Source organism: Nelumbo lutea, chromosome 2 (genome assembly GCF_056320005.1).
Source record: "Nelumbo lutea isolate HS-2025 chromosome 2, American lotus-T2T, whole genome shotgun sequence".
NCBI classification, from domain to species: Eukaryota; Viridiplantae; Streptophyta; class Magnoliopsida; order Proteales; family Nelumbonaceae; genus Nelumbo; species Nelumbo lutea.
The window spans coordinates 91,028,298-91,100,386 of record NC_142685.1 but is presented as its reverse complement, the minus strand read 5'-3'; the positions used below and the strand labels follow the sequence as shown (position 1 = coordinate 91,100,386).

Sequence of the window (72,089 nt, the reverse complement as noted above, 5' to 3'; positions counted from 1 at the left end):
CAATGAAAAATTAGGGCTGACATTCAGCCTTGATCGAACCCTAGATTCGGTTCAACCAGTTTGGACCAATCTACTTCAAATGGGTATAGGGTTTGATCTTTAATTAAAGATTTAATCCAAGAAAATGATTTGAAATTAAATATTGATCAAACAAAAGCAAGAATCAGTCAAAGAGAGTTGTTCGCACATCACATCCTGCAAAACAGAGGTTAGATCACAGTAGGCAGTTTCATAAACTGCAAATTGTGGATAGCGATATCCCCATCTGCAAAATCTCCTTCTTGCGCCGCCAATTTCGATAAAAAAAATAATAAAATAGAAACCCAAAAAAATTCTATTAATATTACATCAGATCGAATCCTATACATTTAGTCTAAAAAATAATAATTATTTTACAGACCAAAATAAATAGGAACTGCAAAATTGCAGTTTTCTGCGCCAATCAAGATTTCAATCTTCAGTTGTACGAGCAGCCCATAAATCAAGAAAATTATAAAGAAAAATTCTAAATAAAATTCAGATTTATAAAATTTAATTTCAGATCATTCACCCTTTATCTGGGAAACAATTTTCCAGAAAAACCCTAACCTGTGCAAATCAGGTAGAATGCCATCTGCCCATTTGCATAGGGTCGGATCTGGTTTAATTTGGTTCAAGACTTGAACCATGGCTTTGATACCACTGAAGGGATGAGAGATCCATTACATGGATGGCCGAACCCTGCAGGTAGGTTGGGCGAAATTTCAAAAATTTCCTCTCCCCTCATCTGGGAATCACATTCCCTGTTTTAGAAAATTTGCATTTCCAATGATCAATCTTGAACCATAAACCAAACTAGATCTGAAACCAAAAGCAAGAGAGGGATATATCTGATACAAAAAAATAATATCTCCCAACGAAAGTGTTCACGCCTAAGGAAGGATCCAAAAATTGCTCCACTGAAGATGGTGTAGTGTAGGATAGAGTAGAGTCAGCAATGTTCTTCCCAAAAACCGAATCCTTCACAAGAATTCGAGGGAGGCAGTGAGCACAACTTCAAATCAGACTTCTTCCAAAGGCTGATATCAAGACACCTCTTGATCGCACCTATAAGGAGATAGAACTGGCAGTATGGCAGTGGCAGGAGGAGAACACAGAGAGAAGGCGTAGTCACACTATATTCGACTTCTCTCTGTACTCTGAGATCTTGTATCTCTGAGATTTCTGGGATTGGCTGAAAGGTTCACCCCCTCCTCCTTGTATAAGCTTAAAGAGAGCTCCTAATCTCATTAGGAGTTTCCTAATCCAAATCTGTATTTGGATTAGGAGTTCTCTTTAAGAGATAAGGATAAGTCCTTATCTTATCTACAGATTAGATCAGCCCTCTCCTAATCTTATTAGAAGGTTTCCATATCTAAATCTGTATTTAGATCTTGGACTCTCTGAGTGGATAGGGTAGGACCCTATCCTATCTACTGATTTAATCCCAGATCCACCCCTAATTAACTGATCATATCACCCAGTTCGAAATGGGCTTTAGGCCCAATAAGTATAAGTGCTCGTTTAGCCTTCCAAATTGCTACCCAGTTGGGATTCCTTGCATGGCATGGGACCCAAGCATTGATCTACACATCAGCCACAAGGGTTCGGCCCAGCCTTTGTTACAAGACCTAGCCGAATCCACTAGAAAGCTTAGTGAACCCCCTGAGCCTATCACATGGACTCTATGGGCCCAATACTTACATTAAGTGGTCCCTAGGCCAAGCCACCTTGTAACACCAAGGGACTGTGAGCAGATGCAAGATTAGCCCATCAGGTATTACCCTTAATGGTCTTACACTTAACTTCTCAGCCCATAATGATCAAACATTGCCCGACAAGAGAGGACCTCTCCCTCGACAGCAAAGGATAGTGTTGCACTCTACTCATATGGATCCCAGGAATTAAAACATTTTTGCAAACATTTAGAAACCGTATATATATATATATATATATATATATATATATATAATATTTTGCAAAACAAATCTCAACGATTGAAATCGGCTGCCGGCAGTCTTGGTTTCCATCTGAGAGAGTGCATCAACGATCATTACCTTTGTCCGACAAAAGAATTGATCCTATCACTATGATCATCCACTCAGATGAATTCTCAGACTATCCCAACTTACCCAGGTTTTGACCCCCTCTAAGGATCTCACTAATTGGCATATCAAAGACAGCCCAATCTGACACCCAATGTAGTATCATAATCGAGTCTAGGGGTCAAGTATAACTTTCCAATTTTGTCCATCAATCTCCAAGGTCCAGGGCAATACTAGAAATCTAGTCCGGTTTAGGGTTTCAAGTAAACCTACACTGCATGTGCCTTGGGTCTCACCTTGGTAGCTGAGATAGGCCACCCCAACATTTGGCAGCACACCAGTGTCAGCATTGGCAGGATAAATCTCTCTAGACTAATCCAACAACTATGAATATTCTAAACTAACATGAGTCTCATAAGTGTCCAGTTTAAGGATATTACGCAGAAACACACTACAAGAACATGAATCAAATATGTACTTTATTCATTTACGATAAATGTCATAATGTACATCAATCTGATTGGAGCTAAGGGCATACAACTGTCTAACACGTTTCCCACAAACAACACCAATCTAATGTTGATCGATCCTCTGTAGCGCAAGAACCGAGGTCACAGTCAAATGATCCTTGCCAATTGGGCGAAGCCGAGGTGGAAGGCTGAAGTAGTGCAATGAGATCTACGAACAAGAAACAAGTCAGAGGCTTGAGGAGTTATCCCCGGGTAGGTACTCCGATGCATAAGTCAGTAGATGGCAGTGGGAAGTTGGGCCGAGCAGTTAGAGAACAGTGTAGGTTCGAGTAGAGTAACAGTATGAGAGTTAGAAGTTGGATCCCTTACCTTGAGTGGGAGGTACCTTTTTATAGCTGAAGATTCGTGTCTAAATCAAATTAGGCTTCCGGGGTTGTCGGGATGAGGTTAACCGTCGAGGTATTCAGGACAAGACCTAATCCCAAATGGAGTTGTCCCCATCTACTCTCCTGTCTTGGTCGTGGCCGAGGAGACAAGGTAGGCCGCAGATGTGGGTGGTGTTGACGTGACCAAGGAGATGGGACGGCCTCAACCATGACCCAAACACATTTGAATGGTTCACCTTTTTAACCATCCACGTCATCAGGTTTTGACCAAAACTGATGTGCCGGTTTCTACCTATTTTCAGTTGGGGATAAAGAGTTCAAATCAGCTTCCCACAAGATTGCCCCCACAACGTTCCACAGCACATCCCCGTCGTGTATTGGGAACATCTCCCAATGATGACACCATCATTTTTGGTATTATCATCGGGAGATGTTTTCAATACACAACGGGGATATGCTGTGGGACATTGTGGGGGGCAATCTTGTGGGGAGCTGATTTGTCGTCGGGATAAAATAGACGTGGAATCCTGATTGGGTGACAAGTTGAAGAGGCTGCCACCATGGAACTGGGCTATGGGGCCTTGGGTGCATTACCATGCAACCACGATCCGCATTGCAAAGAATAGAACATGGAGAATGCCAACCCATATCAGAGAAGAAATGAAAAATCAACAGAGTGTCGGGGTACGGGTTCTGGTGAGGAAGGTCCACGTGCACTAATTAAGGGGGTGCCAATTCATTAATTAATAAGAAGAGGAATTTGGGCAACAGAAGTAGAAGCGGGAGGGAGATGATATTGCAGTGTCTGACCTCTCAAATTCAAACTGAATAACAATAGCGCCAGGATTTGTTCTCTGGTTCCTTTATTTTCCGTCTTGTTTTATTATCTCACAACTCCTTGCTTTCTTCTTCTCCCTCCATGGTGAGAAATGATTTTATATCTGTTCTCTCTATAAAACCAGGAATCAACTTATACCCCTATCTAAAATTGCATGTATAAAGATGTCAATACATACTACGTGGACAATTTTTACTGTGCCAAAAAGGTATGGTACCTACAAAACTTTAACCAATCACAAACCTGACATGAATTTTGATGAATAGCTCATTTGATTGTCTAATGGATGAATGATGATTATGAATTGATTGAAATTTGTTTTTTTTTTTCGCAGGTACCGTACTTTTCGGTACCGTAGTGAAACACAATACACATATGTACTGTAATTAATTTGAAGGTGAATCTAGGATGCGGGAAATGAATGATATCCCACATATTACTTTTATATACTGGTTGAATGGGTTAATGGTTATAAGCTTTTTCCGATATTTGTGTTTGACCCTTATTTTAGGCACTTCTTATAATTTCACGTATTCATTAAAACCTAACCCTAGTTTGGTTATAAGGCTCAATTTGTTTCTTAAAAAAAAAAAAAAAAAAACAATTTGGAAGGGGTGAAAATACAAATGTGTAGTGTAAAACCTTAACTTTGTGAATGATCATGTAAGATGTAATCTTTTAAAATTAAGTCAAATATGTCAAAATGCATTGATGGTTATACAATTAAAGCCCTAGCTAGACCACAAACTTGCTAAACCACAGACTTGCATGATGGTTATACAATTAAAGCGCTAGCTAGACCACAGACTTGCAGTAAGTCCTAGGGGTATGCCCTCGTAAAGTGTTGATCTATTAATCATGGACCTACATGCAAAAGCATCAAACCTCTATCGAAAGCACCTTCAACAACCTAAGCTGGTGTAGTCACAAGTCCGAACCTATCAAGAGAAAACCTGTTCCAAGTTAGCATAGAATGAGACATTATTAAATCTTGGTACCCTACTAATTAATTAATCAAAAGAAAGGATTGGAAGCCATATTCATCTGTTCAATTTCTCACTTGACCTCATCATCTCTCTTATCGTTAGTCAGCCCATTGGTCCAATCAATTAAACCTTTTCTTTGATAAAATGACCTGATTTCTGCAAGATGAACTTTTCAATGCCTAAGAAAATAATTAAAAAATGAGAGTGAGAGAGAGAGAGAGAAATAGTATCTCCTAAAGCCAATCTATCATCAAGCAAACATGTATATAGCTCAACATGTATTCCCTTTACGTGTTATTTGATCAGTAATGAAATGAAAGGAAGTCACTATTGGCTATTTTCCTTGTTTAATACCTTTAACCACATAATGTTGCAAAGTATTTCCGTTGGTTCCCTTTTTTGAGCCTTCCACATCAACTTTTGCTCAACAAAACATCTTCGAGTGGGTGAATGTCAAATGTTGGGGTATCCATACAGTTGAAAGGATTAGGAAACCTAAACGTGGCTCATAGAAATTGAGATAGGATGAAAAGATTAGGAGGAATTAAAAGAAGAATTTGTTGGAAAATTTTGGATTATACTTGATGGTCTCACCATCCCTCATCAATGGCATTCGCTCATCAGTTCCAACTTCCTGGCCCCCATATACATTTTGTCATAACTGAAAGTCCTCCTCAATCAGTAAAAGAGCATGACAAATATTGATGGAAGATGTGGATAGTACGTTCCATCACTATGCTTGCAAAAGGAGATAAAACAAGAAATAAAAAAAAAATGAGGAAAAGAGGAGAAAAAAGAAGGAAATGAGAGTGCACCTTCCTATAAAGTTCTAATTAGCAATTCAGTCAGTCAAGTTAAGAAGCTTTTGGGCTTATTTACCCTTCATTTCTGAGTCTTGTCCCAAACCATGCTTCCTCCCAAATGAATAAGTCCTCAATCTTTGAGAAATCAATATTCGGTACCAAACAAACCTTTATTTTTTTAGCAACGAGCGAACTCAATTAAAAAAGAGTATTAAAAACTTTGATTCCCTTAGATCAATCCATGACCGTCTCCATTAGCAATGCCAATTCACCAACCCAAACTGGGATAACCCTCCATCAAAGTATCACTTCCTCCAACCACATCCACTTACCATTTCAAACTGGGGTAGACCCCTTTACTAAAACAGTGCTCCTATCAATCTCATCTGCTTCCTAACCCAAATTGGGGTAGGCCCTCTATTACCACAGCAATGATTCCATCGACCTTAATCATTCTGCCTATCAGAACCAAGGTAACCCCTTTTACTTGAATGATCTCTAGCTTAATGAACAAACATTTCAAAAGCCTACATTTGATGCTCTCAAAGCATTGATTGTCACCTACCGAAAGGATTTAGTCACTCTTATTACATCTAGGTTCAGTGTAATGTCTATAGACTTATTTGCTCCATCTTGAGTTAGAATTTGTGGCATCTTAACCACTTCTTCTCCCATCCATTACCCCTTGCCTGTTGCTTCTTTGTTCAACCATGAGATTAAGAAAAGCAAAAAATAATAAAATAATAAAGCAAAGAGAATAAAATCCAAAAAAAAGAAAATGAAGAAATAAAAAATCCTTTGTGACATGCATTGCATAATTCTCAAGCACAAAAGGGAAAGGGAAATTTTCAATCATTCATCACTATTACAAAAAAGAGGTTTTTGATCACCCAAGTTTTAGGCGTCAATCACAAAAGGACAAGTTTTCCAAAGTCCCCCTGGGGCACTCGGCCATGATGAAAAAAAAATTCAATCAAGCACATTATCGATCATTTTCTTAAGTCCCCCAGGGCAGTTAGCCACGTAGAGAAAATCTCATTTGGCATAGATTTTTCATTCACTTAGAAAAGTTCTCCTCAGGTAACACAAATTTGAATTCAGCATAATTGATCAATTTCCAAAGTCCCCCAAGGCACTCAGCCACACTGAGAAATTTTTATTAGTATATATTCCAAAGTCCCCCTGGCTACTCAACCATGTTAAGAAAAGTTTTATCTGACTCAGATTTCACTCATACAGTTTTTACTCAAATAGAACAAATTTAATTTCAGCACAATCGATCATTTTCCAAATTTCCCTGGGCACTTGGCCATGCTGAGAAAGTTTTATTCAAGCATAAATTCTAATGTCCCCGTAGGCACTCAACCATGCTGAGAAAAATTTTATTTGACTTAGATTTCACTCGTACAAATTTACTCAAATTGCACAAAATTTTCATTTAGTATGGATTTTACTCATGCACCTTTACTCAGAAGGCATAGATCTTTACTCAAACAGCCTTATTGGATTCATTAAGACAACACAAATTTTTACTTAAATAGTCATACTCAGATTTACTCAGACATCACAAATTTTTATTTACAAATTTTACTCAAGCACCTCTACTCAGAAGGCATAGATTTTTACTGAGACAATCATACTTAGATTTACTCAAACAACAAAGATTTTTATTCAACACAGTCTCCCACAGATAGATTTACTTAGATAGCACAAAATTTTCATCTAGCATAGATTTTACTCAAACACCTTTACTCATAAGGCACATATTTTTACTCAAACACCATAGATTTTACTTAGGTAGCACAACGTTTCATCTAGCACAAATTTTTACTTTGGCACTTTTTGCTCAAAAAGCACATATTATTTAGCACAGTCTTGATTAGATTTACTCAAATAACATAGAATTTCCATTCAACACAGATTTTACCTAGGTAGTTTCACTTAGATAGCACCGATTTTACCCAATTTTACTTAGATAGCATAAGTTTAACTTGAGCAAATCAATCATTTTATATTCATCAAACAAGTTAATTTGACGTTGTCAAACACTACATTCATTGAATAGAGTGACTCGACCATATCAATCTCTTCATTCATCAAACAAAGTGGCTCAACCATGTCGGGCTCTTCATTAATCAAACAAAGTGACTCGACATTGTCAAGCTCTTCATTCAACAAACAAAGTGAGTCAACCTTGTCGAGTTCTACATTCAACAAACAAAGTGACTCGACCATCTGAAGGAAGTAGTTAGGATCCATCATATGGATGGCCGAACCATGCTAAATGGCTAGGCAATTTTTCAAAAATTTTCTAATCCTTCTGGGAATCAAATTCCCTATGTCTTGAAAAATTGCATTTTTCAATATTAGTCTTGCACTGAACAAAACCAGATTTGAAACCAAACAAAGAGGGAGATGTATACCTGATACAGATACCACAAATTCAGATCCCAAGGTGGAAGTTCATGCCTAAATCAGTCCTAAAACCAGCCTCCACTGAAGATGGCACAATGTATTCCTAAAGCCAGTTCAGCAACACAATTTTCAGCAAAATTGTAATAATCCAACTGCTTGAATCGAACTGGGGAGGTGAACATGAAATTCCTCTAGATTTTTCTTGCAAAAATCAATAGAAAACTGATCTCTATTAGTCCCAAAATAGTTGTGGTCAAACTAGGGTTTCTTGGGAGACAAAAACAAGAAGAGAGCAATTATGTTCTAGTTCACCCTTTTCTTTTTTTATCTCTTTATAGAGCACTTCTCCTAATCAAATTAGGAGATTATCCACATATAATTTAGATTTGTAATCTATCAAGAGATAAGCCTTATCCTCTTATGATGATGGGTGCTCCATACCCATTTCTAAACCCAGATTTGCTCCATGTCATATGACAACTTAAGTTTTCATTTGATAGCTTAATTAATCATATTAATTATGGGCCTTAGGCCCATCAGCTATAAGCTCACGACCCAAGGCTAATGCATGGCCAACTTAGGCCTGATTTATATGGTGTGGGACCCCACAATGACCTCACATAAGTCCACATAGGTTCGGCTCAGCCTCTGTGAAAAGGCCCTGCCGAATTCACTACTAAATGCAGTCAACCCTTGAGTACATCGCTATGGGCTCAAAACGGGCCCAACATTTATACTTAAATGATCATTGAATTCAGTCATCCTATGAAGACTCAAGGATAATAGACTTAAGCAAGATAAAGTCCATCAGGTAATCAGCCCTATAATGGTCTCTTTTACTTAACCACTCGGCCCATAATGATCGAACACTATCCGACAAGGAAGGACCTCTCCCCTGGCTGCAAGGTGCAGTGTAACACTCTCTGCTCGAATGGATTTTGGGAACTAAAACCTTTTACAAACATTTTTCATAAAACATAATTTATATCATATAAATGTATTTTGCAAAACCAAATCTCAAACACAATTGAAATCAACTACCGGCAATTTAGGTTTCCATCAAAGAGAGTGTAAGTCCTATCATTCACTTTATCCGACAAAGGGGTCGGTCCTATCACTATGATCACCCACTCAGATGAATTCTCAAACTGCACCAGCATACCTAAGTTTTGACCCTCAATGGATCTCACTGATTGTCATATCAAAGACAGCCTAATCTGACAACTAGTGCAGTACCATAATCAAGTCTAGGGGTTATGTGTAACTTTCCAGTTTTGCCCATCAATCTGCAAGGTCCAGGGCATAATTGGAAAATAGTCTGAGTTCAATATTTCAACCAAACACACACTACATGTGCTTTGAGTCTAACCCTAGTAGCTGAGACAAGATACCACAACTTCTTTTGCAGCACATCAATGTCAACCTTGGCAGGTGGCGTGCTGTCGTAGGCTCCTAAAAATAAAACCTATACTCCTAAAACCACACGTAGTAGTGCAAGTAAGGATCATTCCCACAGAGAGTACCTAGCCTAATTTTTGTGTTGCGTGAACAAAGATTGAGGGGGGGGTTGAGTATAACGAAAAAAAATTTAAAAAAAGAAAGAAAATCAAATGAGGAGCAATGCAAATCAAAATACCAAAATTAATCAAAAGAACAAATCTTGGTCTAAGTCAACATCCACCATTAGAATTTCACTACAAATCATCGATGCAAAAATATATCAATTCACACTTTGAATATTCACCGTAGGAATTATTTTCCAATCTCTCCTTAATTGTAGTTAATTTGAAAACAAGCGATCTATTTAACCCTTACTACTAAATAACCCAAAACAAGCGTTCAAGATTTAATCCAGTAGCAGCCTTAAGAATTGGAGATCAATGAAGCTAAACAACACAAGCACAAGCAGTTGCATTCAATTTAGTTAAGTGTTCTTCCTAAGATCTAACAATTTCTGACGTAGCAAATCATTAAATACTAGTTGCTTCTCAGATTTATTGGGATCAAACAATTACGGATCTGATATCTAACCCAGTAGTAGATTGCAACGAATAATAAACTAGTAGGCCTCCTAGTTAGACCTATTCATGGGCCGGGTAGCCCGATGGCTCGGCCCGACCCAACCTGCACCCCAATCGGGCTTGATCATATAATTAGGCCCACGGACCTGACCTCGAGCTTAACATAGTAAGGCCGACTGTGTTTCGGGCCGGGCTCAGGATTTGTCAAAAAATCCCAACCCGGCCTGACTCAGTATTATATATTTTATAAAATATATAATATGTATTTTATATATTATATAAAATATATAAATAATATAATATTTATTAAAATATATATTCATAATTTAATATATATATATACATATTTTATTCTTTTCTTTATAATTTCAATCTCTATCTCTCTCTATTCAGCTGCTTCAACATTAATAATAATAATAGTATAGGCTAAATTTTGGGCCCGGGCCCAGGCTCAGGCTTCGGGCTTTTTATGAGAGCCGAGCTCGGGCCCAAGTTGTAGAACTGATGGTCGGGCCGGGCTCGGGCTCGGGCTCGGGCCTTAAAAAAATTTGTTAATATACAGTAAAAGCGTGGCCCGAGCCCGGCCCGGCCCATGAACAGGTCTACTCCTAGCGATTAGACGAGATAGTCATGAACATAAGCATAGAAAAACATTTGTTATTCAAAGCATATATCAAACAGTAAAAATTAAATTAGATCTCACAGTTTTGCTGATTCTGAGGTTTTTGTTTCCTTCGACCAAGTATCAGAATTTAATCACGCATGGTCATGATGAAGACTCAAAAAAGAATTGGAGAGAAGAGAGGAGGTGCGGCAGCCTAAGTCTCATTGTCTTCTTTCTTGTTTTCCTTCTCTTCTTTTCTTATCTCTCTCTTCCATTCCACAAGAGAAGCCTACAAAATCTCCTAGAATTTCTTTCTAGATAATAGTCTCCAAGTCTGACTTATCAAGAAAAATATTAAAAATAAGATAAAATAAAATTCTAATGCAAGTGGAAGAGTGGTGATTTCCGCGTATGAAAACTTGTAGGCTAAAGAACGTTTCTAGCACGTCAGCAGTGCAGTTGTAGATACTTCGAGCCCGATTTCTACCTTGATGCATTCAGTATCTCTTAAAACTCAAAACGTAAAAGTTGTAGATTTTTTCCTTATTGTTCCAAAGCATCTTTAATCATCTCAATCGGAGCTCTGATGAAAGAGTTATGCCCAGATTACGAAGTGATGCCGAAACTGTCCAAAATTGCCCAATTAGCCTCGTTTTTCATTTAACGCTTCTATTTGTGGCCTAAATCAAAATATAAGAATAATGAGTCCATTTAGGCACTAAACAAGTATAAAAGACAAAATTTAAGGGAGAAAAATATGATATTTTTCATTCTCATCAGTAGGATAAACTCCCAAAGTCCATCCAACAGCTGAGAACATTCTAAGCTAACACGAGTTTCATAAGTATCTAGTTTAAGGGGTAATTTCACAGAAACATACCAATATCAACATGAGACAATAATGTACATACTTTTATTCATTTACAATAAAAGACATCAATTTGATTGGAGTTAAGGGCATACACTATCTAACAATTGGGCTCTTCGTTAATCAAACAGAGCAACTTGACCCTGTCGAGCTCTTCATTCATCAAATAGAGCAACTCGACCTTGTCAAGCTCTTCATTCATCAAATAGAGGAACTCGACCTTATCGAGCTATTCTTTCATCAAATAGGGTGACTCGACCCTGTCAAACCCTACACATTCATTAAACATGTCAACTCGACCTTATTTAACACTACATTCATCAAACAGGGCAACTCGACCTTTTCGATCCTTACATCAATCATCAAACTGAGCAACTCAACCATGTCGACCTCTTCATTCATCAAAAAGAGTGACCCAAGCTTGTCAAGCCCTACATCTGACATTAAATTGAGCGACTCAACTATGTTAAGCCTTACATCATCAAATAGGGCAACTCAACTTTGTCAAACCTTACATCTATCATCAAACAAGGTGAGCTGACCTTATCAAGCCCTACATTCGTCAAATAGAATGGATCAACCCTACTAAGCTATGCACCTTCCAAAAAGGCGATACCACCCTATCAAGCCTTAAAATTCATCAAATAGAATGACTTGACCCTATCAAACTCTATATTCATCAAACAAAGTGACCTGATTATGTCATGCCCCACATCTTCCAAAAAAACGGTTTGATCCTCGTCGAGCTCTTACATCCTTTGCATCAATCATTCAAACATAATAATAAATCAACTAATCAAGCGAAAGTAATTTTGGGTTGCTAATCTTTTTCAAGTTTTTAAAGTGTTTTTACCTAAATTCGAATGTGCTTTGTCATGTCCCCTATGGATTCACTATTTTATAGAGGTTAGATAGGTATACAAAAATAAACCCGGCTTTTCAATTAACGCTACCTTTGAAAGTATGCTTCTCATAGTCCCTCACGAAAATCCTCTTATGCTTCTTTTTGTCTTTGTGTTCTCTAACTTGCTACCTCACAACAAAGAGGGGAAGTTGTCAACACCCAATTCTTGCTCAATCCCCTCTCCAACCCACCTCACACTCCAAATGCCCGATCAGACCTTACCAACATCTTTAGAATATGCCAAAACCCCAAGAAACCAAATTTCAGCCCAAATACCCTCAAATCCACTATTAAATCTAAATGATTCCCTTCTAACCATCATGATTCTACCACATCTCCATACCCGCCACACCATCAGACTTCATCACATGAAACAAAACATTTAAACAAGTAATCATACTAAATTTCAGCCCTAAATGCCTTTGTTTAGTTGTTTATCAATCCTTCATCAACCCCCTCATAAACTCTTCATCAAAATGCATCATCTAGGACCATCAAATGCTACCAAAACCTTCATCAACCCCCTGATTCATCCCCTATCAGATTTCAGACCAAAAAAAAATATGATCTTACTTTTGGTATAAAAAGATTCTAAACTGATCACTCTCATCGTTTGCTACTATCAAAATCCAAGATTTACATCGCAACACACCATCTGATATCTCCAAACTATATCAAAACCCTTATCAACTTCATGATTGACCACCCGACAAATTTCAAACCTCAAAATGACCATTTTGCCCTTCATTTAAAAAGAATCCAAATCAAGTCATCTCATTAACTGATCACTCTCATCGTATGCTACTATCAAAATCCAAGATTTACATCGCAACACACCATCTGATATCTACAAACTATATCAAAACCCTCATCAACTTCATGATTGACCACCCGACAAATTTCAAACCTCAAAATGACCATTTTGCCCTTCATTTAAAAAGAATCTAAATCGAGCCATCTCATTAACTGTAATTATCTAAGTCCAAAATTTCCATCACGACACACTCAAAGCCATATAAAAACCCTCACCAACCTTCTGTTCGACCACCCGTCAAATTCTAGACCTCAAAATGACTATTTTACCCTTTATTTAAAAATATTCTAAATTAAGCCCTCTTATTAACCACAATTATCCAAATCCAAGATTCCCATCATGACACACTATTTGAGACCTTAAAGTTATGTCAAAACCCTCATTAACCTCCCAATTGACCACCCGTCAAATTCTAGACCTCAAAATGTTTATTTTACCCTTCATTTAAAAAGATTCCTAATCGAGCACTCTCATTAACTATAATTATCCAAATCCAAAAGATTCCCAATCCACAGGAGTCTCACCTGTGGGTTATTCCTTTCTTAGCTGTTGTGAGTCTTATCGACGGGTCTAAGTCTGGGATCTACAGGCAAGTGTCGTTGAAGCGCTTGATGTAGCTTCTACTTGACTCCCCTTCTCTCTGAACCATGTTAAGAAGGCTTTCTTGTGACCTTAGGCACTTCTTGCTGGTGATGAAGTGTAGGTAAATAGATCTACGAACTATGACCAGCTCTTGATCGATCTCGGCGCGAGGTTCCAATACCAGGTCCAAACTACCCTTTAAAAGTGGTGGAGAAGGCCACACACATACAAGACTCGTCAACACTAGCTAGGTGCATCTGGGACTAGAAGGAGTCCACATGATCATTAGGATCGAAGGACCCGTCGTACTTGTCCAAGGAAGGCATCTTGGAACCTTTGGGCATCGGGGTCGCCAAGAGCTCGAAGACAAAGGAGACGACCTGGAAAGTAGGGGAGGAGCGACCTTTGTAGCCACCAAGCTTGCTTCTTCCTTACCCTTAGCTTGCCCTTCTTGTTGGTTCAGTATCGTTGATTGGCTGTTCTGAGCTGAAGTACAGCGTGCCTTGCGACACCTCCGCTGCTGATTTCAATATGCTTTGGTACCGTTCTACCGCGAGGTAGCTCCTGGTTCCTCGTGGGATTTTGAGGCTGGCTATCATGGACGGAGAGGCCTATCTTGAGTTCGTGCCCCGAACCCCGAACTGGTTACCTGCAAGCGAACTATCATTTTCTTGCTACGAACACCGAGGAAGATTGGCCCTATTAGGTTGAGTATCCCCAGATCTGTTTCCAAGGTTCCCTTGTGAGGCAGGTGGAGTAATCTGACTGTCTCTCCTGCCATGGGGTGAGACCTGACTCCTGGGAGGAACTAGGACTTGGAAAGTCTCTCAATCTCGGTGGGGAGATTGAATGACATCCTGGTCATCCACACAAGGTTAGTTATGATTCTGCTGGGTCGGCTGTTGGTTCTACGGCAGTGAAGGGAACTGCTACTGGTACTGCTGGAATTGTAGAACCTGCTGCATTTGGACCTGGATGGCCTGAACACACTGCACCAAGTCGTTAAACTGGGACTGTCCAACTCTGGAAGGAATTATAGAAGGCTCAGAAAAGGTTGTGCCTACCACTGGGGAAGCGGGGTGCTCACCTGTATAGTTCTCGGTGGCACGGTCAGCGTTGGAACCCCAACTACTGTAAGAGGGATGGTGAACTGACCGATGCACATTGAAGGGAGTTGGGGTTGTCCCCCAAAGACGTTCATCTCGTTGCTTTATCCAGTGTGACTGAAAGATGCCACTTATGCAAAAGTAGGTTGATAACTTGTAAGAGGGATGACTTTTCGGTCATTTCCCACAGATGGCACCAATTGATGGTGCGCGATCTAACTATTCCCTGCTGGATGATTATCTGGCTTCCAATCAAGCAGCAAACTAGGTAAATCTGCAAGACAGCGGATCAAAGAACTTGGGGTGGCTAACTTGGCGAGGTCGCTCCCATGCTTAAGTTAGTATACTATGGTGCGAGCTGAAAGCTTTGAGAGCTAGAGAGCTAGAGAGTAGAAAAAGCACTTGTACCTTGTGTCATTGGGGTTGGTGCCTTTATATAGTTGATCTCTCGTTGGTTTTGTGGAACGGTTCTAGGATCTTCATCCTAAGGGGATCCGTTTCCGCTTTAACTGGGGAGTAATGTATCAATTAATAAAGATTATCAATTCTGCCTGATCCGGGTGGGGAGAAAATTTGGCCCGCTGTTATGCGGCGTGATCCCGTGAGGTTCGGAGTCTGCTGAAGAAACTTCCGGAATCGTTACGTGGTGGTTTGGGTCGGCAGCCCCAAGCTGACACTTTGGTTCTTTAGTTCCAAACTGGATTGAATGCCGAGGTGCCTCGATACCAAGGTGACCCTATGCCGAGGTGATTCTATGCCAAGGTGGTTGAATACCTGAGCTCAATTGTTGCAAACTAGGCTTACCAGGCTGAGTTGTCATCCCTTAGTTAGGTTGTGTCCACGTGTCCCCTTTTCGCTAGGTCGGGCCAAATCACCCTTCATCACTTTTGTTTCATCTTTAGATCTAGTTAGTTATCTGTTTATTTCTTTATTCACATGAGTTTTTTTTTTCGTTTCAGAATTAATTATTCCTGTATTTTTTTGTCTTTAATTTTTCTTGCTTGGTGCGATTTTAGTTTTAAGAATAGTGAATTTCTGTTGTCTTTTATTTCTGATTTCAGTAGGTGCGATCTCATTTTTAGAATTAATAGCCATGTTTTTCCATTAATTCATTTAAGGACAATCCAATTTAAATAAAATAAGGTGGGGATTTCATCGCCCTTCCTCAGCCCAAAAATTACCTCCCTTTGATGTGTGGTTCACCCTAAACCTTAATTTAAAATTTGGATAGCAAGATCCTTTAGGAGGCAACACACATTTGGTTCAAACGTGTGCTAAATTTTAGGGAAGCTTGTAATTACTTTCCATAACTGGCGGTTGGTGTCTAAGGAAAGAGGTTAACCGGCTAAGCCTAAGCGGGTTTTGTGGTTACTTAATTAGGTCCTTGCAAGAGCAAGGGGAGCCTCCCACATCCCCACCTCTTACCTAGCTAACCAAAGGAAGTGGTGTACTTCCAAGTGAACCTAAGAGGATTCACATTGGTTAAACCACTAGTTTAGGAAACCTTAGGTCAACCCCTAGGCCGTGTGTGAAATGGTTGCATTTTTTTTAATTTAAAATTTTAAATTTGAATTTAAATTTCAAAATCTAAATTTGAATTTAAGTTTCAAATTTTAAAAAAGAAGAAAAAGGGACTTCTGAGTTGTATGTTAGGAAGGAGATCTCTGAGGAGAGAAATAGTAGAACCCATACCTGAGATAGAGAGATACCTCCATCACCAGCAATGCAACCAAATGGTCGGGATCGTTGATGAGCAACCCAGAAAGCTGAAGGAGTATTTCACTCTGACCTAGTATAACCCTTCATCCTGCATACAGTTGTTGGATACCCAAGCCTTGCAATATGAGATTAAATCAAGCACAATTCAGATGCTCCTCTCTTTCTACGAGAACCCGAGTAAGGACCCATAAAACCACATAGATGAGTTTCTGGAAATTTGTTCATTGTAAGGATCCAAAACTTTAATGACGATGCCCTTAGATTAACTCTTTTCCCCTTCTCCTTGAAAGACAAGGCCAAGCATTGGTTGGGAATTATAGGGAGACCTATTAGAACTTGGGCAGAAATGTAGCAAGAATTCCTTAGAAAGTTCTACCCTATAGGATGAACCAACACCATGAGAAGAGCCATCACTGGATTCACCCAAACACCGGGTGAATAAATTCACGATTCTTGGGAGAGAATGAAAGAGTTGTTGAGAAAGTGCCCAAACCATGGCCTGTCCAAGTGGCAAATTGTCCAAGCCTTCTATTTGACTGAACAATACAGGCATATGGTAGATGCATCCTGTGGGTGGGCATTTATGAGTAAAAGTGATAATGAAGCATATCCTCTTTTTGAAACATTGAGTGAAAATTCCATCAACAATGCATCATTATATTCCTATGAGAGGTCGATGGGACCCTCAAAGATGGCAGGGCTCTACGAAGTCAGGAACAGTATAGAGCTTGAGGCAAGAATGGACCTGAATGCAATATCTAAAAAATTGGACAAGGTGGATCTTCTAGCCCAAAAGCTTGATCAATTCTTCACCTATAACCAACAACCAGGCCTATCTACACCTTGTCCTGAAGTTTGTTCCATTTGTGCCAGCCCGGCCCAACAAGTTGATGATTATCCAATGGCGACGCATCTTCCATCGTTTATCCAAGAACAGGTTCAGGCAGCCCAGAGTTTCTCAAGGCCTAATAATGACCCATTTTCAAATACTTACAACCCTGGGTGGAGAAATCACCCTAACTTTTCTTGGAGGACACACTAACCTAACATACATTCCTAGGAGTAGCATCCATCTAACTCCATGGCCCAGCAATTTCAGAGGCCACAAGTGCAGAGCCAATTCCAGCAGACTTACCTTAGGAACCAGCCAGTCCAACCTTATCAGGTTTACCCACAACCTCCTCAGACCAGTACAATTGATGACAAATTCATGCAGCTTCAGTAGTTGATTCTAACTCAACAATAGTCCATCGCTAGATTATAGAGCCAAATAGGACATCTAGCTGAAACCAATGCAATGAGAGAAGTAGGATAGCTACCAAGTCAACCGGTTGTGAATCATAGAAATCAACCACCGGATTTTCCTCCACAACAAGTTCAACCACCTCCTAGGAACCCTTAGTTTGAAAATGCCAAGGTTATTATGACATTAAGGAGTGGGAGGATTTTAGAGGACTTGTATGAGAAAGAAATTTGAAAACATCAATGAAGAAGAAAATGAGAAGAAGACCATAAGTTGGGGGGAGAAAAAGGAAAGGAAAATTTTAAAGAAGAACTTATAGTGAGCCGACCTGTACTTCCCTTTCCAACCGCACTCACAGTCGGGCCATTGCGAAAGACAAAAGAGACTCACAACGAGGAGATCAGGGAGTTGTTCAAGCAAGTCCATATTAACACCCCTCTTCTCAACACAATCCAATATGCCCCGACCTACGCCAAGTTCTTGAAAGAGTTGTGTACTCAAAAGAGGGAGCCACGATCAGCCCCACAAAAAGTGATGCTCTCGGTAGATGTTAGTGCGGTTCTTGTAAACCAACTCCCCCGAAAAATAAAAGACCCTGGTGCTCCTCTAATAAGTTGTGTCATCTCTAGAATCATTTTCAATCAGGCCCTATTGGATCTTGGGACCAGTGTAAACCTGCTCCCCTCTATTATTTATGAACGGTTCAAGATCAGCGAGTTAAAACCTACCCCGGTAAATCTGCAACTCGGTGATCGGTCAGTCAATACTCCTCGAGGTGTTATTGAATATGTCATAGTTAGAGTAAAGGATTGCTACTTCCTAATGGATTTTATCATCCTAGACATGACCCCAACCGAGGAATTGAATCATAACTCGATAATCTTAGGACATCCGTTACTAGCAACTACCAATGCAAACATCAACTGTAAATCAGGAGAAATGAGCATTTCATTTGGGGAGCAGAAAGTCTGATTAAATGTATTTAGTGCCATTAAGTATCAAAACCTAGGGGAAGATGAGTGATAACTCCAAAGTTTGATGCCTTAAGGGCATCATTTTAGGGGTATTTTAGGGCTTAGAATAGTCAAAATGTCCCCTTTTCCCAATTAAATTCAATATTGTGACCTCTGAAGGACTCTATGCAAATCTTGTAGAAAAATGGGGAAGTTTCATGGCTGAAATACAGTTTTTGGGAAGTTGGTGTGATGTCCAGCTGAGAAAGGGGGTGTTTTTGTGAAAAATTGAGCACAGGAGGGCACCTTGTATCTGCTAAACCTAGAATGGCGCCCCTCCTACTGTATTATCATACTCCCCTCTCCTTAGAAAACCCTAAGGTGCCTTTCCACTCCTTCTTTTCATCTTTACCAAACCCTACATGCCCCTAACTCCTTAATTTCCACCTTCCATCTCTTCTAATCTCCACCATTCATTATAGGGCACTCTCTTTTTAGCTTTTTAACCCTAGGGCGCCACTTAACTTCTAATCCTCTCCATTCAGCCCCTAGCCACTAGATCTTAGCCCTCTATTTCATTCTCTATCTCAGCCATCCACTCTAGGGCACCACCCACTCCTTTTAATCTCCACCTTTCAACCTTAGGCGCCTCAATCTCCACCATCCATTTTTGGGCGCCCAAATCTCAGTCCTACATATTATTGAGCTCCCTCTCCTTTTCTTCTCAACCTTAGGATTACCTTAGAACCATCCTAACCCTACATTCTAAACCCATATATTTGCTAAAACCCATCTACCACCCCCATCTTTCTTTCTAATCACAGTTTCATCCACCCTTATCTATAAAAAGGACCCAAGGGCTCTTGAGAAGGGGTTGGATTTTGCCCTCAATTAAGACAGAAGGCTGATCTTGAGAAGTTCAAGGGTAGAGGAAGAGGAGAATGCCCAAGCAAGAGGAGGGTTCCTGCTTGCAGTTCACCTAGCCATTACTACCACCTCTGGATTCAGATCCCAACCAGTTTACTTTTGTTTTAGATTTAATTTATGTTCTTTAATTTCCAGTTCTTATTTTTCCTTTTCTGCAATTTACTTTTATCTAGTTTTATTTGTTTTTTTTTTTTTCTGCAAATCTAGGATTTGGCCAGGTAAGACGGAAGGCCTAGGTCGAGGAGTTCGAGAGTAAAAGGAGAGATTCGAAGACTGCTGCATCTGACTGAGTTGCTGACTTTTCATTTAGTATCTTTTATTTATTTATTTCTATTACTTAGTTATTTCACTACACTTTTCACTTTCAGCAGTGTTCAAATTTTATTTTTAATGAATTCCAATTTAATTAATTAAATTTTTGTGATTCTACAACTTCCCTTTGAGTTCTTTAATCTGGAATAAAGTTCGTAACGATTTTTCCCTCACTTCTCTATGGATACGACCCGTTCTCACCATTTATTGCATTTGTAATTGTTATGAGAAATGGAAAAATTTATAAATATTGAAACTATTGTTCCAAAGTGGTTAACGACACGCTTCCGAATACACCAAGTTTTTGGCGTCGTTACTGGGGAAGCAACGGAGAAAATTTTTTATTTGTTTTGTCGGGACCTGTTTCATTATTTTTTTTTTATTTCCATTTGATTACTTGATTTGTAATCTCATTTTAATTCTTGTTTTTCTTAGATTTTGTAGGATGTAATAGCGACAGGTGGGGTACCAGAGCATTGCCGGATTGCGGAAGAAAAACAGAAGAGAAGAGAAATTGGATTGCATTTCAGGTGTAGTCATCTCATTTTATTTTTGTTTATTTTTGTTTTTATTTTCAAATTCTTTTTTTTTTTTTGATAAAATAGTGAGTTTTGAATTTTTAGTTAACTTTTTTATATAGATCCAATTTATTTTTTTGTATTATTTTTCTTTCGTTTTGTTCTTAGATCTATTTTTTTCTTTATTTTAATTTCTTGAGCGAATTTCTATTTTATTAGGTTCATTTTTTTCAGATAGAAAAAATTCACTTTGTTTAGCATAATTAATTCCTTTATTTTCTGTTTGGTATAATTATTTGTTGCTTTATTTAGTTGCCCTTTAATTACTTAATTAATTGAATAAGTAATTGTTAATAAGAAATTATTCTAATTTTTGAATTTGAGTTTAATTTTCAAATTTGAATTTAAATTTTAATATTAATTTGAATCTGAATTTGAATTTGAATTTAAATTTCAAAATTTAATTTTCAAATTTTAATTTTCAAAAAAATTAAAAAAATATATAAAAAATTAAAAAATTAAAATTAAAATAAAATAAAATTTTTGCATTTGCATTCTAACATCTAGGGTTTGATATGTTTAGAGCATGCATCATATAGGATTATTTAATTGTAGAAATTATCTTGTTAGTTGTGAATGTGCTAGGTTTTCTTTTTATTATTATTTTAATTGCTTCTTTTGCTTTGTTTATTTTATTATTTTATGTTAAATTGCTGAATTGCATATTAAAAATAATTTCTCATGCATTATAATTAGTTGCATTTATTTTGTTTATTGTGTTTTTTCGTTAATCCATTTAAGGGCAATCCAACTAAAATAAGATAAGGTGGGGATTTCATCACCCTTCCTTGGCCCAAAAACCACCACCCTTCGCGTGTGGTTTACCCTAAACCCTAATTTAAAATTTGGATAGCAAGATCCTTTAGGGAGCCTCACATTTGGTTCAAAAGTGTGCAAAATTTTAAGGAAGCTTGTAATTACTTTCCATAACCAGCAACTGGTGTCTAAGGAAAGAGGTTAAATGGTTAAGCCTAAGTGGGTTTTGTAGCTACTTAATTAGGTCCTTGCGAGAGCAAGGGGATCCTCCCACATCCCCACCTCTTACCTAGCTAACCAAAAAAAGTGGTGTAATTCCAAGTAAACCTAAGAGGATTCACGTTGGATGAACCACTAGTTTAAGTAGCCCATAGGTCATGTGTTTGAATTGCTTGCATTTAAAAAAAAAATTAATTTTAATTTTGAATTTAAATTTCAAAATCTAAACTTGAATTTAAATTTCAAATTCCAAATAAAAAAATAAAAAAAAAGAGAAAATAAAAAATTTTAAAATTCAAATTAGAGTTTAAATTGCAGAATTTAAATTTCAAAATCTAAACTTCAAATTAAAATTCAAAATTTAAACTTTAAATTTGAAAAAAAAAAGAAGAAAAAGAGGGGTTAAAACAAAATAAAATGAATTCAATTGTCGGAGTTTTTGGAATGAGAAACTACTTCCAACCTGTGCCACGGATAGATTGGAAGCATGTGTATCAACAACTAGATAAGATTAATGGATGGCCCAAAGACTTGATCAAGTTCTTGCATTTCGTCAACAAAGCGGCCCATACCAAACATTATCATCCTATCCAACATGTTCCATCTATGCAAGCCCAGCCCATCATGTTAGTCAGTGCCCTGCGGTGGGCCCATGTCAACCAGTCATTCCAGACCAAGTACATGCGGCCAACAAATTTTTCCAACCCAATGCTAACTCATTCTTTCGCCCATATAACCCTGGGTGGGAAAATCAGCCCATGTCACTTATGAGGCCCAAGCCCAAGAAACCCCCCTACCAGATGTGCACTCTCAATGGTCTGAAGCCCAGACTCACTGGGAGTACAATGATTACCCTGGGACTCAACCGACTTAACCATGTCAAATCTACACACACTCCCAATAGCAATACCATCCAACTAACTCCATGGCCCAACAATTTCAAAGGCCACAAGTGTAGAGCATTCCAACAAATGTATCCTAGAAACCAACCGGTCCAACCTTATCAGGCTTACCCACAACCTCCTCAGACCCGCACAGTTGATGACCAATTTATGCAGCTTCAGCAGCTGATCCTAATTCAATAGCAATCCATTGATAGATTAGAGAACCAAATATGATAGATAGCCAAAGCCAAAGCGAGGAAAGAAGTAGGGCAACTACCACGTCAATTGGTTGTGAATCCTAGAAATCAACCACCGGATTTTCCTCCACAACAGATTCAACCACCTCTTAAAAACCCTCAGCCTGAAAATACCAAGGCTATTACAACCTTAAGGAGTGGGAGGATTTTAGAGGACCCGTATGAGAAAAAGAGAATTAGTGAAGAAGAAAATGAGCAAGAAGACCATAAGTTGGGAGGAGACATAGGAAAGGAAAATTTAGAAGAAGAGTCTATAGTGAACCAACCTGTAGTTCCATTTCCAATTGCACTCATAGTCGAGCCGGTGCAAAAGAAGAAAGAGACTCGCAAGAAGGAGATCAAGGAGTTATTCAAGCAAGTCCATATTAATAACCCTCTCCTCAATGTGATCCAACATGTCCCGGCCTATGCCAAGTTCTTGAAAGAGTTGTGTACTCAAAAGATTGAGCCACGATCGGCCCCACGAAAAGTGATGCTCTCGACAGATGTTAGTGTGGCTCTCCTAAACCAACTTCCCTAAAAAATGAAAGACCCTAGTGCTCCTCTCATAAGTTGTGTCGTCTTTGGAATTACTCTCGATCGGGCCCTATTGGATCTTAGGGCCAGTACAAACCCACTTCCTTCTATTATTTACGACAGGTTCAGGATCGACGAGTTAAAACCTGCCCCGGTAACTCTGCAACTTGTCAATCGATCAGTCAAGACTCATCGAGGTATTATTGAGGACGTCATTGTCAGGATAGAAGATTGTCACTCCCCAGTGAATTTTATCATCCTAGACATGACCCCAACTGGGGAACTGAACCATAACCCGAAAATCTTAGGATGTCCATTTCTAGCAACGGCCAATGCCAAATCGAGAGAAATGGATATTTCATTTGGGGAGTAGAAAGTCTAGTTAAATGTTTTTAGTTCCTCTAAGTATCCAAACTTAGGGGAAGATGAGTGCAAGGTGGATGTAATAGACGATCTTTTAGATAACCTATCTACCCCTTGGTTAGCCCAATCTGAGCCTTGTATTTGTGAGGAAGAAAACGAGTCTGGGAGGGTAGATGAGAGAAGTCATGAATGTGTCCAGCTGAAGACGTTAAACTTAGCACTAGTTAGCAGACAACCCAACATAGTTTCTCGTTGTCTGTAGGATTAGAGTTTTTCTTTTTTTGTTTGTTGATTCGAGACCAGTTGGCAAACCTTGAACCCCTTGAAAAAACCCTCCTAATTGTTCCCTTTGGCCCAAGTCCTTTGCAACATCCTAGTCATGCCATTAGGGACAATGGCACTTAAGTTAGGGGTGAGGAAAGAGAGAAAAAAATTGAAAAAAAAAATGAAAACTAATCCTTTAGAAATGCAGAACTAAAAATTTTACTGAGAATTTTTAAAAATTTTTCATTAAAAGAGATTCCCAAATAGAAAAAGTTGAGGAAACTGATAAAAGAATATTGAATTTTGTAGAAATTGGTAGCAAGTGATAGGAGTCAAAATTAGTCTTATTTGAATATTGTCGAAACCATTTAAAATTTGGAAAATACTCTCAAGTTTGCCCTGCCAAGATAAGAAGAGAAAGATTGAGAAATTAGACAATAAAATAAATTAGACAAAAAAAAATTTTCATATTGTTGAAGATAGTGGACTACCCTGAACTGTGTTGCAAAAAAGAATAAAAGAATAAAATATCAATGGGCACCATAGACTTAGTAATCGGGTCTCTTCACCTAAGTTAAGTGTCGAGATTCATGTCAAACGGAAAAGAGAATGCCAAAGACAATCACCTAACACTTAGTAACCAGGTCTCTTCATTTATGGCAAGCGTTGAGATTTGCGTCAAACAGTGGAAGTTAGCAATAAACATAAGTATGCATATCAAATTCAGGGTAGAAATCCACTGTCAGAAATGATGAGAAGAATACCCACCTGATTTTAAAATCAACCTCAACTTATCAAGGCAGTCCGCAAATGGAAGGGTATATAAGATTTTTAAGTCAAGTTTCTGTAATATTCAAAACAAGATGATTTTACCCCTTAAACCCAATACCAATCTATACAAATTTTGAGAATTCTGAAATTAGGATACTTGGCTAATTATGTCAAGGATGATCTTGCAAAGGAATGATCTCTTTACTCAGTGCAATTTTAAGGCAGCATAGCTAAGGGACTAGCAATGGTTAAGTTGAGGGGTGTGATAACTCTGTAGTTTGATGCCTTAAGGGCACCATTTCAAGGGCATTTTAGGTCTTAGAATAGTCAAAATGCCCCTTTTTCCCAGTTAAATTCAATATTGTGACCTCTGAAGGTCTCCGTGCAAATCTTGTGGAAAAATGGGGAAGTTTCATGGCTGAAATGCAATTTTGGGGAAGCTAGTGTGAAGTCCATTTTAGATAGAGGGTGTTTTTGTTAAAAACTAAGCACAAGAGGGAGCCTCCTATCTGCTAAACCCAGAATGGCACCCCTCCTACTATATTAGCATACTCCCCTCTCCTTAGAAAACCCTAAGGTGCCTTTCCACTCCTTCTTTTTCATCCTTGCCAAACCCTAGCCGTCCCTAACTGCTTAATCTCCACCTTCCATCCAATCTAATCTCCACCATTCATTCTAGGGCACTCTCTTTTTAGATTTTTAACCCTAGGGCACCACCTAACTTCTAATCCTCACCATTCAGCCCCTAGCCACTAGATCTCAGCTCTCTATTCCATTCTCTATCTCAGCCGTCCACACTAGGGCACCACCCACTCCTTTTAACCTCCACCTTTCAACCCTAGGCGCCTCAATCTCCACCATCCATTTTTGGGCGCACAAATATCAGCCCTACATAATATTGGGCACCCTCTCCTTTTCTTCTCAGCCTTAGGATCACCTTAGAACCATCCTAACCCTTCATTCTAAACCCTAGGCACTCATATTTTTGCTAAAACCCAGCTGTCGCCCCCCTCTTTCTTTCTAATCCCAGTTTTATCCACCCTTCTCTATAAAAAGGACCTAAGGGCTCCTGAGAACGGGTTGGATTCTGCCCCTAGGTAAGATGAAAGGTTGATCTTGAGAAGTTCAAGGGTATAGGAAGATGAGAATGCCCAGGCAAGAGGAGGGCTTCCTGCTTGCAGTTCGCCTAGCCACTACTGCCACCTCTGGATTCGGATTCCAACCAGTTTACTTTCATTTTAGATTTAATTTCGAGTTCTTATTTTTCCTTTTTGCAATTTACTTTTATCTAGTTTAATTTGTTTTTTTTTTCTACAGATCTGGGATTCAGCCAGGTAAGATGGAAGGCCTAACTCGAAGAGTTCGAGGGTTAAAGGAGAGATCCGGAGACTACTACCTCTAACCAAGTTGCAGACTTTTCATTTAGTTTCTTTTATTTATTTATTTATGTTATTTAGTTATTTCACTGCACTTTTCACTTTCAACAGTGTTCGAATTTTATTTCCAATTTAATTAATTAAAGTTTTGTGATTCTACAACTTCCCCTTGTGTTCTTTTATCCAGATTAAAGTTCATAGCGATTTTTCCCTCTTTTCCTTGTGGATACAACCCATTCTCACCATTTATGGCATTTGTAATTGTTATGAGAAACAGATAAATTTATAAATATTGAAACTGGTGTTTCAAAGTGGTTAACGATGTGCTTTTGGATACACCAATGAGTTCAAGGTAGATGTAGTGGACGACCTTGTAGATGCCCTGTCTACCCTTTGGTTAGCCCAATCAGAGCCCTGTCTGTGTAAATAAGAAAGCGAGTCTAGAAGTGTAGATGTGAGAAGTAAGTAAATGCATCTAGCTAAAGACATTAAACTTAGCGCCAGTTGGGAGGCAACCCAATGTAGTTTTCAGTTGCTTTTGCTTTTAGGATTAGAGTTTTTGTTTTCTTGATTCGAGACCAATTGGCAGACCTTGTTTCTTGATTCGAGACCAGTTGGCAGACCTTGAACCCCTTGGGAAAAACCCTCTTGATTGTTCCCTTTATATCATTCTAGTCATGCCAATGGGGACAATGGCATTTAATTTGGAGGAGAAGGAAAGGAAAAATAATAATAATAATAATAATAAGAGCTAACCCTTTAGAAATGCATAACTAAAATTTTCATTGAAATTTTTAAAATTTTTTTCTACTAAAAGAGATTCCATAACAGAAAAGTTAAGGAAACTGATAAAAGAATATTGAATTTTGTAGAGATTGGTAGCAAGTGACAGGAGTTAAATTGGTCTTGTTTGAATTTTGTCGAAACCGTTTAGAATTTGAAAATACTCTCAAATTTGCCCCTATGAAGATAAGAAGAGAAAGATTAAGAAATCAGACAAAAAAATCTTTAAATTAATAGAGATAGTGGATTACCTCGAATAGTGCTGAATTTTACATACACACAAAAAGAGAATAAACGGTCAATGGACACCCTAGACTTAGTAACCGGGTCTCTTCTCTTAAGTTAAGTGTCGAGATTTGCGTCAAACGGGAAAGGGAATGCCAAAGACACTTACCTAACACTTAGTAACCAGGACTCTTCACTTAAGTCAAGTGTCGAGGTTCATATCAAACAGTGGAAGTTAGCAATAAAAACGTGTGTGCATATCAAGTTCAGGGGTAGAAATCCACTGTAAAAAATGATAAGAAGAATACTCGCTTGATTTTAAAAATCGATCTCAGCTTATCAAGACATTCTGCAAATGGAAGGGTATATAAGATTTTTAAGCCAAGTTTCTGTAATGTTCAAAGCATGATGGTTTTGCCCCTTAAACCCAATACTGATCTATACAAAGTTTGAGAATTCTGGAATTAGGATAGTTGGCTAATTTTGTTAGGGATGATCTTGCAATGGGAATGATCTCTTTACTCAGTGTAATTTTAAGGTTGCATTGCTAAGGGACTAGCAATGGTTAAGTTGGTGTGTGATAACTCTTTATTTTGATGCCTTAAGAGCATCATTTTAGGGGTATTTTAGACCTTAGACTGACTAATATGTACCATTTTTCCAATTAAATTTAATGTTGTGACCTCTAGGGCTTCCTGTGCAAATTCTAGGTAAAAATTGAGAAATTTATAGAGTTTTCTGCAGATTTTGGGAAGCTAGTGAGAATTCCAGCTGAGAGAGGGGTGTTTTTGTGAAAAATTTAGCACAAGATGTCACCTCTTATCTACTAAACCCAAAAAGGTGCCCCTCCTATTCTATTAGCATACTCCCTTCTACTTAGCAAACCCTAGGGTGCCTCCCCACTCATTCTTTTCACTTCTAACAAACCCTAGCCACCCCAAACTAATAAATCTTCACCTTCCACTCCTCCCTAACATCAAATCTCAACCATCCAAGCCTTAGCAACCTCTTATACCCATGGACCTTCACCTTGCAATCCCTACCCTACATTCCAAGGTGCCATCTCTTTAGCATTCTAACCCTACCATCTAACTTCTAATCTTCACCATTCAATCCTAGGAGCTTAAATCCCAGCCCTCCATACTTATAGGCACCCTCTCCTTTTCACTCTAGCCATAGGATCCTTCTAGTTTAATCCTAATCCTCCATTCCTAAACCCTAGGGGGTGCCCATTGTTTGCATAAACCCACTAGTCGCCCCTCTCTTTCTCTCTAATCCCAGTTTTGTCCACCCTTCTCTATAAAAAGGACCCTAAGGGACCTGGAAAAGGGGTTGGTCAATTCACTCAGTTCACAAGGCTAAGGTTTCTTGAGGAGTTCAAGGGTTGTAGAAGGGAATGATACCCAGATCTTGTCAGGAGGGGTTCTTGCAAGCAGTCTATCCAATCTGCAACTACCACCACTGGATTTGATCAGCCATCCCTTTCATTTTCTTTATTTTCTTTTATGTTATTTCTATTCTCACAATCTTTTAGATTTAATTTCTATTTGTTTAGGTGTTTTACAGATCTGAATTCATCTGGTTCAAGGCTAAGGTGTCTCGAGGGGTTCGAGGGTTGAATGGAGGGAGAAAGCATGTATTTCGTCTTCCCGGACAGCTACCACCACTAGATCCGAATTTTGGATCTTTTTTCTGTTGATTTCAATGTTCTTTAATTTCTGAATTTTAATAATTGCCTTGTTCAATTTAGAACATTTAATTTCAGCATTAATAAATTTTATGTTCTTATTTTCTACAAATCCCATATCTATTTTTCTTTTATTTGTCCAGAATGAAAATAATAATTTTTATTCTTGCTTCGTTGTGGGTTCGACCCCTTCCTCACTACATACTACGTTGTTTAAGGTTATGTGAGGATTGGAAAATTTTAAAAATCTCTACACTAGTGCCACGGGTGTTTGACGATGCACCTCAGGTGCACCACACAGCCGCGCATACTTCTTGCGCCCTGAGCTGCTCTCACCTCCCGTGGAGATCCCTCCTGATATCACATGGATCACACTAGCAGAAGGGGCTTGGGGTGGTGGCCAAGCATTCTCCGTGCACTATTCTTCTTGTGTCAGCTTCTTGCTTTTGTCGACGAACTCACCGAGGTAACCACGCTTGATCAGTTCTTTGATGTGGTTGCGTAGGTCGAAGCAATTCTCCGTGTCATGGTCATGGTGCCTATGGAACTCGCAATACTTGTTATGGTTCCTCTTGTTTCCTTGTGTTTTCATTTTCTCGGGCCATCAAATGTAACTGTGATCCCAGATTTGCATCAGAACTTCAGACTACGGCGTGAAGTTCTGATAGGTCGGCGGTAGTGTTTGTGGTTTGTGATCAGGTCGGCGGTAGTGTTTGTGGTTTGTGATCAGGTCGGCGGTCCTACTTCTTGTGGTCCTGATTTGATCTTTCTGACTTCCGCTCCTCAGTGTCTCTCCTCTTTTTGTTGAGCCTTTCTTCCTCGTCCCGCAGCTGTACCCACGCTTCTTCCGCATTGATGTACTTCTAGGTATGAGTCATCAGGTCGGCTAATGTCTGCAGAAGGTGCTTGGATATGGAGAAGTTAAACGGTGATGGGTGGAGACCATGTTGAATGGCGGTGATAGCCACATATTAGTTTAGGTTTTTGACCTGTAGTGCTTCCGTGTTGAACCTTGCTAGGTAGTCTCTAAGAGATTCGTTGTTCCTCTGTCGCACCTGCATGAGGCCAGCCGAGGTTTTTCATTGCTTTTGCTCACCATAAATTGTGCTCGGAACTGGGTCTCCAGCTGACTCCATGATGCTATGGAGCGCAGGGGTTGTGAGGAGTACCAGGTCAGGGCCGGGCCCTTGAGCATGGCCACGAGAGTCTTGTAGATCAAGCCTTCGGAAGATCCATGCAACATCATCTGAGCTTTCAAGGCTTCGATGTGTCGATAGGGTTAGTGTTCCCATTGTATTTGTCCAACTGAGGTGCCCACCATCCTGCGGGAACTCATCCACAATCTCTTGGATGACCGAGGGGTTCTTTGACAAGTTGAGCAGTTGGTTGCACGGACTGATCTACAGCCGGTGCTATACTTCTCTGGGCATGGTTGTGCTCCAACTCTTCTAAGCATTGTGGGAGCTATGCCGACAATGTAGTTGAGGGGCTAGGATGAGGGACCACAGTAATAGCATAGCTCGATCAAGCTATGCCGACATGGTCGGGCTGACCGGGCAATGGCTAGGCGGCCACGTGTTTTTTAGGACCAGTTTAACCATGACCCGAACAATATATATATATATATATATATATATATATATATAGGGGAGGTGAGGGTCCTCTCACCACAAAGCTCACACGTACCTCCTCCTCTCTTTTCTCACACATGTGCATCTTTATTTTTATATTAAATTATTAAAAACAACATAGGTCTTTATTGTTTCTCATAAAATCCATATTTACTCTCTAATAAATCTCTCTCTCTCTCTCTCTCTCTCTCTCTCTCTCTCACCTTAATGGTGAATGTTTGTAACATCTCCTTGCCAATTAAATCCTTATTTTCCTCTTAAATATCTCTTAATCCCTTTTGGCTCTCTCTAATAAAGTAGGTGTTAATTAGATGAGTTAGGTTAGGTTAAGGGTCAACTTAAATATGACCTTAGCTTAGACCCAAATTAATGTCTAAAAACCCAAATTCGCACCATTACATGGGGTGAACCAATCTAAACAAATCACCACTCATTTTTTTGGGTTATTAGGTTTTTCCCTCTATTTTGCTCCTTTCCTTAGGTTTAGGTTTTTCCCTTTATTTCTATTAATTTATTTTAATGTAGATTTGTTTAATGGATTGTTTTGGTTCAATAATAAAATGAAGTAAGAAAAAACTTAATATGAGTTTTTGGTTATCTTCATCGGTTCAATTTTGAAATTGTTTTATTTTTTTTAATTTGGTTATTAATCTCATGCCAAGCACAATTTTTGGCTTTGTAGGGCTACACAATAGGAGGTAACCCATTGCCCCAACTCAGGTCTCTTACTACAACTAATTAGATAACATATCAACTAAGCCACTTGTTGGATGAGTTAAAAATTAGATTGGACATGGTTAAACGAGATCAAGTGGCTGGTTAAATTTTTAAAAAATTTTCTAACCCAACCTAGGAATCGGTTTCCTAGTGATTTTGAAATATGAAATTTTGGGATCAATCTTGCATTGAACCAAACCATATTTGAAATTCAAATTAACTTTTGATTATACTTGATATAAAGTCCACAAATGCAGCTCCTAAATGATAGTTCATGCCCAATGTCAAATCCAAACTGGCCTCCTACTGAAGATGGCATAGTAGTGAAGTGAAGTCAATTTAGCAATGCAATTTCTGGACTTCAAACATCCAATCTTCTTGGGATCGATGCAATAGTGTGAGCCTTCTTAGGACTGATATTTTTCTCCAAAAGACAGTTAGGAATTGAAAGAAAACTGTCCCTACTAGGGCTAGAACGAATTGGGTTTAATGGGAGCAAAGGAGGTGAGAGAGAGAGAGAGAGAGAGAAGTAGTTAGAGAGATCTAATGATTGAATAGTTTGCCCATCCCTCTCTTCCCTCATATAAAGCACTCTCCTAATCCTAATAGGAGTTAAATTCAACTTAGATTTGAATTAGGATTTATCCTTATGGATAAACTCTATCTTATTAGAAGAATGGGTGCTCCATACCCATATTCATGACCCATATTTGCCCCATGTCACATGACAACTTGCCTATTTAACTAATCATATTAGTAATGGGCCTTAGGTCCATTTTCTTTAATGGTTAACTTTCGTATGTATTGAAAGGCTATGTAGGCTTGAATATTGTATAGAGTGGGATCCACAAAGGTCTAACACAAGTCCATAAGGGTTTAACCCAACCTTTGGAAGATGTTAAGCTATATTCACTACCTGAGCATAATGAACCTTTGACCCAATCAGCTTGAGTTTAGTTGGGCCCAACATTTATATATGAATAATCATTGGGCCCAACATTTATAGGGCACACACTAGAAATTGGTACAAACTCGGTGTTTCTTCTAAACAACTATTGGTTGTGCTTGGGGTCTAACCTTGCAGTTGAGACAAGCTATTCCACCACTTTGGCAACACATTGTATTAGCCTTGTTAGGATAAACTCCCAAAATTTATCTAATGACTAAGAACGTTTTAAACTAACATAAGTCTCATAAGTATTCAGTTTAAGGAATTTATAGAAACATACCAAATGAGAGCATTACAACAATAATGTACTTATATTATTCATAAATGTTTATATACATCAATCTAATTAGAACTAAGAGCATTCTCTATCTAATAGTATCACTTGATTTTTGTGTTTCTCATAATATACAAGCTATATAAAAAGGAAAATTTGAAGCTCGATAACTATTTTTTTTTTTACTATTTTGCATATAAAAAAATTAGAAATACAACATTCTATAAAAGCATTCAGAAAAGATTCCTATGTGGTTGTTACATGCTTGTTAAATATTTCTAATCTCCAAATTATTATCCTCTAGATTCCTATGTGGTTGTTACATGCTTGTTACATTTTGTCCTTTCTCTTACATGCCAAATATTATCCTCTAGATGACAATCTCAGAAGTCGATAACAAAGCGGGGAAAAAGTGTAACAATTTGAAAGTTCGCAAGTGAAAGTTTGGGGCTAAAGTATCACTGCCTCAAGATAAGGGTAGTAATATGAAATCTATCCTCAGTTTTATCCCCAAAGTCGAACCTCAAAATAATTAGCCTTGCAGTTGACACTAAGGAGGCGGGATCGGTTGCACGCATAGGCACAAGAAAATGGTGAGATATTCCCAATGCACGGAGGCAATTGGCTGTAAGGCGAACTCACAGAGCGTTCTCATAACATGTACTGACCGCACATTGGGAACATCTCCCGTTGTTGAATTTATTATTCAGGGGGATGTCTCTGTGAGGTCGGTGTGAAGAACGCTCGGTGAGGAACAATCCCAATTTCCGATAAGGATCCCTAGAGGTGGCCCGTGGCCCTCCCAAGGAGTCTTCGGTGCTGCTGGACGCCCGCCCGCCCGCCCGTCCGCCCGTCCATCCATCCATCTCTGTGAATCGAGGAACAAAATCTCCAAAACCTTGTAGACTTGTATTATTCTCCAAGGCACTGAGCTTGTTGAATTGAACCACAATTCTTGGGAATTGGGATGGAATTTCTTCTTCTTTGGCGGTCCCTGAGATAGAATGATTTGGCATGTTCGATCCAGAGGCAGAATGCGCAAGGTCGCCGGAAATAATCAAAATCACCTCCGCTTCCCCGTCGGCCGTCACTCCGGTGGATCTCTGTCGCTGTGTACTCTTCCGACTTCGGTCGCTCGAGAAGAGAATCAAGAGATGGCGGGGATAAGTTGTTCTCGTTCGCACCTACTTTTAGTATAGATTAGATTCCTGATCCCTCTCTTCAATGAATTGGATCTACTTCAACGAATGTGATCGGACATGTTTAATAACCGTTGATCGTGAATCTCAATTCTCATAGAAGTGCCTTTACAGCTTTACTGTGATGGATGGGTCCCATCCACCCGATCCATTTTATTGGAAATAGACGACTACACCTCCCGGCTCCCGGGCTCCCACCGTTATCGCTTTTTTTTTCTCTGCAATTTGGTAACCTCCCTCTCTCTCTCTCTCTCCATCTGTTTTGGATGGATTATAAGAACAACTTCGAATCCTGAGTACTAGGTTTCCAGTTCGACAATGGAAGGCTCTCCAGAAGAAAAGGTTCTTCAGCAGCACAAGCTCTGTGGTTTCGTCTGTGCTGTTCTTTCTGTGAATTCACCTAACCAGCATGAACAGAACGACCAATCCAAAGAGCTAGCTATTGGGTCGCGTTGCTACATCTTCGGAGAAGGGTCCGCTGTGGGTTTTCGCTGCGAAGATGGTACAGTGTTATCGTTAATTCAATGCAGTGGAAATCCGGCATTGGATATAGTAGATTCGAAAGAGAATTCTGAGATCAATTGTGGGATTTTGACCCCCGATTCTGGGAAGCGCAAGGTTATTGCGAGTGAGTGTGGGTCTTCAAGGAAGAAGAGGCGGGTAATTGGACTTGTTCATGGTAGCATGAGCGTGGTCCGTCAGCTTCACGCTTTGACAGTGAATAAGTGTTTGGAAATTGTCGCCAGAGTAGTTAAGAGTGTGGTTCGTAACAGTGGGGAAGCAAGGGCTATTGTGTTGCTTGATGTGTATTTGCCAATAGCGTTATGGTCAGGTTGGCAGTTCCCCAGATCAGGGTCAACGGCAGCTGCTCTGTTCAGGCACTTGAGGTATAAAACTTCATCCTTTTGTTATAAATTGATGCTTTTGGACATAGAGTTTGTTGTTTGCGGGTTAGGTTATTTCCATTTGTGCCTTGTACATTGTATTTATTCTGGCGGTTCTACATATGGAGGGAAAACCCCCACCTTTACCTCTTTTATTCTTTCAGATTGAGATGAAGCTTCTATGTTCTGTACTGGAACTTGGTAATGTTTCCATATGGTAGAAAATAAGTTGACATTTTGGTTAATTTCTTAGTGCTATCCAAGGAAATGGAGGTTGCCTAAACACTTGGGGCGACTTTATTATTTGCTGGATTTAATTGACTTCTTTTGCCAATAATAGATATAAAGTTATAGGGGGTGCATATAAAACACTTTGGCATTATTGCACTAGAGCAGATATAGATTCATGAGTTTAGAAATATATAAACAGAACTTCTCCCATTTTAAGAATGAATTGACATTTATCAAAAAAAAAAAAAGAATTAGCTCTCCTATTTTCTGTCAAACCAGAGGGTGGGCCTTGGCAGCTTGGCGCAACAGTTGGGTTGCTCCATTGCGACCTGGGTGACCAGGGTTCAAATCTTGGAAATAGCCTCTCTATATGTGCAGGGGTAAGGCTGCGTACATCTGTCCCTCCCCAGAACCCACATTGGCAGGAGCCTCATGCACTGGGCTGCCCTTTTATTTTCTTTCAAACCTAGCACAGTCTAAAGGAAAGTGGCCTAAGTTGACTACATAATTTTCTAATCCAGTGGTGTAGAACCAAATAAAACCAAGTAGATAGGATGGGATTGGTTGGAACTAATATAGTTAAATATGGTTAAAAAGAGGGAACAAGGAACTATGCTATTTCTGATAATTAGAGAAAATGGCTGGCAATCAAGGGGTGATTAGGGACTCTTTGTTTTGGGCTCATTCCTAATATTGTAATTTGTTTTGTTGATTGCAGGGGAGTTAAGATAGCTTTCCTCCCTCTGTTTGTATGTATGCTTCTTCTTTAATCTTAATGAAATTCATTGCCATTTATCAAAAAAAAAAAACTGAGAATTCACAAAAAATTAGATACAGAAGTGGAAATGATATTGTAATTAGTATTGTAAATGTTGTATTAGAGGGAGATTGAGGGCTGTGCCCACTATTCCATTCAGTTAACTCCTTTGTAAACTATAGGGCTTGAAGACAAGGGGGTCCATTGTCTCAACTCTTATTTATTTTGATTGAAAAGGTTCTTAGCTATAGGTGTCCAAGACTGATGGGAGGCTCCTGTTTTTTGATTGGTAACCGAAACGGATTTATTAATTGAATAAAAGAATAGATAAGAGATACAGTGTACAAGAAAATTATGCATATTCAAACTGAATAGAAAGAGAAAATAAAGGGAGAAAAGAGAGCAGAAATCAGTTCTCTAAATCTCAGTCTGGAAAAGAAAAAATTGGGAGAGAGTGTAGAAGAACTAGGGCTGACACAGTAAAGATCAATAGTCTTTTTTTTTATCTCTAAACTGCCACCCAGTTATAAATTCAATAGATAACATATAAGATAATTTTGGTTAAAAACACTTGATTATGTCAGTATAATTGGGTCAGACCTGATTATCCCAATTAATAATCGGGATGGTTCTGGGTTTATGATTTTGTTCCAATTAGTAATTGGTTCGGGACTGGTACACCCTGTCCTGAAGCAGACCCGACCCATTGACAGACCTGATCTACCCTTATATATTTCCAGTGTCCCTACAAGCATATATCCCACCCCAGTGCAATTGATTTCTGTGCTCCTTGCCTAGCTGAAGTGTCTCTAGGCTGTTTATCCAGTGAAAATTGATTCTCATTCCTCCTATTGGTTGCAGTATTTTTCTCATAACGTGTCTATACCACCATGAACCATCCTTGTTGAGCTTTAACTATCCCACAGCCACTTTGGAATCTCCTCCAAAACTAGATCAGTGTTGTATGGACTCAAACATGGGAATCAGAATCCAATATGTTTTTTTTTTTTTTATAATTTTTGAAGAGGTAAAGTAAAATTTTATTAAACGAAAGATGGATACAAGAAGGAGTTCACTGTACAAAGGCTGTACAAAAGAACAACCTTAGAAACCCTCAAAAAAATTAACCATTAAACAAGCACGGGACACATCCCCTTTGTACAGCATATTTGTACTCGGCCACCCTCTGAGATCATCTACAACTGAATTTATCACCTTTTCTACTTGGAGCTGCTTTTGATCAAAGATCCTCCTATTTCTCTCCCACCAAATGGACCACTGGACTGCCAAAGGAATTGCATTCCACAAGATCCTACCCTTTTTGCTCATACCTTTAACTTTCCAGCTCTCAAGAAGGGACTTGACAGAAGGCATGCAGGAGGAAGAGTAAATGGCGTTTACAAAATGTCCAGGAGTCTGACTTGGCAAGTCTAAAAAGGTAGGACTTGTGGACATGTCTCATACAAATAATATTTTATTGTATATTAAATATTATGATTTTTAATTATTCATCATTATAGAACTGTATAACCATGGCAACTTAAATAGTTAGTTACAATTTACAATTGACAATTTTCTTTAGTATATTGAAACTTGAAAGTGAAAAACAAAAATTTATATCCTTAATTTCTTATTACAAAATCTAATGGGCAGAAATTATTGAGAAAGACATGGATGATGATGGTGATTATTTTATTTATCTTAAAAGTGAGAAAGAGGTATCAGCTGTCAGCATTTGGTTGAAATGAAAAATCAAGTTTAACTAGTTGGGCGTGCAAGTTGACATTCAAGGTCCCACCTTAATGAATTATGAAAATGAAAACTTTGCATTCATCCATTTAACAATAGAGTACTGAGGAAAATAAGTTACGATTCATATTATTTATCCAAAAAAAAGTTATGTTTCATATTTTTAACAAGTCAATGTGGTGGGCATTTCAGTAAATTTGTTAGATTTGTACGGCCATTGAGTTGGACATGGATTTTGGTGAGCAACACTGAGTCGATGTGTTGATCTGTAAGCCTTTTTCAAACTGGGGTCTCCAAGCAACACTGAACTAGATTTCTGTAATTGAGTGTTTGGCTATTCTTAGCCCTTGTAAGACTGCAAGTGACTCAGCTCTTGTAGAGGCACCATTACCCTATTGGTTCTAAAAATAAAGCCAATTCATTGCCTTGGCAGTTCTTAAACATTCTACCTATTCCTAATTTGCCTGAATTGCTTAATTAGAAACCATCAAAGTTCAACTTGATGAAATCATAACCTGGTGGAGTCCATTCCAAATGAACCGCAGTCCTTGCCAATGATGAACTTTCCATACCTTGCTATTTCCTGATTATGTCATTAGTGCAATAGAGATTGAATACTGCCTAAGTTTTTGCCCAATGTGCAACTTTATGGATATATTGTTAATGAGTGCTTCTTTTGTCCATTGCTTGTCTAGAATTATTTTAACGTTTTTTCATACCCAGACAGTCTAGATCACAGCTTCCCTAGTGCGTCCCTAGAAAAACTTTCCCCTCCTCTTGGGTGGAGGAAGAAAAAGTGTCCTTGAACAGGTCTCCCACTACTCAAGGATGGCACCACCTGCAGCCAAGAAGTGAGAAGATAATGCTAGTAATTAACTTCAGCATACTATCACTCTATTTTTCAAACTGTACTTCAATCATTTCTTGATTTATATATATTGGACCTCATAATTCTTTGCCTGCCTTAATGAAAACATATATATGTCTCTGCAGTTGTGACTGGGAACAGAGAAACTTCATGCTCGCCAGTGATGGAAATCAGTGTAAATTTACTTATGTGGATGATGGGAGAATTTGGAACCTTTCAGATTGTCATGTTTTCGGATGTAATATGCATTATGATGAGCTTGGATCTTCTAAGAAAAGGAGGTTTGAGCTTCATGAAATTTTTAAGAGCTTACCCGGTATAACAAAGGAGGGAAAGGTTTATTCAACAAGAATAAAACCGGCAGATGCATCTCCTAGTTCAGGCATTTGGGATGTCTCAGATGATGTGTTGATTAATATCCTAACTGCACTTGGACCAATGGATCTTGTTAGGATTGCAGCCACTTGCCAACATCTAAGGTCCTTAGCTGCTTCAATCATGCCATGTATGAAGCTCAAACTTTTTCCTCATCAGCAGGCAGCAGTTGAATGGATGTTACAACGTGAACACAATGCTGAAGTCTTGGCACATCCTTTGTATATGGATTTCTCAACTGATGATGGATTCCATTTTTATGTGAATGCTGTTACTGGTGAAATAGCAACTGGAGTTGCTCCGACCATCAGGGATTTCCGTGGGGGTATGTTTTGTGATGAACCAGGCTTAGGTAAGACTATAACTGCTCTTTCACTAATTCTGAAGACACAAGGAACACTAGCAGACCCACCAGATGGGGTAGAAGTAACATGGTGTATGCATAATCCTGACCTGAAATGTGGCTATTATGAGCTTAGTTCTGGCCATTTCTCACCTGGTAATTTCATGTCATCATGGAAAAGGATTGTAGGTCAGAATGGACGAAGAGGACAAATCTGTACAGATAAGTTTATTTCAGCAACAAATTCCAAATCCTCATCAAAGAGATCAAGATTACCGGTCTCTGATGCGCTGTATGGAAGGTCTACTGTTTCCTGTCCTGGCAAATTGGAAATTACATCTTCCACAGCTGCACGCTCTTTGCCAGCAGCACATGTCCTTAGGTGCACAAGGAGTTTGAGTTGTGTAAAGAGAAATCTTCTAAATCAATATGAAGGAGCTTCAGGCCTTCCAAAACACAGCAGGGTTAGAAATGATGGAATAAAAAGGAGACGTGCTTCCATTGGCTCAAGAAATATCTCTCTGGAAAAGCGAGCTATGCCATCCAAATTGTCAAACCGTTCTAAGAATCTTAAGAAAGCTAGTATTGAACACTCTGAGTATAGTGAAACTTGGGTTCAGTGTGATGTGTGTCACAAGTGGCGAAAACTTTCAGACAAAAGTATACCAGATGCTACTGCAGCATGGTTTTGTAGCATGAACACTGATCCACTACATCAAAGTTGTGCCATTCCAGAGGAATCTCATGACTATAACCGGTCTATAACATATTTACCAGGGTTTTACACTAAAGGAACCCGAGGAGGAAAGGAGCAAAATGTGTTGTTTTTCACAAGTGTGCTTAAAGATCATTATCCATTGATAAATTCTGAGACAAGAAAGGCTTTAACTTGGTTATCTAAACTTTCTCAGGACAAACTCTTAGAAATGGAAACAACTGGCTTGATGCGTCCTGTCTTGGATACACGTATGGTTTCTGACATTGATGCCAATGGATACCATAAAATATTTCAATCCTTTGGTCTGATAAAGAGAGTTGAAAAGGGTATTGTTCGATGGTATTACCCATGCAGGCTTGTCAATTTGGCTTTTGATTTGGCAGCACTTCGAATTGCTCTCACCAAACCATTAGATATATTCAGGTTATATTTGTCAAGAGCAACTCTTATTGTTGTCCCAGCAAATTTAGTAGATCATTGGAAGGCACAAATCCAAAAGCATGTCAAACCAGGACATCTGCGCATCTATGTCTGGACTGATCAGAGAAAGCCCAGTGCACATAGTCTGGCATGGGACTATGATATTGTCATAACCACCTTTAATCGCTTAAGTGCAGAATGGGGTCCCCGTAAGAAGAGTGTATTAGTGCAAGTGCATTGGCTTAGAATAATGCTAGATGAAGGACACACCCTTGGTTCAAGTCTTAGCTTGACAAACAAATTGCAAATGGCTATTTCATTAACAGCTTCAAATCGATGGATATTAACTGGAACACCAACTCCAAATACACCCAACAGTCAAGTATCTCATCTTCAACCCATGCTTAAGTTTCTCCATGAGGAAGCATATGGACAGAACCAGAAGTCATGGGAGGCTGGCATTCTTAGGCCATTTGAGGCAGAAATGGAAGAAGGCCGTTTGCATCTGCTGCAGCTACTTCAAAGGTGCATGATTAGTGCCAGAAAGAAAGATTTGCAAACAATTCCTCCTTGCATCAAGAAAGTGACTTTTGTTGATTTCACTGAGCAACATGCAAGAAGTTACAATGAATTGGTAGTCACTGTTCGGCGCAATATTTTAATGGCTGATTGGAATGATCCTTCTCATGTGGAGAGCCTCTTGAACCCAAAACAGTGGAAGTTCCGCAGCACCACAATCAGAAACGTGAGGCTATCATGCTGTGTGGCTGGACATATTAAAGTAACAGATGCCGGTCAGGATATTCAGGAAACCATGGATATTTTAGTGGAACAGGGTCTTGATCGTGATTCGGAAGAGTATGTTGTGATTAGAAATTATCTCCTTAATGGTGGTAACTGTTTCAGGTATCATTTGGCATTTGTGTTTCATGTTCATATGTATCCTGTCATATGATATGAAAGTTAATTATTGCTTTCTTTTCCTTATATATATCTTTAGGTGCAAAGAGTGGTGCCGCCTTCCTATTATTACACCTTGTAGGCATCTTCTATGCCTTGACTGTATCGCATTGGATAGTGAAAGGTGCACTTCCCCCGGTTGTGGTTACTCTTATGAGATGCAGAGTCCTGAAATATTAACTCGTCCTGAAAATCCTAATCCAAAATGGCCTGTTCCCAAAGATCTTATTGAGTTACAACCTTCTTACAAACAGGCAGGATTTTTTTCCCCTCTAAAGATCCATTAAGTTTCATCTATCCCTTCCTCTTCCTTTGTGTCTTTAACTTTCATCCACATATTACTTGCTGAAATATACAGGATAACTGGGATCCTGATTGGCATGCAACATCAAGCAGCAAAGTTGCTTATCTTGTGGAAAGGTTGAAAGAATTGCAGGAGGCCAATAAAAAAATAGGATGCTCTACAGATAAGGAGGAAGATGTAGAGCTCTCTCATTCACTTCTTTTGCTCCCTCAGAAAAGACGCTGGAATGTGTTCCTTAATCAAGAGGATTACAGCAAAACAAATGTTGAGTGTTACAAGTTACTTCCTGAGAAAGTGATAATATTTTCTCAGTTCCTTGAACATATACATGTCATTGAACAGCAGGTAGCCATGAAATATATTTTGGATATTCAAGTCTATCCACTTTCAATTTTTTTCCATTTTCTTCTTATTTTGTCCAGAGTCTTTGCATCCTTATATTTTCTCCATATTCATATCTTATTCATGTGTATTTCCTTGAGTTGTTCTGTATTACTATTACATTTGTCTTCCAACATTATCTGGATTGTTTGCATCCTTAAAGTCCAAAGAAAACCTGTTTTCTTTGATTTAAGCCTGCAAATGTTCAAACAGTTTTATCAGGGCATGACTATGACACAATAATGAATAACCAGAGGGTATTTTGGTCACTTGTAGTCTTATGTAAAGCCACAGTGATGTAGGACAGCCTTAGTCTTCAAAGATATGGTGCAGAAATTAAAATCAAACTATAGAGATCAATATAAAAAAATTGGAATGAAGGAAACTTGGTCTGCATTTGATCAAAAAAAATTTTGGTGTGCATTTGAACCTACTTCAGATCTTGTGCTTTTTGGAGTAAAAGATGATGCAGATGGTCATAGGAAGACATTATCAAAGTTGGCCAAGAAGAAACTGGAGAGAAGAACCAAGAGTAGATTCAGATCTGCAGGTTAGCTAGATAGCCAACTTTGGCTAGCCTGTTTGGCCTAGTTTTTGAGTGGTTTAATTCTGATGAAATTTTTGTATACCTTTCAGCCATTAAGGATCTCACAACCTCTTTTAATAACTTTTTCAAAGGCAAAGCAATACGTTATTCAGTCCAGTCACTTCAGTTTTTATCAAATGGTCCCTTAATCTTCTACTAGTTTTCAGTTTGGAGAAACCTGGTTGCATCAAAAGAGCAAAAGCACTTTTGCACACACAGCTTTCATCCCCAGCCATATCTTCGAGCAACACAATTTGTGGCTAGAGCTGAAGTTCAAAGCATCCTTTCCTTTATTTTTGCTTCTGAATTTTGGTCCAATTTTGGCTTGATTGTTTCAAAAAATTACTTAGGGGTGGCAATAGGCAACCTGGCTGTAGGGCCAATCATGTCCAGACTGGGTTATTTGGGCCTGATATTTCAAGGCTTGGTTAGACATGCCTATCCCAATAAAATGTAACATTTATCATCTTTTGTCAGGCATCAGGTTTTTTGGGCTCAATTCTAAAAGAATCTATTGCGGTGAGTGATAGCAGGGGCTATGCTCTCATGAAGTGTAATGATATGTACAACACAATCTTATAATGTACTTTGTTATGTTTCGTACTTTCATTAATAAAATTTCTGTTATCTATCCAAGAAAACATGTTTCTTCTTTTGTTAATTTGTCTGTGAACTTGAGCAAGTCAGACTGAACCAATCAACCCATCACCTGGCCAGGTTTCCAGGTTCATTTAGCCCTATAACCGTTTTCTTGCAAAAAAGAAAAAAAAAACTCTGTTAATGACTTAGAGATCTACCCAATTGAACCGCTGAACCATTTGACCCAAGCCACCTTGCCACCGGTTAGGCAAGTCCTTTTTATTTGTTTTTTTTTTGTATTTTTAACTATTTCCATCACTAATAACAGTTCTCATTTATAGCACTTATTTTTGTTTAATATTATGAATATATGATATTAGAGGCACTCATTTTTCTGCATTATTTGATTTATGATGTCATGGGTTGACCTGTTGACCAATTTGACCTGGATGCTTGAACTACTGATCCACCACCTGAAGGGAAAAGCAGTTCCATTTCCAGGTTGCTTTTTAAAAAACATTGTTTTTCTCATATATCACTTCATAAAAATTAGGGAAATTTATGGTTTGCTCCCCTTCGCAATTTTTTATTGGTTTTCTGAATGTATTATCCCAAACCCCCACCTGTGCTACAGTACCCTTGTATTGTGATAGATTCCCCCACCTGTCACTGTTCCCAGCTGTACATAGCTATAAAAATTTATGAGGTGGAGGAATCTATAAAGACCCCTAAAAATTATATGAAACACAAAGTTATATAATTATGATAAAACAAATTTCTCTGGTCAGCCAGCAGGCTGCTGGTTGAGTCCTACCTTAGGGTTATGATGGGTCTGTATGTTGGGGCTGGTGAGTAGGTTGGGGCAGCCCAATACCCTCTGTATCCTATGCTTATGGTAGGCCTAATTTACCCAAGAAAGTTGCTTTCTTGTACTGGATATCATATGGCACTCTTATAGCTTTTTCTGCTGCTTCCCATGACAAGGTTGCTGCAGGAAGCTTATCCAAATTCATCCTTCAAATATTCATAAAAACATCACCTTTGGAATTTAATTGAAGATTGAAGAAACCTCATGTAGGAGGATTTCTAGAATTTCAAAAAATATGAAAAAAAAGGTGATTCCTATGAACTTGCAAGAAAAAGTGAATCTATAGTGAAATGCATTTCAGAAATGAAATTTTGATGGAAATGAATGATAAAGAAAGAGATGAGTAGAAGATCAACTCAAGAAGTTGAATGATTTTAGCGCTAAAGTTTCACACCTTCAGTATAACTTGTGGACATAACTTGAACATAAAGAAACTATAACTAGAAATTAGATTTCAAATTAATTAACTAAAATCAATGGAACTAACTATGAAAGTTAGTTGTAATAGATTGATTTGCTTTTCTAATTCAAGAAGAAATTCAAGCTGCAAAAACAAGGGAAAAAAATAAAAGAATAAAGTGCAAGAGATTCAGAATATAGAAGAGAGAGTGTAGAAGAGGTACGGAAGATTGATGAAAGAATATTAGATCTGAGTGCCAGCCCTTTCATTCATATGTATACTGGTCATAACCAGACCTGTTCATGGGCCAGGTAGCCCAACGGGCCGGCCTGGTCCGATCCGCTCTTAGTCAGGCTTGGACATGAACTTAGGCCCACGGTCTTGGGCCCAAAACACCAGGCCCAACTTTTTTTGGGTCGGGCTTGGGCTTTCTCAATAAGCCGATAAGTCCCAGAGACTTGACACGCAATTTGCAGACTCACAGCAGAATCCACACCACTAAAATATCAACAGGGAACTGGTAGTCATTCAGAAGAAAAGAAGATCACTTATAGTGGGTCGGTTCTTTGAGAGACTGCCGGCTCTCCCAAGCATTCACAGAATTCTTTACTTAGCAAAAGTCCATCTCCTCCATCCCCCAAAGCCCCTTCTTACACATCTTACAGCATAACTGCCTTCCATAATAAATGCCCAGCTGGCCGAATTATAAATGCCCCACTCTTCTTATTCCCAACTAACAAGCTATAAATGCTAAATGCCCCACACTCTTCTTATTCTCAACTGACAAGCTATAAATGCCACAAAACTCTCCTTATTCCCTCCAGCCATAAGTTCCCCCATGTTCAATTATTTCCCCACCTTGGCCGAAAGGTGACCTTTCCCCTTTCTGGCATACGTAAAATTAATTGGGGGGCCTACCATTACCTGTCGCCCAAAGTCTAACCTTGTCCTCAAGGTTGAAATGAGGAAATTGGTCGTGAAGTAAGTCAAAAAGCTCCCATGAATCTTCAAAATCAGGCAGGTCCTGCCAATGGATAAGCACTTCTGAACCAATAACTCCAGGCATAGTGGATGGATGCACCCCCCGAATAGCTGCAGGTTCCACCAGCATTTCCATATCAGCTGATAGAGTGGAAGGAATCACGGGAGAAGAGATATGATTGCCAATTGCCTTCTTGAGTTGCGAGATGTGAAAAATAGGGTGAATCCTTGCCTTTGGAGGAAGTTGAAGTTTATAAGTGACAACGCCAATTCTTTCCACAATAGAAAATGGTCCATAAAATCAAGGGGCAAGCTTGTCATTGGCTCGGCGAGCTAGAGACTGCTGGCGATAAGTTCGCACTCGCACATACACCGACTTCCCAACCTCAAAATTAACATCACGGCGGTGCACATCAGCCAAGTCTTTCATCTTTTGTTGTGCACGGTGTAGATGAGCATGTAGCTCCCTAAGTATAGCATCTCGCTGAAGGAGAATAGCTTCAACATCAGCATTAGCTGTAGAGCCAAGCTCATAGCGGATTAATGGAGGAGGATCGTGCCCATAAACCACCTTGAAAGGTGTCATGCCAGCAGCAATGTGAAAAGAGGTATTATAGCTGTATTCTGCCCACGATATCCAAGAAGACCAGCGGGAGGGGGAATCAGTCGCAAAGCACCTCAAATAAGTCTCCAAACAACGATTAACCACGTCCGACTATCCATCTATCTGAGGATGGTAAGCTGAACTACAACACCTGCAGGGTAAAAAGCTCGCGCCAAAAGAAGCTCATAAAGACTTTATCACGATCAGATACAATCGAGCGGGGAATGCCATGTAAGCGAACTATGTTGTGCAGGAAGGCCTGAGCAACCGTGAGAGCTGAGAAAGGATGACTGAGAGGGATAAAATGGGCATACTTGGAGAGACGATCGACCACCACCATAATTGTATCAAACACTCTTGATTTAGGAAGAGCCTCAATAAAGTCCATAGAAATATCCTCCCAGATCTATTCAGGTATGGGTAAAGGTTGTAAAAGGCCAGCAGGGGACATGGCTTCATATTTACTGCGTTGACACACATCGCAGGCCTGTACAAACTCCTGGATAGTATGCTTAATCCCCCGCCAGTAAAATTCAGCTGCTATGCGCTTATATGTCCGGCGGATACCCGCGTGACCCCACAATTCCTGAATGAAACTCCTTAAGTAAGAGGGGAATAAATGGAGAAGCCGACAGAACCAGTTTACCATGATAACGTAGGCGTTCTCCAACTAAAGAATAGGCGGGATAGGCAGCTGGATCATGCTGTATGGCATGTTTGATGTGGGTTAGAAAAGGATCAGCATCAACTTGCTCCTTAAGGTCATCAAAATCAAGAAAAATAGGTATTATAAGAGAGCTTAAGTGCATTTCAGCAGGAACCCTAGATAGGGCGTCAACCATGGTATTATTGGCACTCGGTTTGTACTGAATCTCAAAGTCATAATTCATAAGCTTAAGAAGCCACTTATGATGCTCACCTTCGACAAAAGCTATAGGCCGATTATTCTGCATTAATACCGCCCAGAGACCTACATCGGATGCATCTGTCTCGATCAAGAAGGGCTGGGAAAAATCTGGAAGGGCCAACATTGGTACGGTCGTCATAGCTTGTTTCAACTCCTGAAATGCATTCTCAGCCTCCGCATTCCATGAGAAAGCATCCTTTTTAAGCTGATGCGTCAATGGCCATGCTATTTTACTATAGTTAGCACAAAACGACGATAATAGCCTGTCAGTCCTAGAAAACTGCGAAGAGCTTTAAGTGAAGATGTTTGAGGCCAGTCAATCATGGCCTGGATTTTAGAAGGATCGGCAGAAACACCAGTCGTGCTAATAATATGACCTAGGTACTCAATGCTAGGCTGAGCAAAGATACATTTCTTTGAGTTGGCAAAGAGACGGTGGGCACGCAACACAGAGAAGACCTGTCGAAGGTGATCCAAATGGGCAGCTTTGGAAACACTGTAAACTAGAATATCATCAAAAAATACCAGAATAAAGCGACAGAGGAATATTCGTTAATGACTGGAAGGTTGAGGGCGCATTGGTGAGGCCAAAGGGCATTACAAGGAATTCGTAATGGCCCTCGTGGGTGCGAAATGCAGTCTTGGGAATGTCCTCACTGCGGACCCGAATCTGGTGGTAGCCCGATTTAAGATCAATTTTGCTGAAAATAGAAGCACCATGGAGCTCATCGAGAAGTTCTTCGATAACCGGAATGGGGAATTTATCTGGAACCGTAGCACGGTTAAGGGCTCTGTAATCCACACAAAAACGCCAACTTCCATCCTTCTTCTTGACTAAAAGGATTGGGCTCGTGTAGGGGCTTGTACTCGGCTGAATAATACTTGTAGCCAGCATCTCAGAGACAAGGCGTTCAATTTCATCTTTCTGGAATTGAGGATATCTGTAAGGACGAACAGAGATAGGAGAAGTGCCCTCCTGCAAGATAATAGCATGCTCCATAGCCTGTGTAGGTGGTAAGCCTGTAGGAATGTCAAAAACATCTTTGTACTCATCTAGTAACGCAGAAATGGGCGGGGATGTAGGCAAGACAGAGTTCAACGGAGAATCCACTATCTGTAATTGTTTTAATTCTAACAAAACCCCTTGTCCCTCATGTTGTAAGTTACACATCATAGCATGCAAAGATTCCTGAGAAGAACAGAGAGAAGGGTCGCCCTGCAACTTCACCCGGACACCTCTCAAATTGAGCTTGATAGACATGTTGCCCCAATTCATCACCGAGTCCCCAAGGGATGCTAACCAAGGAAAACTAAGAATGACATCTATAGAGCCCAACTTTAAAGGAAAGAAATCAGCGATGACATCCAATTCGGGTAAGTTGAGGCAAACCTGACAGCAGACTCCTAAGGTTCTTACCTCATCACCATTTCCCATCTGAACCCCGAATTTGTGTGTAGGGGTGCAGGGTAATTTCAATTCTTCGACTAAGGTTTCGGAGATAAAGTTGTGAGATGCACTCGAGTCTACCAATATGACCACCTCGCATGAAAAAATGCGTCCACGCACCTTAAGGGAATTTGCCGCACACAACCCAACAAGAGATGAAACACAAAGCGTGGCTGATTCTGGAGCCAGAGCAATTTCAGTGTCCCCGGAAGTGCAGTCCAAATTAGACGCATCAGAAGTGACTTCCTCCACATCATCTTGAACCCATAAAACCTGAAGTGATTTTTGAGCACAACAGTGTCCCAGGCTGTATTTCTCGTCGCAACGGAAGCATAGACACTTCGCTCGTTTCTATTGCATCTCTTTGTCGGTCATCTTTTTGAAAGCAAGAGGTGGGGCCTTAATAATGGGGGCTGATGAAGAAGGAGGGATTGCGCCTCGTGCAAGTCGGGTGACAGTAGAAGTAGTCACTTGCGAAACTTGTGAGTTAAAGTTGTTGAATGGGCCGATTTGTGTTTAGTTTATTTTCTTTTAAATTAAGAAGTCATTGGGCCTTGGGCCCATTAGTTTTTATTTTTAAAAGAGTTGTAACTATTTAGTTTGAGTTGCCGCCCTACTAGGGGCATCTTTGTAATATCTCATATTTAAGTTAAATATAAATAGAATGAGGGGCTGGCGGCTAGGGTTATGATACACAATCCTAGTTGACCTTCTTCTCCTTTTCTTCCTCTTTCTCTTCCTATTGCTGAAGTCTACAACTTTCCCCTCTTCCTTTCACAAGAAGCTTGACCGAATCAGCAGATAGTGGTTTCTACTTGGTATCAGAGCAGGTTGAAGGTTCTGGAAGTGATTCTCTCATGCAGCCCTAGATCGGCCGACTGCATGGAGATTTAAGAGGTTGATCGAAGCTCTTAGGTAAGCCCAGTTTTTGGATTTTCTTGATGGATCTGTATGCCCTGTAGCTGGTCTAGGGTTTCTCATCAAAATCAGGAAAAACTGGAGAAAAGGGAAGAGTCCTGTTTTTGTTGGACTCTTCAATTTTGACCTAGGTAGTGGTGCCCTATTTTTTTAGGGTTCCTTGGAGTTTTTTATAAGGGGCGATTCAAGTCCTACGTGGTTTGGAGGCTCCTAGAGAGGGCGGTTGCTTTTTCTCTCTCTTCTTCTATCCCACAGAAAAGGAATCTTTCGTGGGAAGAAAGTCCAGGACACCAAAAGAGTGTCGTTGGTTCCAGAAGGTGTCTTGTTTGTTCTTGTTGCATTTTTTATTTGTTTCTATACCCTTTTGAAGAAGCATGGAAGGACACAGAGTTGAATATAAGCCCGGGAATGAAATGGGACCTGTGGGAGGAGGTGCTGGAGACCCCTTCGGAGCTAGGACCATTACTACAGTTAGTTTGGATGGTACAAACTACTTGGAATGGTCCCAATCTGCAAAGATGGCCATTGGTGCTCATGGAAAATTGGGGTATATTACTGGTGAAGAGGTGAAACCTGAAACTGGCAACTCCCGGTGGGTGTAGGAAAATTATATGGTAATGACATGGTTATGTAATTGCATGTTGCCACATATAAGTAAAAATTTTTTATGGGCAAATACTGCTAAGGAGATATGGGATGGGGTTGCAGAAGCCTATTCACAAAGGGAGAATGTTGCTAGCCTATTTTTCAGTCCTTAAGACCCTGTGGCAGGAGATCGAAGACACTTAGAGAAGTAGTTACCTATCAAAGACACTTAGAGAAGTATAGGGTGTTTGAATTCCTTGCTGGCCTTAACCTTGAGTATGACATTGCACGACATCATTTTCTTTCCAGAGATAGTGTCACTCTCTCCCAAGCACATGTCTTTGTGTCAGGAGAGGAGTGCAGGAGGGATGTAATGATGAAGAATCTCATTTCTGATAAGTCCGCTATGGTAAGTGTTGTGAAATCTAAACAGAATGGCAATGAAAACAAGAAGGAAAACAAAAGGGACTTGCTCTGTGATTACTGTAAGAAGCCTAAGCATACAAGAGATACTTGTTGGAAGCTTCACCCACATCTTGTGCCGATCAGATTGAAGAATAAGAAAGGAAATGCGCACATGGCAGTTACTGGTGACACTCCGGCCCCCCTACTATAGCTGCTTTGGAGTTCGTTGCAGCTGCTGTAGTAAGGGCCGAGCTTGAGAGGATTGGGTTACTTCTGAATTAGAGGGATACGGCTAGTTCTAGTTCAGCCGCAAGCGGACAACAAAGTACAGGTAGCACAGGTGGAGCTCACTCTACTTTCTTTGCCCACACAGGTAGTTCACATGTCACTGCAAACTATGTTTCTGCTTCAAGTAAGGAGAAATCTCCTTGGATTGTAGACTCTAGAGCCTCGGAGCACATGATCCATTGCTCCACTATTTTCTCCTCTTACCAGCTCTGTTCTGGTAGAGATAGGGTCTCCACAGCTGATGGATCCCATGTTCCTATTGCTGGGAAGGGATCTGTCAAGATTAATGATTCCATTTGTTTACTCTCTGTCCTCCATGTTCCTAGATTGAGCACCAATTTATTATTTGTTAGTGGTTTGAGTAAGAATTTGAACTACTCAGTAATTTTTTCTCCTGGACGTTGTATTTTGCAGGATCTGGATTCAAAGAGGACGATTGGGAGTGGTCATGAAGTTAATGGAATCTACCTCCTGGATGTTCTCCCTCTTCACCAAAGTAATCATGTTTGCGGGGACAGTGAGTCAAAATCTGTGGATCAGATTATTCTTTGGCATAATCGTCTGGGTCATTTGTCTTTTTCTTCTTTGAGTTCTTTGTTTCCAAAACTGTTTGAGTCTGTGAGTCTATCAAGTTTGAAGTGTGAAAGTTGTGAACTTGGGAAGCATTGTAGACACTCTTTTAAACCTAGTAATAAAAGATGTTCTCCTTTTAATGTTATTCATTCGGATGTGTGGGGCCCTTATCATGTTCCCTCTATGGGCGGCTATCGCTATTTTCTCCTATTTGTGGATGATTTCTCTCGATATTCCTGGATTTGCCTGATGAAATCCCGCGATGAAGTACCATCCTTGGTGAGGCAATTCCACCAGATGGTACTAACACAGTTTGGAACGAGAATAAAGATGTTCAAATCTGACAATGCTAGAGAATATTTTGAGAGACATCTTGCCTCATATCTGTTGGAGTATGGTGTTGTCCATCAGAGTAGTTTCTCCTACAGTCCACAGTAGAATGGTGTTGCAGAGAGGAAGAACAGACACATTGTTGAGACGACAAGAAGCATGATGATCACAACTACAGTTCTGGTTTGTTTTTGGGGTGATGCAGTTCTCACGGCAATATATCTTATTAACAGGGTGCCTTCTCATATACTTGGATTTAGCACTCCATTTAGCCTTCTTTTTCCTCAGGGGGAGATGTTTCATATTCCTCTAAGGGTGTTTGGGTGTGTCTGTTTTGCGCATATCCTTGGTTCTTACCGTTCGAAGCATGATCCCAAGGCAAAAAATGTGTCTTCCTTGGATATGCAGAGAATCAGAAAGGGTATTGCTGCTATGATCCAGTCTCTGGGAACCGGTATGTTACTATGGACATTACCTTTTTTGAATCTACGTACTTCTCAAGGAATCCTTCTCAAGGGGAGTGTTTTGGGGAAGTAAGTTAGCAGTCTATCCCTCTCCCAGTTCTAGTCCCTGTGTCTACTCCTATGCTTGACCACCACCCGATATCACCTACCTTGCCACCTTCTTTGCGCTCCGTCTCACAACATTACTCATGGTAGAGACTTCATAAGGCGGTTGATTCCACTATAGCAGAACTCACACCACTTTCTGTCGATCCCTTGGAGACTCTAGATTCGGTTGATATGGATTCAGGTATTCCTCTTGATCCCACTACTATTTCAGGTCCCATTGGTCCTACTAACACTGCTACAGATAACCTTGATCTCCCTATTGCTCTTAGAAAAGGGAAGAGAAAGTGCACTGCTCATTGTATTTTACAGTACTTATCCTACAGTGGACTTTCTCCTTCCTACCGTGCTTTTCTCTCTTCTCTTGATTCAGTGTCTATACCCAAGGGTGTTAGTGAGGCTCTCTCCAAACCTGAGTGGAAAACAACTATGCAGGAAGAGATGGAGGCTTTGATTAAGAATCAGACATGGGAGATTGTGGACCTACCAAAAGGCAAGGAGACAGTTGGATGCAGATGGGTTTAACAGTAAAGTATAAGGCAGATGGAAGTATAGAGAGGTACAAAGCAAGACTTGTTGCAAAAGGGTACACATAGAGCTATGGCATTGATTATCTAGATACATTTGCGCTAGTTGCAAAGATGACCTCTGTTCGGATACTCCTTTCTCTTGCTGCCTCATACTCTTGGCCCTTGTTTCAACTAGATGTGAAGAATGCTTTCCTAAATGGGGATCTGCAAGAAGTGGTGTATATGGATCTTCCAGCGGGTTTTTATGATAATGCTGAAAAGGGAAAGGTATGCAAGCTGAAGAAGTCACTATATGGCTTGAAACAATCTCCTAGAGCATGGCTTGACAGATTCAGAAAGGCCCTGATTGTTTTTGGCTATACTCTAACTCAATTTGATCACACCTTCTTTGTGAAGCACAGGGGATCTTTGGTGTCAATCTTGATTGTTTATGTGGATGATATTGTTATCACTGGGAATGATCTGAGTGAGATTGATAGTTTGAAGAGGAACCTGCATAAGGAATTTGAGATTAAGGATCTTGGAGAACTGAGATATTTCTTAGGCATCGAAGTTGCGAGATCGAAAAATGGAATTTTTATCTCTCAAAGGAAGTCTTGGACCTTCTCCAAGAGACAGGTAAGCTTGGAACAAAGGCAGCTAGCACCCCCATTGATTAGAGCCATAGAATCAATGCATCAGAAGGTGAATCAGTAAAGGACTTTGGGAGATACCAAAGACTTGTGGGTCGGCTACTATACTTGTGTATGACAAGACCGGACATCTCCTATGCAGTAAGTGTAGTGAGTTAATACATGCATGCTACACGAGACCAGCACTGGAAGGCATTTGACGGGATCCTTGCTTATTTGAAGGGACATCCAGGCAGAGGCATATTGTTTACTGATCATGGACAGTTGAAGCTAGAGGCTTATACAGATGCGGATTGGGCAGGATGCCTTGATAACAGAAGATCAACTTCAGGAGTGTGCACCATAGTCTCATGGAATAGTAACAAACAAATAGTTGTGGCAAGATCGAGTGCAGAAGCCGAATATAGGGCCATGGCACATGGAGTTTCAGAACTTCTCTATATCCATTCTCTGTTAGAAGAAATCGGTATACAGGGAGAAGAACCTATGATGCTATACTGCAGTAACCAGGCAGCAATTAATATTGCCCATAATCCAGTCCAGCATGACCGAACTAAGCACATTGAAGTAGATAGACATTTTATCAGAGAAAGGGTAACTTCTGGAGAAGTTTGTCTTCCATACATTTCTTCTGATCTGCAGCTTGCTGATGTTCTCACAAAAGGCGTTGCAAAGAATAAGCTGGAGCATGATCTATGCAAATTGGGAATGTGTGACATCTACTCCCAACTTGAGGGGGAGTGTTGAATGGGCCAATTTGTGTTTAGTTTATTTTCTTTTAAATTAAGAAGTTGCTGGGCCTTGGGCCCATTAGTTTTTATTTTTAAAAGAGTTGTAACTATTTAGTTTGAGTTGCCGCTCTACTAAGGCATCTTTGTAATATCTCATATTTAAGTTAAATATAAATAGAATGAGGGGTTGGCGGCTAGGGTTATGATACACAATCCTAGTTGACCTTCTTCTCCTTTTCTTCCTCTTTCTCTTCCTATTGCTGAAGTCTACAACTTTCCCCTCTTCCTTTCACAAGAAGCTTGACCGAATCAACAGATAGTGGTTTCTACTACAGTGGGTTCCAGAAAGGGACGTTGTGGGCCCACGAGGAAATGATCTTGATTGATAAGCCCATAAGGCTTGATTCTTCTTCTCAATTTTCTGAGCTGCAACCATTTTTCTGATCAGCCCAACGGGTTCCATCTATCGGAGTTCGGCCTGTATATCTGGGCGCAACCCATTAACAAAGGCTGCTTCAAGGACTGATTCTGGCAGTTCATGTAAGGGGGCGAAGAGCACCTCGAATTGGCGACAACATTCCTTAACAGTAGCGGATTGACGTAATGATAGAAGCTGCTCCTGCAAGTTTCCCTCCTGAGTTGATAAAAAACGTTCAAGGAGTTCCTTGAATTCTGCCCAACTACGAAAAGGTCGCCGACCATCCTCCCAATAATACCACGCCAATGTATCACCCTCTAAACAGACCACTGCCGCCTGCAGACGTTCCGCCGGAAGCAAGCCATTAATCTCAAAATAGTGCTCCGCGCGAAAAAGCCAACCGTCTAGATTGTCCCCATCAAAAATAGGCAACTCCAACTTTCGAGCAAATGAATCAGAAGTATGTTCCGGGACTGACATTGAAGGAGATGTCGGGAAAGCTGCACTCTTCCCTTTGTCAGCCGCACGACTTGATGCGGATACAGGAGGAGCGTTGTCAGTTGTAAACAAAGGAGCTGACAAGGTCTGTTGCTGAAGCAACAGATCAAAACGTCTTACCAAGTCTTGAACGCCTCCTTCCAGGGATGTGATCTTCGAAAGTCCAGCTGTTATCTCATCACGTAAGCCATCCACTTCAGAATGCAGAGAAGTCAAGCGTTCTTCGAAACCCTCCACCTGTGATGCCACTTCCTTAGCTATCACCATGGCCGAGGAAAGACGCGCTCTGATACCACTGATAAGTCCCAGAGACTTGACACGCAATTTGCAGACTCACAGCAGAATCTACACCACTAGAATATCAACAGGGAACTGGTAGTCATTCAGAATAAAAGAAGATCACTTACAGTGGGCTGGTTCTTCGAGAGACCGTCGGCTCTCCCAAGCATTCACAGAATTCTTTACTCAGCAAAAGTTTGTCTCCTCCATCCCCCAAAGCCCCTTCTTATACACATCTTACAGCATAACTGCCTTCCATAATAAATGCCCAGCTGGCCAAATTATAAATGCCCCACACTCTTCTTATTCCCAACTAACAAGCTATAAATGCTAAATGCCCCACACTCTTCTTATTCTCAACTGACAAGCTATAAATGCCACAAAACTCTCCTTATTCCCTCCATCCATAAGTTCCCCCATGTTCAATTATTTCCCCCCCTTGGCCGAAAGCTGACCTTTCCCCTTCCTGGCATATGTGAAATTAATTGGGGGCCTACCATAAGCCCAGCCAAGTCTAAGCCCAACCTGATAATATGTTTTATAACAAAAAATATAGTTTATATAATAAGAGGGTGGGCATTGGCGCAACGATGGGGTTGCTCCTTTGCGACCTAGGTGTTTTGGGTTTTGAGGCCTTTTAATATAATAAACAAATCAGTTTCGTTATTGAGTAAAAGAAGAAAAAATCTTTTTTTCCCAATTTCCTGTCAGGCTTCGGGCTTTGGGCTTGAGCCCAGGCTTTGGGCTTTATAGGAGGACCGGGCTTGGGCTCAAGATCTAGGTCCAATGGTTGGGCTGGGTTCAGGCTTGGGCCTGAATGTGTTCTTTTAATATAGAGACAAATCCTGGCCCGGCCCGTGAACAGGTCTAGTCATAACAAAATGGAAAAGACATTTTCATCCCTACTGTCAGGCTTGATAAATAGCTCTATAAAACATAAATAAATAAAAAAAAGAAAAGAAAACAGAAAACAGAAACTAACGAGCACCTAAACTAAACTTGAATATAAGATATAAGGTTCTCAACAGACTGAAATGAGTACGATTAATGGAAAAGAAAAGTAATGGTAGATGGACAAGTGGTTTGAAGTTGAAGGGTTGCACCTATCTTCCTGAGTAAAGCGTGGACTTTGGAGTCACCAAGCTCATTATGAGGTCTAAAATGAAGTCCTACCAAATAAGTTCTTTGGAGTTAAACCCTACCAAAGTGGAAAGACTCGGTGTCATTTAATTCCCAATATGACTTCTTCCAAGTACAAAGGGTGCCCCTATATTTATATATTTCTTGGTTGCAAACCTTTTCCTTAACCCACAATGAAATGAAGAAACTGACTACAACTTCTACTTACTTTCTGTATCCCAAACAACTCATTTTATTATAATTTCAAAAAGAACTTTTAAATATTAAATCTAATGAGCTAAGCAAAACCTAAAACACTTCCTGAAAATTAAGCTCCTAAACACTTATTGAAAATTAAGTTCCTAAATTAGTTAATTCCAGCATGTGGTTGTATGTCCACTATAGATCAGCTATAACTCAATTCATGTCCGAATGCCATGATCTTGATAGCTGTCAAATGGCATCTCAAGGTGTACTCAGTCATGCCAAGAACTGACTCCAAGAAAAGCTATGGTTTTTTTTTTTTTTTTTTTTGACTTTCCTATGTATCTACTGATCCTATCTTTGTTTCTTACTACTGTAAAATATTTACTTGCTTGCTTCCTACTTATCATGGTTTGTACCACATGGATTTGGATTAAAAAATAACGACTTGGACAATACAGGGGGATGGATATGAAATACAAAAAGACATGGGGACAGATATAAATATGCAAAAAAAGTGCTCAATACTTTATTATTGCTTCCCCACCTTTTACCATTGGAATGATATCTGCTTTCTTTTCCCAGTTAACAGGTGCTGGCATAAAATTTGTTGGAATGTATAGTCCAATGCATTCTTCAAACAAGGTACTTATTATGTACTTCTTTTGTGACTAATAGTTCTTTTATCTATAGAAGTGCAACGATAATTGTAGTAGTTAATGATGGAATTATTTATTTCTATTTCATGTTATTATCTTTTGGATTTAATTCATTTTTACATTGTTTAGATGAAGTCATTGGCAATTTTCCAGCATGATGCAAATTGTATGGCTCTTTTGATGGATGGAAGTGCAGCTCTGGGTCTTGATTTGAGCTTTGTCACTTGTGTATTTTTGATGGAACCTATCTGGGACAGAAGGTAAAACTTCTGTTTTCCTCAGAGAGCTCTTGTTGTATAGAGAGTGAGGGTTCCTTTGGGGCCTGTGGTTCTTATCTGTATATAGTGGTTTAATTTCCTTTTATTTGCTTTCTCTCATGTCCCCTTGCCAATGGTTGAATTTAATATGCAAGTCCTTCCTTTTGTTCTGGCCTGCCATATTATCGTTGTATTTTTTTTTTCCTTTTATTGTATACATGAAGCCTCCTCTATTATTATCAGTGACAAACTCGTGCATGCATGCATGCATTTTTATACAAACACTAGGGAGCCCATTACCATTGAGACTTTTTTTTTATTGGTAGTGCTTATTTCATTTTTACTAATTGTATTTGTCTTGATCATAGTTCACAATTTTGATATTGATGGAGTTTTTCTCTACATAAAGATGGGGAAAATTTGGGGATATTTCACTAATTTTGCCAAGATAAATCGTGAAAACTAGAAAAACAAGAAAATATTTCTAAAATAATGGAATAATTAATCAACTTTCAGGGAATCATTAGAAGTTAGATTTTTTTTTTTAAAGACGGTAAAGTGCAATGTTATATTAAAAGAAACAGAAATCTCATGTACAACAAGTTGCTGCACCCAGGGGCTATACAAAAGCTGCCCCTGCAGCACCATACTCCCAATCCCCGCTTTACAAAAAGATTTTCTTGTGCAAAAAGGAATCATGACCTATACTTTTAAACAACTTGTCTGTAGCCAGCAAAACATCTTTCCCAAAACCTTCTGATAAATAGTGTCAACAGAACTGCTTATACTCTTGAGTATTCTTGCATTTCTCTCCTGTTAAATGCACCAAAAACCACAACAGGGACTAAATTTCACACCAGTTTACCCCTTCTAGATGGACCTCCCACGGTCCTACCTACCAACCCTTTACAAACTCTGCTGATCCTGGGAAGCATCCCTTCACTTCAAACAGGTTCCATATATATATATATATATATATATATATATATATTGATCAGCAAAATGGATTCCATAATTTAGACCATACTTCATAGGAAAATTTACAATGAAGCAATAAGTGGTTAACTGGTTCCAAGTTCCCTTCACACAATACAAATTGGCTAAATTCATCACCATTCCCTTTCTCAAGAGGTTGTCCATAGTAAGATTCTGTTTAAGTAAGCAGTCCACACAAAAAAAAAGGCTACTTTTGTGGGAACATTCTTACACCAAATGTTTGACAGGGACTGCCTACTCTTCTGAACTGACAAGGGCATTGGGTAAAAGAATTCACTGTGAAGTTTACTGTCTTCTTCCACAGCAAAATTCTAATATCCAAACTCCCAATATCCACTCGAGTACTGTCTAGCATATGTACCATTTCTACCATGGCATCCAACTCCCAATCATTCAAGCTTCTTTAGAACTGAGAGGACCACACTGCATTTCCTTCTTGCAACTGCAAGAAGTCCACTACTCTAGCTTCTTTGTCAATAGCCAGTTCAAACAGGACAGGATAAGCTTCTGATAGAAGCCTATCTCTACACCATACATCCTTGCAAAACTTCACATGTAACCCATTCCCAATCTTAAACTTCACACCTTTTGTAAACAGATCATATGCTTTCTCAATTCCCTTCCAAACTGAGCTAAGCATCCATAGAAGAAGTATAATTGCACAGTTAAAGGCTAAAAAATTCATAAAATAAATTGTATAAATAAAATGAGAGAAGACTAAGAGACTTAAACAAGCATCTTTTCTCTTCTCTTTTTAGTCTCGTAGCCATCTTTTCTTCATTACATTTGTAATTTACTTTCCATTTTGACTATGGTCCTTTGTTATTATATGTTATGATTAGATTGAGAATCCTTATTTGTAGTTATGTGCCTTTTTTCTTTTTCTTTTGAATTATGGTGACTTGCCAATCAATCGATTACCAAATCTACATTTGTTCTTTTAGGAAAAGTTGTTTAAAAAACTATAACAATTTTAATGAAATGTCTGACAGTTTTAATAATATTATTAAACTTTAAACTTTAAATATATAGTCTATCAAAAATTTGAAAGATCACACTGACATATTGACAATATATTGGAGACATTAGGAAAAAATATTCCTAAAGAATTTCGCATTGCCCCAAAGAAAAATGGGGAGATTTCAGGGAAATCTCACCAAATCTCTCCAATATTGGAAACCATAGTCTTCATTATCTACATATGCTATTTTTTGATCAATTATCTAGCTATGTTATTCAAAAATTCTATTCAATAATAGAGACAAAATGTTAGAGCTGGTTCAATGTTTTAATTATTTCATATGCTAGTATACATTTTATTTCATGCAAGAACCAATTTGTTTTATTTGTGGCATCAGTGTGGAGGAACAAGTCATTAGTCGAGCACATCGAATGGGTGCTACTCGCCCTATTCATGTGGAAACTTTGGCCATGCGTGGCACCATTGAAGAGCAAATGCTTCAATTCTTACAGGTATGACTTTAACAATTTTATCCTCTTGTTACCTATAAAAAACTTTATTGTCCTGTATTTGTGTTTATTATTTATTTGATTGGTAACAGTTAAACAGTTTTATTGTTTTCAATAAAGTTTAGTACAAGGATTAAGTGCCTTGTACCCCTTTTGGGTTGTTAGCCTTTGCTAATCCCCCAGTAATTACAAATTTCCCCCATTTGGTATTGGTAATCTGGAACATATGATTTCTGTTAACCACAGATTTTACCAAGCCATTGGCTAAGGAGTTAGCTAACGTGGAGTCTAATTCTATGTGTTGACTACTGTTTATTAGGTCATAACTATCTTTCTTTACAATTATAAGTCATGCCTTTTTTTTATCAGATGTAGTCTGTGCACCAACTTTAATATCTCTCCAATTAATATAATAACTTTGTTATTGCCATCTGCCTATTCCAATAAGTTACCATGGAATCGAGAGCTCCAAGTGATTTTCCAATAAGTTACCATCATCAATTGGAGACCTATTAAAGTCTGTATGCATGGTACCACACTAAAAATAAGTTACTATATCGATTTGAGACCTGCTTTTGTTTATATATATGGTGGGAGAGAGGATTTTGTGATTCTCCTTATTTAAGCCTAGTCAGATTAGTTGTTCTAAGCATGCTTGCTCAAAAATAAGGGAAAAGTTGTGAGCTGGAGTTCTAGTGAAAGTGAAATCATCATTGATTTTCTCCTCTTTTTGTAATTTTTCATTCCTTTTTTCTGGAATTATGGTCCTCCATGGCAATTATACTTGATGCTTTTGTTATTCACATGAATGGAGAAAGCTACCCAAACCTAACAAAATATATCTATTTTTGTGTTTTTTCTTAGCTATGATTAGATTCTTGAATGGAATAAGTGATTCTTCTATAAATCATGCACTTGAATTTTTTATGCATGAAGTATCTTTAAGTTGCATCAAAATGAATTTCTTTCTGAGGCACATAGATTTAACTATAACCCATATGGAGTTGTTTCTTTCTTGGAATTCTGCACTATGGCTTCTCAGTATAAAATGAATATGCCGAATATTTTGCCCTAATATTATCCTACCAAAATAAAAGAGAAAGGAATTGCATGTTATGATAGACAAAATAGCATGCTCTATAAATATCCAGTTGTGATCCTTAATGGTTGGTGCCATACCTTGATTTCATGGCTAGTCACGTTCCATTGGTTTTGTTTCCCTTTTGGGTGATCTGTTGTACTGAATTTCAGATTTTCACTTTTCCCCATACTTCTCTATATGTATTTTTAATTAGCTGTATGGCATGTATATATTCTTTCAGGATGCTAATGGATGTAGAAAAATCAGGAAGGAAGAGATTGGACGAACTGATTGTGGAGGTGCAAGAGCACATCGTACATTGCATGATTTTGCTGAGAGCAATTACTTGGCCCAGCTTAGCTTTGTGCGGACAAGTGCTAACATTTAAAGGTATGGTATTTTCATTTTGTATTATCATTATGTTGTAACTATGTTACATAGACTTTTTGAAACCCCAGATAGGTTGGAAGTTGGAAAATTTGAATACTAATCCTGATAGCCCCTTTATGGGGGTCTTTTCTTTTCTAAGCTTGTGATATGCAACTATACATTAGACTTAAGTTTCAAATGAAGTTTATAATTTCTAACCTAATAAATTTAGATTATCAATTTGAGATGTTTTGATATTGCACTGATTTATGCTTCACTTTGTTTGTTTTCCTTTTGATCAATTATTGAAATACTTATAAAATGGTTTAGAATAATACTTTTATTAAGATTAAAAGTATTACCACAATCCCCAAATCCCTGCCTCCCAAGTCTACCTTGTGTCATTACAGACTCGAGTCTCAGATGTTCAAACCTGCATCAGTGTAACATAGGTTGTATGTTATTACCATCTTTGTTCATTATTTTATGTTGCTTTCTTTGTTAGCTTCTAACACTATGTACTTTGAATTAGTTTGGGCATAAAGTTATTTTTCTGCCTATGATGTGTTAAATTTTCTTCCCCAACCTATGTGTAACATAGGTTGTAAGTTATTACCTCCCTTTTTTTTATAATCTTAGTCACTTTTTACTAAAAAAGGGCTAATGATGGTTGATCTTGGATTGTTCTCATTTTGAGTTGTAGTTAGTTGTGGAGCATAGAGGTTTGACTGTCCCAAGAGGTTACATATTACATACATACATACATACATAGCCAACTCAGAAGTCCCTCTCTATCCTCCTTGACCCATCTAAACTTTGTGATTTATTTTGATTTTTTTAAAGGGAACAGAGTAGCAGCATAGCAGCTTGCCCAGACATAACAAAATGTCTGGTGGTGGTAGTGTCAGAAGTTTCCAACTCCTTTGTGTGTGGCATTTTTTTTCAAATTATGTTTACAAATCCTACCCACCCTACTATTCCTTCTTCCCTTTTCTCTATCTTACCCTACCCCTCTCACTCTCTCACCTATATCTCACCATTGCTACCACCACATTGTCTCTATCTCACTCACTCAAGTTGTTGCCACCATCACCAAGCTGTGTGGCTTTTGTCATATAAAAAATTATTATAGGCTTTATAGCAACCATTTCTTTTTTTATCAATAGCAGAACCTTTTATTAAGAAATTAAAAGAGTACAAAGGAAACTAGGGGAGAGATAAACTCTCTTAACCCTCCCCAAGAAGAAAGCAAAACTCAAAATTACAACATAGCCCAAAACATTTGTTCTCTTCCTACCCCTTGTTTAACAAGGGTATCCACAAAGGAGTTAGCGCTTCTCTTTACCCACTGCAGCTGAATCTCCAAACCCTGTGCTAATTAATTGTATATTTTGTTTTTCATTAGCAGACTTCCAGAGTCCATTCTCCTCTGTGCAGCCATCTTATAACCAATTTTGAGTCACCTTCAATAATAAGTTTATGACAATTTTGTTCCTTGGCCTTCTTCAATCCTTCCATCACCGCAGAAACCTCAGCTCTAAGTGAATCACCAACACCAGTAGGATCAGAAAATAAAGCAACAACTTTCCCGTCCTCATCTCTGAAGGCTCTTCCAATACCAGAAGGCCTTGGGTTACCTTCACTGCTTCCATCAAAGTTCAATTTAATAAATCCAGAAGCTAGTGGAGACCAAAGAGGATTGATCTTGATTTTGATAGGGGTTGAATTAGCCACTTCCTTCCAATTTCTTATCATCATATCTATAGAAATATCCTCAAACATTTCTAGAGATTTCACCCAATGCACTACTCTAGTAGTAACTGCTTCAATAATGGCATCCCTGTTCCTTTCCTTTTCAGTAAAAACCCTCAAGTTCCTTTCTTCCCAAATTGTCCAACAAATAGCAGCTCTTACACATCTCCAAAGAATTATACCCATCTTCTTTGGCCACCTAATAAAAGAAGCAGCAAACAAGATTTGTACATCTGGTGGGGGGTCCACCATAGTTGTTAAGGTGACGCCTAGGCGACAAGGCGCCCTTGGAGGCTTGCCTCGCCTAACCACCAAGCAGTTTTCTATAGCATGCTATAAAAAAAAATTATATTCTTAATTTTTTGAGGTTATAATTATAAAATAGACATTTTTAAACTAAAATATTCATTTTGCGTGTTTATATACTAATTTCTTTTTATTATTTTCTTATTTGTTAGGGTTTAATCAACACAAACATTGCTAAATGCTGTATTAAACAATCAAAGACTTCAAAACCTGAACCAATAAGTAAGGAAGAACTTAAAATGTTGTCCAATCAACACATTTTCTTCTTTTTCTTTACTAATTTTGTGTCTTTTTCTTCTTCCACCTATTGCTTTTCTTCTTTTCCTATAACAGAAATAGGGGTTCAGCCCCTACATTTTTTGAATTTTCTTCTTTCTTCTTTTTCTTCTCATGAATATGTTGGAATATGTTGATTTTCTATACTTAAACATAAAGTTTATACTTTTCTTATGAAAAGTATAGATATTTATTAAGGAAATATGATTATTGAATCTAGGGAACTACCCTAGAATACATGTTTTTACTTAAAAAAATCCATTGCCTAGTGACTAGGCGACAAGGTGCCCCCCTATCTCCTAGCCTCGCCTTGGTGCCTTGAAAACTATGGGGTCCACTTGCAACCAAACAAAGAGAGAAAACAATCCCAAATAACTAAAACAAAGGAGCATGAGATTAATAAGTGATAGCAACTCTCACCATTAGCCTTACAAAGGATATACCAATTAGGGGATAAGCACCAATTAGGTCTTTTTTCTTTGGAGCAAATCATAAGTTCTACACTTGGAAACAGATTTACTGGACTTTCTCCTTAAATCTGCTTCAAATAGCAATCTATTGAAAGGCTTTATAGTAGGTAGAAACAGGATTCAGATTTCTCACTTGTTTTATGCTGATGACATAATTCTTTTCCTAGAAGGTGAGATTAACTACTTCAGAAATTTGAAGAAAATTCAAATACTTTGAAGCTGTGACGGGTTTAAGAGCCAATTTAGCTAAGAGCAACACCGTAGGCATTCATGTCCCTCAAGATAAGTAGATCACCTTTAAAGAAATTCTTGGATGTAAGGTTGAGAAGTGACATAAATTATTCAGCCTTCCTTTGGGGGGAAATCCTTCTTCTACTGCCTTTTGGGCTCTGGTGATTGAAAAATGCGAAAAAAGGTTGGATTCTTAGAAAAGAAATTACCTCTCAAAAGGGGGCAGACTTATTCTCATCAAGTATTCCCCATCCATCCTGCCAATCTACTTCCTTTCCATCTTTAAAGTGCCAGCCAAAGTGAGATCTCTTCTAGAAAGATTGCATCATGACTTCCTTTGGGAAGGGGGGGGGGGGTCGGATGGGAAGGAACACCTAGTTAACTGGGAGATAGTTTGCAAACCGAAGAAGGATGGAGAATCGGGTCTTGGACATTTGGAAGAAAGAAATGTTGCTCTTCTTAGGAAATGGTTGTGGCGCTTCCCCCTGGAACAAGATAGTCTCTGGGCTTCCAAAATAAGAAGTAAATATGGAAGGAACAATAACAGGTGGGACAGCAAAATTATGACAAACAGATATTCCTTCGCCAACCATTGGAAAGGTATTATGCAAATCTTTCCTTCCTTCTCCCCCTTATTAAGACTCAGAATTGGAACTGATAATTGTATCAGATTTTGGACTGATACTTGGTGGGGTCCCCAACCTCTCTCTGTCACTTCAGTCACTTTGGACAAGGAAATCTTAGTTTCTGATGTTCTCATTAGAGATAATCAAGGTTTGTCCTATAATTTCAACTTTTGTAGAGCTTTAACTGATTTTGAAGCCCAAGAAGTTTCCTCCCTTCTCTCCTTGAGTGAAGTTTTCCTCTCTAATAATCTCCCTGACAAATGTATTTGGTCTTTATCTCCCAATGGCATATTTTCCACTAAGTCCTTTTTCATACACCTTACTTCAGGAACCCCTCCTACCTCCTTGGTCAATAGAATTTGGCCAAGACCCGATTAAAATTCTGTTCTTAATCGGGAGCAACATTTCTTTGGATCAGATTCACCATCCTTCTGTTCTTTATTTGGGAGGCAGTTTGGGAGCGCACTAACACATGTGATCTGATCCAAAGAAATAGATTAGGATAACATTATCTTTCTCTTCACATCTGTGTTATGTGCATGAAGGATGGTGAATCAGCTAGTCACTTGCTAATTAATTGTGAGGTGGCTTGTTATCTGTTGCAATTCTTCCTTGATTTGGTGTTTGGATCTAGCTTTTATTGGGTTCCTCCGAATAAGGTTGCAAATTTTTTTAATCAGTGGCCTTCTTGCAATCTGGGTTTTAGAGGTAAAGCTTTTTGGAGAGCCTTAACTCATGCCATTGTGTAGTGTATCTGGAATGAATGAAGCAGGAGAATTTTTTATAATAAGTTTGTGAGGACAGAAGCCATTAGAGAAAGAATTTTTGTGTGCACCTTTTCCTGGCTTCTTTCCTCTGATAATTTCAAAGGTTTCAGATATGCTGATCTTGAAAGGAATTTATTAGAGATTATCCAGTCTTCCATTGTTAGCAATCAACCAAGGCACCTCCTCACTCCCAGGCCTGAGTTAGATTATTTACTGAAGTTTGATGGCAGCTGTAGAGCAATCTCTGACCAGATTCCAGCGGCTGGCATCGGGGGAGTTATTCTAAACAGAGAGAGCTCAGTGATTCGGGCTTACAGTGGTCCCACTGGTGCAGTACATTCTTCTGAAGGGACACCTTCATTTCTGTGCTAATTACTAGGGGTGGAGCTGAGGTCAACCTTAGTTGCTGAGGTGCCGAGTTGAGGTCTCCCTCAGTTGTCGAGGTGCTGAGCTGAGGTCACATTTAGTGGCTGAGGTGCCAAGCCGAGGTCTCCTTTAGTAGCTGAGGTGTCGAGCCAAGGTGACAGGGTTACGAGCCTCACGAGCTGAGCTTTATTAAGCTCAAGCTTGGCTTGATTAGCAAATGAGCCTATATTTTAGGCTTGAGTTTGTCTGGAAGCTCGGTTTAGACTGAGCCGAGCTGAGCTCGAACAGCTCATGAGCAGCTTGGCTCGTGGCTACTCCTACTAATTACAAAAAAAGAGTATCCTATCAAAAAAGGTACTATGCTTGACATTCCCAAACAATTTGTATAGCCCCAATCATGAGAATGGATTGCCTTTTAGTCCAATAGCTACTAAGTCCTCTAAGATGATCCTATTGTCAAATATTTGGTCATTTCTCTCTGTCTGAAGGGAAGACCAAAACACATCCAAAGTAATCACACCCAAAACTGCCTTTCTCTTCCTATTTAGGCCTTTCATCATAGTTGTCAAGGCAATGCCTAGGCGACGCCTAGGTGTTGCCTAGGCGACTAGGCACTTTTCAAAGAACACCTCGCCCAAATGCCAGGAAAAAATATGTTAGGCACATGCTTAGGGGGCTGAAGCAAATATATAATATATAAATATTTATTAAATAAAACTAAATATAAAATATATAATATTTTATTGGTTGTTTCAGTTTTTATAATAGAACCTGTAGAACCTGTTATATGTTATCAAGTGTTTTTTGTGAGGAAAGTAAAAAACAAAATTAATCTTCGAGGGTTTCACTTTGACAAAAGAATCGAACTGAGGAAGAGGAAGGAAGAGGAGAGAACAACAGCCCTCCATCGTTCCCACACAGTCCTCTAAAGTCAAGGTGAGTTAATCAGCCTTCTTCTTCTTCCTGGTTTAAAACAGTGGTTACGCCCCATTTTTCTCCTCTTCCTTTTTGTATCTTTTCATCAAGTTGTTTGAATCATTTTATTGGACCAAAACAGGGGCTCCGCCCCCTTCTTTTGTTCTTAAATTTCTTGCATGTTTTCAGCTTTTTTTTTTTTTCTCATTATTGGTGTCTGAAACAAGGACAGAACAGGGGTTCCACCCCTTCTTTTATTCTTCATATTCTTCTTTTATTTTAGTATTTTTTAACCAGCTTTTCTGGGTCTAGAACAGGGGCTCCGCCCCTTCTTTTCTTCTTCATATTTCTGCTTTTATTTTAATATTTTTTACCAGCTTTTCTGGGTCTAGAATACAGGCTCTCCCCCCCCCCCCCCCACCTACTTCATTGTCTTCTTTAATTTTAGTATTTGTTTCCTATGTATTGTTGATCTAAAATAGGGGCTCCACCCCCTTCAGTTCTTTCAAGTTCTAACTTCTAACATTTAACTTGTAAGTTGCACAACTCTGATATATTGTTTGCCTACTTGAAGCAACACTGCAAGAAATACAAGCACAAAAGTGCAGAATACATTAAACAAAAAAAAAAGAAAAAAAAAAAACTAGTTCGGAAGGGGTAGAAATCCATCGGCAAACCTTATTTTTCAACTCCATCACCTTAGGTGAGGGCTAGGCACCCGCCTAGGTGCCTGGGTGCCTCATGGTCGCCTAGCCTCGCCTTGGTGCCTTGAAAACTATGCCTTTCATCTCTGCAGGCCATAAAATCTCTTGTATGGTTGTAGGAAAACAACCTTGGATTTCAAACATACTATTAATATACTCTTTAGTATTGATACTTATAAAATCATGTAAACTATTTTAACAAATCATACTATAAAAATCTGTACATGTTAAAGTTTAACCAACTTTTCCAAGATATGTCTTAAAAAGTGAAATTTGGCAGGAAATAACTAATTACTGTATCATATGGGATACTGGGTTTTTTGAAATGGATAGTTTTATCCCCATTTCTTCTATCCATGTTTGGATATCATAGGTCAATTATTGCTCATTCCAGTGTAAAAGAGTATCACTGATGGCTCATGGAATTTCTAAGTAATTGTTGTGGAAGATTTTGTTTGGTATGTTAGGCATTTTAGTTACAAGCCTTAAGTAGTTGTATTGTGATGATCAGGCTGTGAAAAATGTAGCTTATAATTTCTTGAAGTCTGTTGGTCTGGTAAAACATTCTTCCCCCTTGCCTCTTCTAAACCTGAAGCTCAATCCCTATTCATTATTTTCATGAAGTTTCCCCCCTACAACTGTTCAGCAGTCTCATTAATACTACCTTGCTTTTATTAACAAATGAAACAGAAAGTGAAGTAGAGGAGAATTGTATCCTTCCTTCAATAGCGTTAGAAAATTATCGAGTGTTATCATCAGGTAGTTGCAAGGGGAACCAATGCTGAAGTTGTTTAAAACAACAAAAGGGTGGTTTACGTGCTCAGATAAAAATCAATGATTATACATGCAGTATGACTTTCTGCAGAATGTATAGTAAAAGCTGTAAATCTGTAATTTGAAAAGGAACTTGGCCTACTTCCATCTGTTCATTGACGTAGCATATTTCATTAGTACGCCCTCTACTTCTTTGTCAGCTATCAGATATGACATTGTTACAGTCTCATTCACTTGTATATTTACTTAAAGCTTTCTCATCCATTTGTTTGGATTGCACGCTTCTCTGACCAGTGTCTGATTGATGATGATTTTTATTTATTCAGGTAAATGGCTGACTTGTATTCAATTATACTTCAAGGAGTCAGTTTGGCAAATGTAACTTTGTGTATGATACGTTTAGGGATAGTTCAACATTATTAACAATGCCAATTCATTCACTGTTGTATGTGTATCTAGGCATACAGTTCAGGTGGCTGAACATGTACATGGATAGATGTAGTTTATATTGAAAAAACAAAAAAAAAAAACAAATAATATGACCTCAGAGCAGAATGGAGGTACAGATTTGTGCTTCCGACTATATTTAGGTAGCTGGTTGACACAGGTGATGATGATGAATTTGTATCCTTGTATTCATTAAACACTGTCTTGTTATACTATCATGTACCAATATGGGTAGGAGAATCCCATTATTTCAGTCGTTCTTGTACTGTGTTATCAATCAAAATACTGTGTATTATTCCTTTCTATCCTTGTCCGTTATCTCGTAGCTTACTGTAAATCAAAATGTGCTTCAATGGCTAACCAAACTAGGTAAAAATATTTACCAAAAAATGCATGTATTCATTGTCAGTTCCTGCTGAATCCATTGGGCAGTGAACATTTTTACAATTTTCTTTCCTCTAGGTTCTTTGTTTGGACTCATTGGGATGTCTTCTTTATCAATAGGGATGGTGTAAACCAGGTTCACTCTCTCTCTAATGAATACGAAAATGTGATTCCCTATCTATTTTCTATATGATAATGAATAAAACAGCTCTGATGAGGCTAAAAAACAAATGGAGTAGTGCATGGGTTTAACAGAACATTAATCTTTAAAATAATAGTTTCTTGATACATGGTGACTGCACTAAAAATTTAAAAGCAACTAAATAAAGCAGCCCAATAAATAAAAAGTATAAAACTAGTTAATATATCATCACTGTTTGAATCTGTGATGTTTAACAATAGATAAACTGACGTGTACTTTCATGTAGACACATGCACGCGAACTTGATAAGCGTTGACCTTGTAATATTTTAGGTTTTCACTCTGACCTCCATCTTAGGAACTGGGGCTCTGTTTCATTTAACCGCTTGAACCACATAAAATAATTCTGGTACGAGTTTTCTAGTCGAGTCGTCTAGAGAAGATTTCTATAACCCAGGAAATTTTCACACGGTTGGAACATTGGGGGCCCAAACGGGCCCAATTGGGGTTTCCTCTAATGATCTCCACCTTACCGTAGTGGTTTAGCTTCAGCCCAACTTAGGCATTTTCCTTGGCTAGCACCACTTGCATGGATTATGGGATTGGAGATTTAAGACATCCAGAGAGCCCCTAGTATGAATGTATGATGATTGGTTTGAATTAACCACGTCAGCTCCCAACATGGAAGAAAGAGCATAAGTCTTATGGAGAAGAATAACCTTTTATCTGAAACTGGGAATTAATCTTTTCACTAATTTTCTTCTCTTTGGATGGACCACTGTGCCTAGCATTAAACCAAGAACAGTGCTGGTCTAAGGATCATGGCTGCAATCCCCCGAGGTTCCAAGGGAATCGCAAATGGACAACACTAAACGCAAAGGTTGTGTTTGGTATCATTCTTGTTTGTATCTGAAACGTTTTACATTGATCAATACAAATAAATGGCAAGAAATGTATTGTATTTGTCACATCATATATATATATGAGAGTCACTTCAGCTAAAATGATTAGATTTTCAAGCATCAATTTGATGTTTCAACCATAAATATCAATGACCAGTCACATGCATTTTTAAAAGGTATACCTGTTTCAATTATAAACAACTTCAAATAACAAATAACACTTGTATACTTTATGTCAATTTGCATCAAGAAACAACAATGATATCAAGCACAACCTCTGCAATCCTGTGCTTTTGCACTATGGCACTTCTAAACTTTTCAAACTTACTTTACAATAAGGGGGTGTTCTTTTTTTTTTTGGATTTTGATAGGGGGAAAATCTGGTCAATGGGATTTTGGTTTCCATTGACCAAGAATCCCATGTTCTTTTTTCAGATTAATGTGGAGACTAGGGAAAGTTTATTTTTCTGGGTATCACTTACCATCTCCTAGGTGAATAAATAACTTTCCCATTCCAACACTTGAATGGGACAAAAATGTCCTTTTTAATAATGAATTTTTTATGGTTAAAATGGTCATTTCCTTTTTTACTTGGGAAATAAAAGAACATGGGTAAATACACTTACTTGGGTAAGTATTTTTTCCCAGGAAAAACATACCTAGATAATTGCATTTACCCAGGTAAGTAATTTACCGAAAAGCAAACGGGGCCTAAGGGTTATTGAATGTAAACTCTCTACTACTTCCAAGTTCATACGTCTCTACCCTCTACCAGACCACGTCAATAATCAAAAAGCAACAAAGAAAAATCTGCCATGAATTATTGAATAATGATAAAGTCATTTTCATCATTTCTTCACGTATAAAAACTGTCTGACATGATGTATACAGCCAAGGTTCAAAATTTTGATACGACACGCCAATTTAAAGGGGTTTCCGGAACCACTCTTTTTCTTATAAAAATATGGTTAAAAATATGCCCAAAAACCAAAATTTGAAAAAAAAATTAAAAAATATATAAAAGAACGCTATTTTAAGTACTAGTACACAAGGTTCAAAATATCGATACGCCTGATTCGCTGGTAGGGGTGTATCGGGTGAATTGATACTTTTTTTTTTTTTACTTTTTTTCTGAAACCAGTTCAGGGGACCGGTTTAGGGCTCCTCCATCCCCTGAACCGGTCAAACCCCTGATACACCCACTATAAGGGCGTATCAGAGGGGTCTCGGAATGATACGTATCAACCGATATGGACCGATAAATGTCAATACTTTGAACCTTGCCGGTACACCCCTGCTGATACATGGAGGCATATCGATATTTTGAACCTTTTATATAGTCTTCAACATTAGGGTTCTTTTCTACATTGCTCATCATGTCACAAGCAGAGTTCGGATCTGCTCCTCACAGCAAGGTTTAAAGTATCGACACGTATCGACCCTATGAACCAATACGTATCGCTTTGGGACCCCTCCGATATGCCCCTATAGTGGGTGTATCGGGGGTCTGACTGATTCAAGGGGGTGGAGGAGCCCTAAACCGCCCCCCCTGAACCGATTTCAGAATTTTTTTTTTTTTAAAGTATTGATTCACCTGATATGCCCTGTATCGAGCGTATCAATATTTTGAACTTTGCCTCATAGAGCATGCCTCACAGACCTCACAGCTCGTATCAGTTGTGCATCTGGAATATCTCGTACTTGTAAACTTTTAATTCATGGAGAGATGTTCTAGATGCATGACTGAAACATGTTGGAGGTCAATGTGAAGAGCAGATCCGAACGCCCATAAGCATCCTTCGCTCTGGCCTAATACTTCTAGCTTCTTCATGTGGTCCTAAATATTGAATTGTTCTCATTCCGTTTGTTCAGGGTTGTGTTTGGTTGCATTGCAATTTTATTTGCACTAGTATAAATATATGGGAGTACAAATGAAAAGAATGCAAATTTTCATTTAATTTTGTTTTGGGTTTTACTTTATTCTGTTTCAGGTCTTAATTTACTTCATTTGTATTACAGTCAAACAAAGTAAATTAAAATTTAAAACAAAAATAGATCAGAATTTACACTCAAATCTTAGTTTTGCATCAGTGCAAATTTATCTGCATCGCAACTGATCACAACCTGAAAACAGAAATTTGTAAGACAAATTTGCAGCACCTGCAATGCAACGCGCTAAAGACATAGTGGGCCCATAAAGACAGTATTCAGGGACATGGGTCCCACTATGTCTGTAGTGCCATTGCATGGTATAACTCAAAAAAGAAAATGATGCAAAAAGGCTTATGTGCC

At 38.9% G+C, this 72,089-nt stretch overlaps 1 protein-coding gene across 2 annotated transcripts; it reads left to right on the top strand.

Moving 5' to 3' along the window:
• Positions 1-32,811: 32,811 nt before the first annotated feature.
• On the top strand, positions 32,812-68,673 carry LOC148871820 (F-box protein At3g54460-like). Of its 2 annotated transcripts, none has more exons than XM_088972396.1 (9): positions 32,812-34,350; positions 38,078-40,714; positions 40,809-41,022; positions 41,127-41,417; positions 56,490-56,549; positions 56,693-56,823; positions 59,175-59,289; positions 60,609-60,757; positions 68,250-68,673. In XM_088972396.1, exons 1-8 carry the CDS (start codon positions 33,782-33,784, stop codon positions 60,753-60,755), a joined length of 4,164 nt encoding a protein of 1,387 aa, XP_088828522.1. In that variant the 5' UTR covers positions 32,812-33,781; the 3' UTR covers positions 60,756-60,757; positions 68,250-68,673. The 2 variants fall into 2 exon arrangements, with proteins under 2 accessions (XP_088828522.1, XP_088828523.1); XM_088972397.1 differs by lacking the exon at positions 32,812-34,350 and adding an exon at positions 36,664-36,773.
• The last annotated feature ends 3,416 nt before the right edge of the window (positions 68,674-72,089 follow it).

What these genes read in the sequence shown, in the direction of transcription:
- LOC148871820 (XM_088972396.1), top strand. Translation starts at nt 33,782, where the DNA reads ATGGAAGGCTCTCCAGAAGAAAAGGTTCTTCAGCAGCACAAGCTCTGT. An exon ending in CAATGCATTCTTCAAACAAG is followed by an intron (nt 56,550 to 56,692) that starts GTACTTATTATG and finishes TACATTGTTTAG; the next exon opens with ATGAAGTCATTGGCAATTTT. An exon ending in AAATGCTTCAATTCTTACAG is followed by an intron (nt 59,290 to 60,608) that starts GTATGACTTTAA and finishes ATATTCTTTCAG; the next exon opens with GATGCTAATGGATGTAGAAA.